The 64,881-nt window shown below is 47.6% G+C and overlaps 2 protein-coding genes, 1 long non-coding RNA gene, 1 other non-coding gene and 1 pseudogene across 9 annotated transcripts; 1 reads left to right on the top strand and 4 right to left on the bottom strand.

Annotated features, from left to right (window-relative positions):
• Positions 1–4,219: 4,219 nt before the first annotated feature.
• ZSCAN12 (zinc finger and SCAN domain containing 12) lies at positions 4,220–17,950 on the bottom strand (the record flags this gene model as incomplete). The annotated part of the gene is given in 8 exon segments (XM_029944916.1): positions 4,220–5,013; positions 6,235–6,661; positions 12,245–12,923; positions 12,926–13,378; positions 15,144–15,207; positions 15,209–15,310; positions 17,562–17,632; positions 17,635–17,950. Coding segments are annotated over 7 exon segments (1,815 nt in total), but the record flags the coding sequence as incomplete, so codon positions are not given.
• Positions 17,863–46,987, bottom strand: LOC115296857 (zinc finger and SCAN domain-containing protein 23-like). Of its 6 annotated transcripts, none has more exons than XM_029945337.1 (5): positions 46,898–46,987; positions 43,122–43,626; positions 42,768–42,915; positions 41,873–42,480; positions 17,863–18,010 (listed from the first exon to the last, which is right to left on the bottom strand). In XM_029945337.1, the coding sequence occupies exons 2-5, from the start codon at positions 43,548–43,550 to the stop codon at positions 17,951–17,953; spliced, it is 1,245 nt and encodes a 414-aa protein (XP_029801197.1). In that variant the 5' UTR covers positions 43,551–43,626; positions 46,898–46,987; the 3' UTR covers positions 17,863–17,950. The 6 variants fall into 6 exon arrangements, with proteins under 6 accessions (XP_029801197.1, XP_029801199.1, XP_029801198.1 ...); XM_029945339.1 differs by lacking the exon at positions 17,863–18,010 and adding an exon at positions 20,218–20,997; XM_029945338.1 differs by lacking the exon at positions 17,863–18,010 and adding an exon at positions 22,382–22,945.
• LOC115296861 lies at positions 32,580–41,962 on the top strand. The gene is made up of 2 exons (XR_003911101.1): positions 32,580–32,788; positions 41,572–41,962. It is a non-coding gene; the product is annotated as an uncharacterized LOC115296861 (long non-coding RNA).
• A 10,241-nt stretch (positions 46,988–57,228) lies between the features above and the next one.
• On the bottom strand, positions 57,229–58,171 carry LOC115296457 (annotated as a pseudogene).
• Positions 58,172–63,592: 5,421 nt separating this feature from the next.
• On the bottom strand, positions 63,593–63,666 carry TRNAT-UGU. The gene has a single exon. It is a non-coding gene; the product is annotated as a tRNA-Thr (tRNA).
• Positions 63,667–64,881: the final 1,215 nt, after the last annotated feature.

Raw genomic sequence — 64,881 nt, 5'->3', positions numbered from 1 at the left:
CAACGACAGACAAGACAGACAACGTGCATGGTGGAAAAGCCACGTTTTACTTAGATGGCCAGGGTCTTATATACCATGGGTGATTACATCATTTCTTTAATGATTACATAGTTCAAGGTCTTTGAAGTGAAGACATGCTCCGAAAAGGGTCATGTTTAACAGGACAGGTGTAAATATCAGGAATTATCAAGTCATTGCAAGAGAGGGATTCCCTAATAATAGTCTGGCTCCAAGCAGAAGATGAGCCTGAAGAATTCTAGGAGGAGATTTACATTTCTTAAGACCCCCTCATTAGTTATGCATGGGCAAGATGCTTATCCTTTAATAGGCAAATCTTTTGGCAGAGGATTGCTCTACTCCCAACAGCAGACAAAGAGTTAGAAAGCAAAGTAAGGGGAGGGCTGGCGTCAGGAACTGACCCAAGTTGATTCAAAGCCTAAAAGGATATGCCTCTTTACAAAGAAACGAGAAAATCACAGGATGCACAGAAGCCACATGTGTGGCCCAGGAAGCCAAATGTTTCACAGTCTCTCGACTTGTTCCACAACTTCCCAAATCGTTCTCCTGCGCCCCGGAGGCCAGGCCGTCAACGGTCGTTATGCGGGAGGTTTTTTGGCTTACTGGGCCCCAACATTTCAGAACCTAGTAGTCCGTACGAAATCTAAGTTACCTCATTAAAAATTGTGTTTTACTTATTTACTTATTTTGAGAGACATCACAAGCAGGGGAGGGAGAGGGAGGAAAGGGGGGGGGAGAGAGAGAGAGAGAGGGAGAGAGAGAGAGAGAGTGAATCCCAAGCAGGCTCCTTGCTGTCACCACAGAGCCCAATGCAGGGCTCAAACTCATGAAACATGAGATCATGACTTCAGCTGAAACCAATAGTCAAGACACTTCGACTGAGCCACCGAGCCATCCCTAAGTTACCTCATGTTTCCAATGAAGTCTACTGATGTGTCACCACTCTACCTGTTCTGTTACGGCTGACAGCAGTGCTCGTGCATTATTGTCCTTTCCTCCAAACAAGGAAAGACTATCATGATTAAGTCATCATTATTCTATTTTGTAGAGTAAAAGCTGTAGAATGAAACTATTTTTTTTAGTTTATTTGGAGAGAGAAAGAGAGACAGCATGAGCAGGGGAGGGGCAGAGAGAGAGGAGAGATTCCCAAGTAGGCTGTGTGCTCAGTGCAGAACCCAACATAGTGCTCGATCCCACAAACTGTGAGATCATGACCTGAGCTGAAATCAAGAGTCAGATGCTCAACCAACTGAGGCACCCAGGCATCCTAGTAGAATGAAACTATTGAATAAAATGTCAGGACTCCAGATCATGGATTTATTTCATACTTACAGGCCAGTGAAGAAAATTATATCATGAAGAGATGTATGGAGGGGTAGTTGGTCATTTCTATGTGATGGCAGTAGCTCCATAGGTATTCTTGGAGTATAAAGCCCTCTCTGCCCAGTTCGTGTGTTCCCTAGAGGTTAGAAGGTCCTATTTTTCTACCTGGTTTTTGCATTTACCAAATGTCTGACCCAGCACAATGCACCTGTGCTTTGACTGACAAAACAGTACTTCTTGAGAAGGGAAAAAATGGGCAAAAACTTGAACAGATACTTCAGGAAAAGGCTTTATAGGAATGACAAACACTCCCATGAAAAGATGCTCAATATCATTAGTCATAAGGAAAGACAAATCAAAATTACAATAAGGTACTACTGCACACCTATTAGGATGTCTAAAATGAAAGACTGCCCTAACCAAGTACTAGAAGGATGTGTCATGAAGGAAAGCTCATGTGCTGCTGGTAGGGGTGTGGAAGAGGACAGATACTAGAAAAGAGTTTCTTCAAAGTTAAAAATATTCTTATCACGTAGATCCAACCATCCCACTCCTAGGTGTTTACTGAAAACAAATGAAAGTGTATGTCTATAAAAAGACTCGTACCCAAATGTTCATACCAACTGCATTTTAGGAACCCAAACGGAAAAAACCCAAATGTCCGTCAATGGGTAATTGTATAAACCAACTGTGGTGTATCCATACAATGGAATACTCAACAATAAAAAGAATAGATTAGTGATACATGCAACAATATGGATGAATCTCAAAATAATATGCTGGATGAAAAAAGTATAAAAAAGGAGGGAACATACTGTATTCCATTCATACATGATTCTAAAAAGTGCAAACTTCTAATACTGTATAGGACTTTGTCACAGAGACTGTCTGGAGATGAAGGCAGGGTGCAGGGAAGTGTGGGGGGAGGAGGTACCAAGGCCACAGGGAATGTTTTCGGATAATAGATTATGTTCATTATGTTGACTGTGGTGATTATTGCACAGGTGTGTACATGTTAAAACTTATGTAAAACTATACTTCTGCAGTTTACTGTGTATCAATGTCTCTCAATAAAGCTACTTAAAAAGTCGTAACTGATTATATTGCAGATTCAATGCAAATAAATTTTAAAATACAGATAAAATGGATAATTTTCTAGGCAAATATTAGATCACCAAAATTGATCCCCATTATAAACAGAAAGCCCAAACAGACTATTTTTTAAATTTGTTTTTAACATTTATTCATTTTTCAGAGACAGAGACAGAGCGCAAGCCAAGGGGGTCAGAGAGAGAGGGAGACACAGTGTCTGCAGCAGGATCCAAGCTCTGAGCTGTCAGCACAGAGCCTGATGCAGGGCTTGAACCCACGAACCAGAAGATCATGACCAGAGCCGAAGTCAGACACCCAACTGACTGAGCAGCCCAGGCGCCCCCCCCCCCAGATAACTATTTTTTAATAGAAGAAACAGAGAAGGTTATCAAGGAACTATTGACAGAAATGCACGCAGCCTGGATGGTTTTACATCAGGATTCAAATTTCATAGACCAGCTAATTCCAGTGCTCTATAAGTTACTCTACAGTATTAAAAATGAACAAAAATGTAAATATTTTTACAATGCAATTAAAATGTTAAAACCTAGGTGTTCCTGGGTGGCTCAGCTGACTAAACATTCAACTTCAGCTCAGGTCATGATCTCATGGCTTGTGAGTTCAAGCCCCTCATCAGGCTCTGTGCTGACAACTCGGAGCCTGGAGCTAAAGCCTGCTTGGGATTCTCTGTCTCCCTCTCTCTCTCTGCCCCTCTCTGCCGCATTCTGTCTCTCTTTCTCTCTCTCTCTCAAAAATAAATAAAACATTTTTTAAAAATTTAGAAAATTCTGAAACCTAAACCTGAAAAATATGTACAAAAAAATTACAGACCAATTTCATATAAACATTGAAGAAAATGTACTAAATAAAATATTAGCAAACTCATTGACACATTAAGAAAAGAATACACCACGACTAAGCAAGGCTTATTGCAGGAATGCAATGTTGGTTTAATATTAGAAAATCCTTGCACATAATACAAGATAATAAAGTTAAGAAAAAAATGATGTTAAAAAAGAAAAAATAATGTGATTACTATAGATGCTAAAATGACCTTTATAGAATGCAATCCATCTTCTAAATTGACTGCAATACCTATTCAAAAAAAGTTGGGGATGTACAGCAAATACAATCAGAATTATGAAATAATTAATGTACCTATATTTTATGATATTATAGATAAGCCTCATTCTCTCTCATAGAGATTAACAACTTGCTGAAGAGCTTTTAGTTTGTTTTAGAACTGAAAAGGATAATATGCAAGTTTATGCATGCATGCAATATGCAATACATAAAGTATTAGCTTTCACCTTATGTGTCATCTGTAAGGGGAAATACCCCCATCATTATTTGTCAATTCCACTATCTTAAAACAACATTTAAACCAAACCTGGAAAAGATATACTCTGAAGGATACTTGCATGGCCTTATGCTGGAGAACACAGGAGCAGTCCCAAATTTAGGAAAGCATCCAACAAATTAATGACGTGGTTCCTTTCATTACATGTGCTGAAACTACATAAATGTGATTTTTGTGTCCTGCGGTACAGACACAAGCCTATTCAGCCCATAAAGAAGATAAAACAGAATTACAACAGTCGATAGTAATCTGCTCTTGTTGAACGAATCAAAGCAGAGCTGGGGGAAACCCGTCCCCAGTGCACACGGCCACCCGGGAGCCAGTGTCACACGTCCCGACAAGCAGGTGGGCAGCTCACTTCAAAAGTTCTGGTTGTTCACATCTATAGGCCGCTCTAGAAAGCAAGAAAGAACTGCTGACCTTTCCTTTTCTTGACCTGAGGTGTCCACTGAATGTTTTTATTGGCCAAATTGGGCAATTACAAATACCCATTCCCCATAAAACGTGCGCACTTCCATGAATCAATTTTCCAATACGGTGGAGGTTGTGTTGTTGAGCCTGGTTCTCTGTCCATACAACTTCCCGTGATCCTGTCATTTATAAGAACCTCTCTGATACGGACTCAGTGATGTTTACCAAGGATCAACTGCTCTGAAGCCTTCCATCCCCTTCACACTGTTTGGGTTTCTCTTTCATGTGAATCCTCCAGTGCTGAGTGATAGAGCTGGCGACCCCATGCAGAGCATGACCACATTCATCATGTGACAAGTGGACTCTCTGGTGCGCGGTCAGCCCTGACCTCTGGGTCAAGACACTCCCATTTCCTTCGCCTGCGGTTCGCTGAGGGTCTGCGCTGAATGACGGCCTCCTCTCAGTCACTGCATCTGGGCATCTCGAGTTAATGTGGATTCTCTGATGTAGAACAAGGCCACGACAGTTGAGCATGCCCACACTCCTCCCATGGAGCACTTTTCCTTGTGGTGGATCTCCTGGCAGGACAGCAGGGACCCACTACAAACAAAAGCCTTTCCCAACCTGTTGCCTTCACGGAGATTCCCTACGGCACTTGGACTCCCTGACGCTAAGGACTCACCCGTTACTAACACCGCTACTACACTTGCTGCATAGACACTCTTCTAGAGAGATCGCGCCACAGCCTTTAGCATCCGCCGAGTTTTGTGTTGGAAACAAGTCTTCATTTTCATTCTTAGTGACACCATCTAAAAAAAAATGCACAGGTAATTCAAATGTCAGTTGTCTCTTCTGCTGAGATAATGAAACTTAAGATGAAGAACAGTGATGAAAAGTAAAACCCAGTTTTACCTAAATTGCATGCTTTTTCTAGACCTAAACTGTCCTCCCAGGTTGGCCAATGCCCAAAAAGGACAATGAGGTTCCAGTTTTGAGTGAGAAGAGACAGCTGGACAGAAAGTTTGGAAGAGCAAAGAGGATTTTCCCACAAAATGTGACAAAGAACCAGAAGGTATAATCACAAAAGTTAAGAGAACAGTTTGAATCCAGAGAGGAAAATTGAATATAATGAAATCAAGAGAAATGATAATTTATTAGGACTACTTAAATGGACCATTTATACCAACTGAAATGTACCTAGGCCACTACTACAGACAAATAAATGCTCTCCAAAGATTTCTGGAGTCCGTGAACAGTGGGGTATGACATAAGTTAACTTGAAGCAAGAGCTAGGTTGCGGTTACAAAATACACACTGATTCAATATGGGAAAAGCAGTTTCAAAATTACATAACTGTTTTGATACGGAAAAACTAAAGTGGGGAAAAAGAACCTTTCCAGTAATGTTCGGGACTAAAACATGAGAAAACATAAAGCAGCATTCAGAGTAGCTGAATAGGTAAAACAAATGACAAAACCGCTCACAAATGCAGCTAAGAGCTTCCACCTAGAGCTGGGCAGACAACAAGCAGATGGAGAGGGGCAAGTGTTCAAGGGAAAGGAGATTAACTAACGAGAGATCAACCCAAATGCTACTTTTCAAGGATCTCTTCTTTCTCTGCAGACACCTTTTCTCACGGGCTTTCTGCTTCAAACGGTGATAATGCTGAAAGTCAAACTAAAATGGGGTCTTAACAGGCTGCATGGGAAGCCTTGGATTCCAAAGTGCTTTCTCTGCCATGAGTATATCTTGTTCTATCCTTTAGCCCGGAACCTAGAGGCAGTGGGAGAAGCTGGTCTTGAAAACCTGAATTTGAAGTTAAATGCAGTAAAAACAAACACCCAACATTGGAAGTTTCCAGAGGTGTGCACAAATACCAGGGGGAATTAGAGCCTATTAGGGAGGCATGGAGTGTTGGCTTCAGAGATGTGTGGTGGATCCTAAAGTTCAGTTTCACTGCTTTCTGTGCCATTCCAGAAATCTTTCACTAGTCAAGCCATAACATAAGCGATTATCTGAATGCTTCCCACCTGATGGCTTGCCCTCCAGGCATCTCCGACTTCTCTAGCCTAAGTGATGCCTCTTCTCCATGTTCTAGGTATTATCCCTGCCTAAGTGTGCAGCTCCCTGGGGAGGTGTCAGGAGCTGCCTCAGCACCCGCCCCTTGGTCTGCTTCTGGTCTCCACACGGTGGGTAAAGTGCTCCGAGTCTTCTGACAGCCCCGGGGAGGCCCAGGCGGCTATCTCCTGGCAGTGGCGACTTCAAGTCTGAAGGAGTATCCATGACTTCTTGTCAGTGTGGTCCCAGGCAGCTCTCTCCCTCTGCCATCAGCCACTGTGAGGGACTTTCCTACAGGAGGGACACGATTCTGGAATGAGGGCGCTCAGGAGAAGATTCGCTCCAGCTTGGGGTTCACACTGGTTTTTCAGAAGTAGTTCCTTGTAGTCAGTCTTCTTCCTGGGGCACAAAATAACATTGTTAACAGAAACTCCATAAATTTTGTTAAGCTCTTTTACTCAAGAACTCACTACTCAGACAATACACTGAAAGAAAAAGGAATGTTGTTAGGAAGCTCAGTACATTAGGAGTGACAGTCCAAGTTATTAGCTAGTACCATACGCTAAAGTCTTTTACTTCCTAAATATTAGTTGCACAGCTTGAAAGACCATGGCCCTCTTCCCTTCGGTTCTCCCCAGAGAATCCCAAATAAATGGTAGAGAAAATAACGTGAAAAACGAGAAAATAATAACAGCTAATATTTATTTAAAAGTGACTGCAAATTTACTCATTAAGTAGATATTATTATAATTCCACTGACAGCTGAATGATACTGTGACGCAGAGGGATCGAATCGTTTGCTAAATCACACAACCAGGAAGTGGCTTCTAGTCACGATTCGGATCACCTCCCCAACCACTCCCGCTGTCCCACAGCCCAGGTGTCCTAATACGATTCAAAACTTGGAGGCCATCCTTACTTCCCCTGCAACCCTGAATTCGGACCGAAATCCCCCGCCCCAGCCCCCGGAGTCCCAGAGGCGAGGTCAGAGGCCGAGACCACCCGCATGCACAGGTACACCCCCCCTCCCCGGCCCCTCCCGGCACAGGTGCGCGCTTCCGGGCCAGCGGCGGCCCCACCGTCTCCTCTAGGAGTCTGGAGGCTTCCTCCTCTTGGTGGTTGCTTGGTGGAGAATCCCCGCGGTGCCGGCAGGTGATTGTGGGGGGCCCACCTTCGGCCGCACGACCGAGCCAGAGCCGCCCCGAAGACGAAGCGCGCGAATCCGGGCTGCTTCATCTCCGATAACAGTGGCGAAGGGGCGACGGGAAGCGTCCCCCTGCCGCTCAGGAGGCCTGTCCCCACGGAGGACACTGCGGGCCTGGGTGGCTCACCGGGCCCCAGTCCTGGGGGAACTGCGCGCGTGGACAGGGGACTTCTGCGGCAGGAGCTCCCGGTCACCGAACACAGCAAACGGCAATACAGCACCTCCCAGGCGCTAAGCGCCATTCAAGTGCTCCGTGTGTATCCCTCTCAGCCCACCTAACTGCACCAGGGGGTGGTACTACTATTGCCATTTTCCCCCAGGGAGACCTAAGACCCAGGCTATCAAACCGCTTGCCCAAACTCACTCAGCTGGAGTTTACAGTAAACTGTACAGGCTGCCGCGGTTTTTAGCAGGTATGAAATGATGAGATACCTACTCCTAATTAATTTAAGCAAGCATAACCGAAACACTAGACCAAAAAGTGAAATATGCAATATGCATAGTAGGCTGAGAGAGGAATCAATAAACATCTAAACACGTTACCAGTAACCTCCACTTAGAAGTCCTTCTTGGGACACCCAGGGCCAGGCCATTTGGGCTAAAGACCTACAAGACCACCTTCAACTGATGGGCGTTCAGACCTGGACACCTGGGTGAGGAGAATCGGTGGTTTCCATGGAATCAAGGGTGAACTACCAGCTCTCCATGGCGGTCTTATTTGAGGCACTGATTACGACTACAATACAGGGTTCCTTCAGCTGAACTAGACAAGGAAGCCTGGGCTCTGGAACCGGGCTGCAGGCCTTCAAATCCTGCCCCTGCCACATACTAACTTTCTGACCTGAGGCAGCTTCAATTCCTTGACTTCACTTTCCTCTGCTAAAAATAAAATCGTGTAAAGCACTTAGGAACGCCCAGCCCTTAGTAAGCTGCTAATGTTACAAATTACTAACAAATCCTTTTCTTGACTCCAAAAGATGGCCAATTCGGACTTTGACTGTAAGACTTGAGGAACAGATATCTACGGATGTAATGAGAGCCTACTTCCGTTCAGGGTACAAGTGAGGAGCTGCTCTACGCTGTGGTACCTGTGCACTCTCTACCTCTGCCCTCAGAGCGGGCAGTTCTCAATTCGGAGCCCTGCTCAGTCCCATTCCTTCCTCATTAGCTTTATCTCATACTAAAGTTCCAGAACCTGTTCCTACAACTGGGGTTTCTTTTGGGGGAGGCCATCTTTCTTCCCTTTGCAACCCCTTATTATGCCCCCTGGAACTCCTGTTTGTCACGTTACTTTTCATCCAAAAGCCCCTTCACTTTTCACTGCTTTAGAACTTTGATTCTCCCCCAAACTCTACAGGAGCATTTTGTCTTAAACAGTATTTTGTTCACCTTGAATCAACCAGAAAGGAGAAGCCAGTCAGTCTTACTCTTACCCTTAATGGTATATCCAAGCCACTGCTTCTCGATTTATCATTTGAGTGTTACACCAATGCCTCAAGCTGGCTGTTATGGCGCTACTCTGGACTGACATTTCTACCTTGGACTTGCTTCAATTTCCTTTTTCCTTTCCATCCTGCTGCTGTTACTGCGGATGGTTTCAAAGCCTGCAAAGATAAGCTGCTTCCAAGGACCCTGATTTCCTAAGTCCTGTCACTGTTCTACTGCATCCACCTTTTATCCAGAACGCCATTCTGTGGACTTCCTTGTGAGGCATTCTCTGTGCACCACGCTCCCCAGTTCTGGGTCTAACCTCAGTCATGTCCTTCACCTGCCCCTCAGGGCCTTCTATTTCTGGGTTGCCCATGTACCGCCAGCAATTCCACTCTATTTTCTTCGAATCCTAGGTAGTTTGAGCCCCTTTGATGCCTACCTGGAAACCCCAGGTGATCCAACTTCTCTTGGCACTGCAACTACATTTAAGCAAAGAAACAACCAGAAAACCCCCGCTTTTATTTTTAAGGAAGTATGAACTGTATCCTCTGTAACAGGCATATCCCACTGTTCTGGGTCTTTGTCTCGGGTTCATTCATGATAACCAATTAAAGGTGTTAGAGGCAAACGCTGGAGCAGGTGTGCACGAAGAGGACATGCGCAGAAGGGCCGGACCCGCAGCACTGAGAGCTGACAGCAAGTGTAAACTCGGAACCCTGTTCCGTGAGCAGTGAGATTAGAGGCTGGAGGTCACTAGGCGGAGTATTTCAGTCCGGATAACGTGTCTGAAGTCAGACAAGGTGAAAGCACGGACGGCCCCTGAAGGACATTCTCATACGGGCTCTCATCTCCAGCAAACGCACAGCTGGGGAAGCTGGGGACGAGACGGGAATGCACAGGGCGAAGAGCCCCCAGCCTCCCCCAGGGAAACAGACTCCCGTGTTGTGGAGGCGAAGAGGGACCCAACCCCAGCCGCCTCGCACAATCTGTGCGCAGCTCCAATGCTGGGCTTCGGATAAATGCTGAGGAGTCCTCAAATTGTGAACGAGCCTGTTTTCAAATGTTCATTTGCTTTCCTCTATTGTGAACTCATGATATTTTCCCTTCCGGTCACATAAATTCCAATCCCAAAAGCAAGTCTGACACAATATACCTAAATGATAATAGTAATACCATTATTATGTGCTCGCACTTACAGCTTAGAAGCTGGAACGTTATCTATTTCTCCAGGGACTTCTGGTTCCAACCAGTGATGAGATGATGTTCCGAATAGGGCGATGGACAGAGGGGAAAGAGACAGGGGCCGTGGGGGAAGGAGTTAAGAGTATGCACAGCAGTGGGAAGGAGGCAGGATGAAGACCCAGAGCTGGACAGAATGGCAGTTAGGAGTAAAGATGGTGACTATCCTCGTTTCTTCCCTGCCCCTCTGTCACTCTCTCATCACTTCAGGCCACTAACAAGCTAGAGGTAAGGGGAGGAGAGGATCCCGGAGTTGTTTGGGATGAGCTAGGAGGGCGGGGCAGTCCCAGAAACTGTAGGGTCTGCCACCACAAGGCACAAAGGGAAGAAAATCATAGGACATGTCAGTGAAGATTGAAAATAATCTCCGTAAATAAAAAGATAAACCGGGGTGCCTGGATGATTCAGTCAGTTAAGCATCTGACTCTGGATTTTAGCTCAGGTCATGATCCCTCCCAGGGTTGTGGGTTGGAGCCCCTCCTCGGGATCAGCACTGACAGTGTGGAGCCTGCTGGGGATTCTCTCTCTTCCTCTCTCAAAATAAACAAACATTAAAAAAAAAAAGATAAACAGAGCAGGAGCCACATGCACATGTGCTTGCCAGCTGTCCACGGGAGTCACGGGCCCTCAGCCACCGTAGAGCCACGTGCTCGGTGAAACAGGAGACAAGTCAACTAGCTGTTGGTCGATAACATTTTTGCAAAAGTCCCAAGGGATAGTCACTGCTCTTTGGTTCTTTTATGTGCTCAAGAAGGCACACAAACCAAAATATTATAAACCAGTTTTGAAGAGAAATTAGGGAATTCAGAACATGAGCTGGTGGAAAGGTTAGGAGAACAGACCACCAGCGTCCTTCCCCAGCTAAACACGTGGCCTGTGCACTGGCGACGCCTGGGCCACATGCATCCTCACAATGTGGATTAGTCTCCAATTTTGCAAGACTTAACTCAGAAGAGGTGGAAAGGCCATCCCGAAGCCCTTGAGGCTGGATGGAGATCTAATTCCCTGTTCACTCCTGTCCCCTTCAGAGCTTTCCTTACGCTAAGAATCCTCCGGTGTTTAGAGGACCATGCTCATACTTCCCCTCCCACAGGCTGCTGTGAAGACAGCTGCAATTCAATGCAGTCTTCCTCAAAGTTTAGCATCAGGGGACCGTGGGACTCGGACAATGGAGATTCTCGGCCCCTCACCCCAGACTTGATGAAGCAGGATGTGAGGGGGGCGCGGGCGTCTTAACCAAGCTCCACAGGGCACTCCGAAATTCACCGAAGGGGAGGAGCCATGAGGGCAAGGACCAAGCACCGCTGGTCCTTCCCTGTGTGACCCTGTACCTACATCACCATCTCCAGAAGCAAGTGTATCCTCACTTTTAAAACGGAGAGGGGTTTTAATTTATGGACAACGTATCTTAGGAATTATGAAAAGTGTTTTGTCCCTTGTGTAAGAGGCATGTTGCCGCCCACGCAGCCTGGGCTGGCCAGAGCTGTGCCCAGGGATCGCCGTCACCAGCCCCCCTCAACGGACGCTCCACCGCGGGCGCCACTGAAGCCACACACCCCGAGCGTTCTCGCCTCCGCCTACACGGGCTTCCCCTTGAATGGTTCCCTTCTGCCTTCCAGATCTGCCCACCAAACCCTGATCTTCAATACAATCCTGGCTGACCCCTCAGTACCTTCAGAACCGATGCCATGAACTGTCCCCCACTTCATGGACACGTGGCTTGAGCCACTTCTGCCATCCTGCAGCCTGAGCGAAGCTCACAACGGACCTTACGGACCGCAGGCTCCACTGTAAACTGTCGAGAAGAGGACTTCAGTGCTGTGCTCCTTGAGCTCCACACCAGCTGATGTCATGCGCAGCGCACAGCGAGCTCCTGACAAGAAGTCTGAGGTGTCTAGCAGCTCCGGTGCCTGCCGTCCTGCCCTGAATCATGTCCACATGAGTATTCCTCTCCAGCCTGCATTCTGTGAGATGGCATCCCTCTGGTCCTCACAGAGACAGACTCCCCTCCCTCGTGGACCGTCTGAGGCTGCCCAGGGGCGGATTCGCCACACTCTTTAGAGGGAGCACCCCGACTATGGAGTCTCCGGTGTTTGCCGAGGTCTGACCTCTGTCTGAAGGCTTTGCCACACTCGTCACATCGGTAGGGTTTCTCCCCAGTGTGGATCCTGTGGTGCTGGATGAGGCTGGTGACGCCTCGGGAGGCGTGCCCACACTCGTCACACCTGTACGGCCTCTCTGCAGTGTGGGTTCTCCGATGCTCCTTGAGGACTGACCTCCGAGTGAAGGCCTTTCCGCACTTATCACATTTGTACGGTCTCTCTCCAGTGTGAACTCGCTGGTGCTCTACGAGGCTCATCCTATGAACAAAGGCTTTTGCACATAGGCCACACTTGTAAGGTTTCTCCCTGGTGTGGATTCTCTGATGCTGAACGAGGCCGTTCTGACTGAAGGATTTTCCACACTCCTGACACTGATGGCACTTTTCTTTGTGGTGGATCTCCTGTTGGGAAACCAAGGAGGAGTTATAAACAAAGGCTTTCCCGCACTCGCTGCGCTCATAGGGCTTTGTCCCAGTGTGAACTCCTTGATGCTGAGTCAGTACTGAACGCCGACTAAAACTTTTATTGCACTGAGCACAGTGGTACGGTTTGTCTCTTGTGTGGATCTTGAGATGGTGAAAGAGGCCTGCCTTCCGACTGAAGGCTTTGCCGCACTCCTCACAGTGGTAGTGTTTCTCTCCTGCGCGGAGCCTCTGATGCTGGTTAAGAGTGGACCAGCGGCCAAGGCTTTGCCACACTCGTTACATTTATACGGTTTCTCTCCCGTGGGCATTATTTTGTGCCGAATCAGCATGGTTCTCCCACAGAAAGTTTTTCCACACTCCTCACATTTGTAGGGCCTGTCTCCAGTGTGGACCCTCTGATGTTCTAGGAGCTTCGAGTGCTGACTGAAGGCTTTTCCACACTCTCTGCACTCATGAGATTTTTCTCCTGGACAGACCCTCTGCTGTTCAGTCAGACGGACTCTGTTCTCATCACCTGCAGACTGTTCACCTTCCCTCGAGTGTCCAGAAGACTCTTTGGTTTCTGCTTCAGATCTGTAAGCTTCTCTGCACCTTGCTGGCTGGGACACTTTGCTTTCAAATCCGCTACACATATTCCCGTGTGGTGCTGTTTCTTCAGAAGCTTCCTGCTTTAGAGTTAAATTCCTGTACTCATTTCCAGTCGCAACACCTGAAACTACAATGGATCACAAAGTTACCTAGTTTCCCTCATTAGACAACAAAATTATTCAGGGGAAAAACACGTGAAGAACCTAGAGCTTCTGCAGGACTCTACAATGGCATTAAAGCATACAACATAGAAAGCACTCCAAAAACTGGTACGGAAAAGACCAATAACCCAACAGAAGCTGGGCAAAGGAAAAACTGTTTCCAGGAAAGGAACTATAACAGCTCTTAAGCAGAAGATGATACACCTCAAAATAAGGGAAAGCAAATTTGAATACTGAGATACAATTTGCACCCATCACCTCCACCCATCAGTAGAATACCCTGCTCATGAAATGGGAATCACACGCCGCCAGTGGGAATGTAAACTGAGCCAGGATTCACAGACAGCGATTTGCCAATATCCATCAGAATGACAACCGCATTTAACCTTTGGCCTAGTAATTCCACACATGAGAATTTACACTGAAGTACTCACACATGCTCACGATAGCACTACCTGTTAGAGCAAATCACTGGGGACAACTGGGGGAGTGGACAATTGTCCCTTATGTTGATTCATCCATACATTTTAACATTATGCTGCTGCTAAGAAATAAAAACTACGGGGTGCCTGCATGGCTCGGTCAGTTAAGCATCGGTCTGACTCTTGATTTCGGCTCAGGTCATTATCTCCCGGTCGTAAGATGGAGTCCCGAGTGGGGCTCTGCGCTGAGTGTGGAGCTCGAACTCATAGGTTGTGAGGTCATGACCTGAGCAGAAGTTAGGAGCTCAACCAAATGAGACACTGAGGCGCTGCACTCATAGAAGGAATTTAAGATAAAAAACAGATAAACATAAGGGAAGGGAAGCAAAAATAATATAAAAACAGGGAGGAGGACAAAACATAAGAAACTCTCAAGTAAAGAAAAACAGGATTGCTGGAGGGATTATTGGGGGGAATGGGCTAAATGGGTAAGGAATCTATTCCTGATATCATTGTTGTACTGTATGCAAACTAACTCGGATATAAATTAAAAAATAAATAAATAAAAAATAAATTTTTTAACATGCAAGTTTTTATCATCTTAGTAATACAGAGAAGAAAGCGTATTTGTTTGAATGTGGAAAAACATACACATATTTTAAAAACCTCTAGAGAAGCAGATAGAAAAAACTAAAAACAGTGACAACCCATTGTAGGGCCGAGGGGAGACCAGATGGCTGAGGGAATGAGTGGAAGGAAAACTTGTTGCTGGATAACTTTAAATTTTTGTTTTTGAACTACATGAATTTTTACCTATTCTTAAAAATTAAAGGAAAAATAAGAGTAGAGAAAATAGAGATTAGGAATATGGGGCCTCTCACACACACACCAACTTTCAACATTCTGCCACATTTACTGTGTTGTTCCTTCTCTTCATACAAGTACACTTACATACATTTTCTCCTGACCCATCTGAAAACTGCAGACAGCCTGGGCCAAAGTCTCGTTTACTGAAGGAAGAAGGACAGTAGCACCATCTGACGGGATAGAGGCCAGAAACAGCAGGGATGTCAGTACAAAGGGAGATAACATCAGGACTAAATTAAGTGATCTTAACAAGAGCAGACAACAACACATTAACATAAAGAGAAAACACAAGTTGAAGAGTGACAAACCGAACTGGCTGAGAGTCTGGGCACGAGAGGCCTTCCTGACTGTGATGATGAGTAGTGGCACAAAGAATTAAAGAGGCCCAATGTCCTGTGCCAGCCTGTCTTCCCTTCCTCCCAAGCTGGTCTGTCTGCTTTACCTTGCTCCTCCGGCTGGGCCCCAAGTCCTGCAGATTCACACTTCAGATGGGAAATCCCTGAATGGGAGGGACATGCTGGGATCCAATCCTGTTCCCAGAAGGGCCATGTCCTGCAAGGGCATGTCCTGTTGCTCCGTGTGGACGGGAACACGGCAGACACACTCACTCTGCCAATAGGAAACAGTGGTATTGGACCCAAGGCAGTGACACCCGGCTCTCGGGCACCTGGACTTCTTCCCAGACATCAGCCTGCCATAACGCACCTCATTCTTCAAAGCTCCATGCAGGCCACCTCCTCCAGGACCCTGCCCTTCTGTTGTGAACTACTAGAAAATGATGACTGTGCCACAGTCATGTCTTTGTCATATGCTCAAAGTGGAGGGGCGAATAGAGGAAGAAAAAAGGAAGGAGAGACAGAAGGGGAAGTAGAGAGGCAGCGAGGACAAGAACAGAACTTGGAGGAAAATAAAACAGAAGAGAAAGAAGAAAACAACAGGGCAGGTGAAGAGAAATGATAGAGAAACGAAGTGCAAAGAAACAAAGGATAAAGAGGGAGAAAAGACGGGATGGGAGGAGGAAACTGTTCCCTACAGTCTCTGCTCTTCTGAAGCCCCCACCCTGCTTCGGATTCTGTGTCTACCTCTCCCTCTGCCCCTCTCCTCCTCGTGCTCTTTCTCTCAAAAATAAACTTTAAAAAAAAAATCTTAAAAGCATAAATAAAATTTAGGTCAGATTAAACCTCTCTTCTGTCCAAAACTCCCCAATGACTTTCCATCTAAGAATAAAATCCAAAGTCCTTATAATGGGCTGTAAATCCACACATGATGTTATCTCCTTGTAACTACCTGATTCCATCTTCTGCAGCTCTACTGCCAAAAACGCATTCTCACCTGCCCACTATCACCTCGCCATAACGCCCTCAGCCCATGTGACTGTACAGCCTGACCTCTGCTCTAACGTCACCCTGTCTGGAATGCCTTCGCTGACCAGTCTTTCAAAAACAGCACAGTCTCCGTTTCAGTCGCTGTTCCCTTTCTCTGCTTCACTGCTGTTTCCATATAGGATTTATCGCCGCCTGGCACCCCCTGGTTACTGTCTGCTCCTCTCGTTAGACCAGAATCTGTCTACAAGACAGCAGCAACCTCTATGCTTTGTGCATGGCTACATTTCCAATGCCCAGAATGGTGCCTGGTGCATATGAAACATTCAGTAAATGTCTTCTGAACGAATGAACTTTCCCCCAATCCACCTTCCCCTCTAGCCTTGAACTCTGTTAGGAGCACTTCAATTACAGTAGTCTCTCAAGCTTGAAACCCTCAGTGCTTAGCCCAGAATGGACTGCTAGGTAGAGAGTTTTCCCTTCATTTTTCCTTTTTTATCGATCTAATCTGTCGTTTCCAATTAATACTTACCTAAGATGTGCCTCATCCTTAGTAGATGTGCCTCATCTTTAATAGCCTCACTGCCTTGATCTATTTCAAACTCAAATCTTTCTGCCACATGTTCCTCCCCCTCTCCAAACGCTGGACTGCACTTCTTGTTTTATTATTTCTCTGGGTTATACTCTTCATACCAAGACTTCCGAGACTTGACTCCATTGACACGTTGGGCCAGACAATTCCTTGTTATAAGAGGCCATCCTGTACATTGTAAGATATCCCATAACATCCCTCCCCTTTAGCCATTAGATGCCAGTAGCACCTCCCCCCACTATGACAACCAAAAATGTGCCAAGACAGCGCCAAATGCCCTCTAGGGCAGAGAACTGCCACTGGTTGAGAACCACAGTCTTTGATCAATATTGGAACAACACAGAACAGGATCCTACATAATTTAGTTAGATCCTGGAGTTAAAGAGGAAAGGTTATAAGCTTGTGTCCTACAGGACACTCCACAGATGACACGCAAAGTCCTGGACTCTGTTCTCAACCCTTCTACTCATAAGCCTCCCCTTTAGGGCCTGTGAGACCTAACTGGGCTCTACTACGCCAGGAATCTTGGTCCTGCTCTCTGAACCTTCCTCTCTGCTCTGACCTCACACTCCCCCAAGATGCCAACCTTGGTTCCTCCAGCTTTTAATCCTTTAATGGACACAGGGCAGTGCACATACCTGCAATACCTTATTTCTTAGTTACTTGTATCCTGCAATAGAAGCAATGTCCCCTTCAAGAGACTGCTCCCACCCCGTTATGATCACCTTACATTTTCTCTTAGAAATCTTCTGTTTTTAATGTTTCTGAGTAGCATTTCACCAAATAGAACGCTGTAAGCTTATTAAAGTAATACATGATCCGCAAAAAAGATACAAATAAGTTAGGACTACATTAACCAAAATTTCACGACTTGGTGGAGTAATGCTATCCACTTAGAAATCGTAATTCACTTTTTAAAATCACAAACCATGTCGTATTTTCCCACCTGCTCTCCCGGCTCGTCCAGCTCCTTCTCCAGGTCCTCCAGCGCGGCCACCGCCTGCTCCCCGCTCTCCGGTGCTGCTCCCGCGCCCGGGCCTGGAGCTCCGCGGGCAGGATGGTCAGGAACTGCTCCAGCACCAGCAGCTCTAGGATCTGCTCCTTGGTGCGTGTTTCCGGGCTCAGCCACTGGCGGCACAGCTCGCGGAGCCGGCGCAGTGCCTCGCGGGGCCCGGGGGTCTCCTGGTAGCAGAAGTGCCTGAAGTACTGCCGGAAGACCTCCCTGCTGTGGATGTTGTTTTTCCGCGGGTTCTGATCCGGTCTGGTGATATTACTGTGCTCGTCCTCCACCTTTACTTCCAGAAGCGCACCCCGGGCCCCTTGGGCCGGCGCAGCCTAGGCAGACGCCATCGCGGCCTTAGTGAAGCTCGAGCGGTGCTTCCAGCAAGGGTGGGCCTGAGGGAGAAGCCGTCGCTTTTAAACAAGCTACACCATAAGCAAAAAACTGCAAATTCTACCAATTTACTTCTGTGCTTTGCAAGCCACCCCCGGGGTTACATACGACACTCACGGAAACAACACGAAAAACTTAAAACACAAACTAAAGACAAAGATTCAGTAAAAGGTGCTAAGGATTTAAGGACTTCACAAAGGCAACACTTCCATTTAGCCCTGGAATAAAAGACAATCAAATGGAACGCAACCAACGTTCAGAGCAAACAAGCAACAATAAAACGCTGAGACAGCCTTAATAGGCAGGCGTGTGGCGGAAAGCACGAAAGCCGCGCGGCAGCCGCAGCCCCGCAGCAGGTGAAAGGGTCGCGGACGCCGCTCCCGAAGGCTGTGCCCCGCACCTGAGTCTCCTCGGGCCGGCGGGGCAGGGGAGAGCAGCAGCTCGCTCACCTGCGGCTCCCGGGGGCCGGCAGCCGGATCCCTCCCGCGGAAACTCCGGGCCACCGGGGTCCCAACAGCCAGGAGCGAGAACCGCCGACAGCGCCCCGCAAACGCCGGACGTGAGCCGGGCGAGCGAGCGCGCATTTCTGCTGCAGCCGCAGGAAAAGGCCGGCATTCGCTGAGAGGGCCCGCGCTGCCCCACGAGGCCAGGAGAGTTGGGCCGGAGTGGGGCGAGTGCACTTCCGCTGCAGCCGCAGGAAGGGGCGGGCACTCGCCGAGCGGGCCCGCGCTTCCCCACGAGGCCAGGAGAGTTGGGCCGGAGGGGCGCGAGTGCACTTCCGCTGCAGCTGCAGGAAGGGTCGGGTCCTCGCCGGGCGGGTCCCGGGCAGTCCCTCGGGTTGTGACAAGTAGCCGGCTAGCTGGCCGGTGTCGCAGGTCTGGGGCCCCCGCTTCCAGCCGCATCCCCGCTGCCCCGCCCCACGGTACGCAAGGCCTGGCACACCTGGAATCGGCGCCATTTTGTCACCTGTGTAATTGTTTTTATAGATAATTCGCGTCAACTTGCCAGTGTTTTATTGGGGACTTGGCGTCTCTCTTCGTGGGACATCTTGGCCCGTCGTCTTCCTTTCTGTGACGTCGGGTTCTGTCCGCCACCACGCTGGGCCTCTGCAGGTCCCGTCACAGGTGCAAGTGCCGCAAGAAAGCACCTGCGCATCGCGGGGCAAAACACAAGGAAGCCGAGGCGCAGAGCTCCGGTCTTCGTACGCGCGGGAAAGCCAAGGATGTAGGGTCACAGAATGGGCGTTACTTTATTACTAACACTTGGCCAGTTTATAAGCCATGGAATTCCAACATTAAAAAAACACCATTTTCTGTAAAATTTTGATAAGCCTTCTAATTACGTCTAAAATCAAAAGAAAAAAAAAAACATTTGAGGTCCAGTACTCGTGAAACCGCAATGCCAAGAGATCATGTAGTCACTTTGTACATAAAAAAATAAACATAGATACACTTGATTAGCTCATAGTCATGTTAAGTGTATTTAGGGAAGTTGGAAAGGAGGCAACAAAGAACAAAACTGAATAATTATACAGTTAGAGAATCCAAAAAGAACTTTATTATTTTCCCCCAGGCTTTATATCTCGGTGGATAAGGGTATTTTGGAAAATTAAAGATGGCTACAAATTTCTTCATGCTTTTCCTGTTTAGAAGTGGGGTCTATGTCATTTCCCCTTGGGTCTGAGTGGGCTCGAGGACCGCTGGAATAAAATACAGCAAAAGTGGTGCTGTTTTAGTTTCCCAGCCTGAACCCTTAAGGACAGCAGCAGCTTTCACTTTTTGTTTTTTGGAACAATTGCTCCTGGAGGCCTGAGCCACCACAGAAATCCTCTGACTGCCCTGCTGCAAAGATCACGTAAGGAGGCCCTGAGACCGGCCTTCCAGCTGTCCTTGCCCCACGGCACTGGGCACGGTCCAGCTGTCTTAGATTTTCCAAACACCACCAAGTGCCACTGTAAGATGCCACACTTGATGGAGGAATCTTCTAACTGAGCCCTCCCCAAATTCCTGGCCAAAAATCTCATGGGATAATTATTCTAAGCCACTGTTTCGTGGGTTTTTTTTTTCCTCTTTTCTCTTTATTTTGAGAGAGTTTGAGCAGAGGTGAAGCGTGGGGGGAGGGAGGGAGACAGAGAACCCCAAGCAGGCTCCACATGGTCAGCCCAGAGCCCGATGTGGGGCTTGAACTCACCAACTGTGAGTGTGAACTCAACCTGAGCCAAAATCAGGAGTCGACCCTTAACCCACTGAGCCCCCCAGGTGCCCCCATCCGTATTCTTAAATGCCTGTATAAGCAAAAGTAAATCCTCTCTAAAGGAAGATATCATTCAGAACCTTAGCTTATCTCCACAAATTTTCACATGCAGTATGACTCTTGATCTTAGGGTCCTGAGTTTGAGCTCTACATTAGGGGGGTAGGGATAACTTTTTTAAAAATTACATTTTATTTATATCCAGTACATAATGCATGTAACATACAAAATATGCGTTCAGTTCTTTAGGTTATCAGCAAGTCTTCTGGTCAATAGTAGGCTCTTGGTGGTTAAGGGTTTGGGGGTCAAGTTATACTCAGATTTTGACTGTGTAGGGGATCAACACCCCTAATCCCATGTTGTTCAAGGTCAATTGTACTATACTCAAAAGTATGTGGGAAGCAGCAGCAAGGAGCCAGTAGGGAGAGTGCAATTGAGCCAAAGTTCTCGTGCCCTTACAACCCTTGCAGCTGCCCCCAGTTTCTCAGAGGTTGAATCACCTAAAATGTTGATTGTACAAATGTCCTTCATGCTTCTTGAGTTAGAATTATGTTAATGTCCTTCAAGCTTTGGCAATCCTCCAGGATTGTTACAGCTGTCGCTGTCGGTAGAAAACTACTTGCCTGTGAGGAATAAAGTGGCAATACGGGCACCGCTCATGTTGCTCCTCCGTCCTCACCCTTTGACTCTCTCTTCTTTTCCTCACTCCCTTATCCTCGTGCCCTTGCTTCTGTGCGCCTGCGTGCACATAACAAAAGTATGAAAAGATCACTATGTTATGGTGGTCAGAATGAATAATGAACGTGATCATCTTCTCCTATAGAATTCAAAATCAATATAAAGAGAATCCTGGCAATTTCTCTGAACTTAATGCAATGTAAAATAATAGTATTTGTTTGTGACTAAGATTGCTTCCTTTATTTATATTACTTGCCTGTTCAGGGCATTGTGAGTTTGCTTATTCACCCTTGAAGTTTAACTTGAGTCTTTTCTGTTTTCCTATGCAAATGAACACACTTAAAAAAAAAAGATGCACCTGGGGCTCCTGGGTGGCTCGATTGAGTGTCTGACTCTTGGTTTCGATTTAGGTCATGATCTCAGAGTTCATGAGTTCAATCCCCAAACTGGGCTCCATGCTGACTGTGCAGAGCCTGCTTGGGATCCTCTCTCTGCCTTCTTTGCTCACACTTTCTCTCAAAATAAATAGACTTTAGGGGCGCCTGGGTGGCTCAGTCGGTTAAGTGTCCATCTTCGGCTAAGGTCATGATCTCGCAGTTTGTAAATTCGAGCCCTGTGATGGGCTCTGTGCTGACAGCTTCAGAGTCTGTGTCTCCTTCTCCCTCTGCCCTTCCCCTCCTCACCCTCTGTCTCTCAAAAATAAACATTTTTTTAAAAAGCTTTAAATAATAAATATGTAGGGGCACCTGGGTGGCTCAGTCGGTTGAGCGTCTGACTTCAGCTCAGGTCATGATCTCACAGTTCATGGGTTCAAGCCCCACGTCAGGCTCTGTGTTTATAGCTAGCTCAGAGCCTGGAGCCTGTCCTTGGATTCAGTCTCTCCCTCTGTCTCTGTCCCTCCCCTACTCGCACTCTCTCTCAAAAAAAATGAGTAAAACATTAAAAAAATTTTTTTAATAAATAAAGATCATCTTTTTTAGTTTGGAGTCTAAACTGGGGGCTACATGTCATATATCATAACCTAGATGGGAACGGAAGGCTCAAGAATTCACCATGTTGTCACTAAAAAGATGCTGAACAAGGTTTTTTTTGACTTGGCAAATCATAACTGCAGGATTTAAAATAACCATCCAATAATATTCCTATTTGCACTTTATACATAAATTTTCACCAGAAAAATTAAACAACAGTCTAAGCTTTTGTAAGAACCATTCTTCGGGACAACTGATTAAAACATCTGTAAATCTGAACTGGTAGCCCATAAGCAGCCCTTGGAATCACTACAATAGTGTAGCTGCTTGAGACTGGTTTTTAAAAAAATTTTTTTAAAAATACTTATTTTCGAGAGACAGACAGAGTGCAAGTGGGGGAGGGACAGGGAGAAGGTGAGATCCAGAATTGGAAGCAGGCTCCAGACTCCGAGCTGTCAGCAGAGAGCCCAATGCCGTCCAGATCATGACCTGAGTTGAAATTAGATGTAACTGACTGAGCCCCCCAGGCGCCCCACTTGAGGGGACTTAAGGAAAAGTACACGGCTTGTTCTGTGCAATCCGACAAGGCTTTGAGGGACGTTCTGACCAGTTCACATCGAAGAGCACCCAGAAATCTGGTATAGGGTCTCTCTCCAGTATGGATTCTCTATAACGAACGGAATAGTCCCTTGTGTGCAGTGAGAGCTTTCCCATATTCTCCATGTTTGTGGGTGAATTCTCGTCTTCAACAAAGCTGGCACTCTTGGACTAAAAGCTTTTCCACACTTCTCACGTTTCTCCTCAGTGTGTATCTCAGATGCTGGATAAGGATGGAGCCTGAGGGAAACTCATTCCATATTCACCACTTACACCATCATTGAAATATTTCTAGGGTTCTCTGGTATTTTTGGACTTCTGCATAATCGGAGAAGCACTGAGGAAAACTGCCGTCAAACCTAACGGTGTGTCCCTCTTACTTCAGATTTCTTCTACTGTGGAAATACCTTCTCTCTCATTCTCCATTTTGACCAAATCATCTGAAAGAAGAGATTGAAAATTTCAGCCTAATTCCCTCATTCACACACACCTTACTCAGCTACTTGCTCACTAAACAAGCACTCATTGAAACTAGATGCTAGAGAAAAAATATCTCATGTGAGACAGATGTGTACTGAGTTTATGACTTAGGAGTGTTATTTTTTAAAGGGAAGGGTGTGCATGTATACATGTGCTTATGATAAATAAACAATAAAGGGATAAACTAGAGCTAGAGCAAGAAAAGGTTACAGAGGGAACCAAAGGAGGGAACAGAATTTTCTTGAAAATTTTTTGATTCCATGTATAAAAGTTTATATTTTACATAACTTAAAAAATGAAAAAAAAAAGGTAAATAAAGCAATCCCTAACCACGGTAACAGATATGAAACAAACTGAACTTTTTTTCTTTTGTAGAATATTGTCAAGTTGGTTTCCAAATAACACCCAGTGCTCATCCGAGCAAGTGCCCTCCCCCTCCCACTCCCCCATCAGCCCTCAGTTTGCTCTCAGTATTCAAGAGTCTCTCATGGTTTGCCTCCCTCCCTCTCCTCAACTATTTTTCCCCCTGCCCCTCCCCTATGGTCCTCTGTTAAGTTTCTCCTGTTCCACATATGAGTGCAAACATATGGTATCTGTCCTTCCCTGCCTGACTTATTTCACTTAGCATAACACTCTCGAGTTGCATCCATGTTGCTACAAATGGCCAGATTTCATTCTTTCTCATTGCCATGTAGTATTCCATTGTATATATAAACCACATCTTCTTGATCCATTCATCAGGTGATGGACATGGAGGCTCTTTCCATGATTTAGCTATTGTTGAAAGTGTTCCTATGAACATTGGGGTACATGTGCCCCTATGTATCAGCACTTCTGTATCCCTTGGGTAGATCCCCTGCAGTGGCTATTGCTGGCTCATAGGGGAGTCCTATTGTTAATTTTTTGAGGAACCTCCACATGGAAACAAATTGAATTTAAATGTGTACCTGCAGTGGCATAACCACACAAAAGAGAAATTATTCCCAATGTCCTTAGAAGAGGAATTTTTTTGTATATACCCAATGACATAGAACTTAAGGACAAAAAGAATGGAAAAATCAAGCACCACCATTAAGTTGTTTGTAAAAATCATACCACTAACATTTTTATTGAGGCTATTGAGTAATAGCATGGGATAAAGCAGATGAGAATTTAATACTCTATCATCCCTAATGTTTTTGAGAATTCTCCAAAAAAAGATACAGATGAAAGATTAAGACCCTGAAGTACTGAATCTGAACTAAAACTATCAGTAGGAATTCTGATTCTTAGGAATTTTATCTTAAATGCTTCCTAGCTCTAAGCACTAAAAGGTGTAGGAACAATATCCAATAACACAATGAGCATTCCTAGTACCTTATTTTTGGTCCTAACATACCATTTCTCACTAAACAGAATCTAAGGTCCTTGGGAAAATAATAGATTTCAGGAGTAGGGAAGGAATTAGAAGAGGAGTCTATACCTCTTTTTTATACCAAAAGCAAGAAAGAAAGCTGTCAAATGCCTAGACTCATGTCATAAATACAAGAGACCAGCATCTGAGAAGCCTACAGAAGAGACACCCACCACGGAAGACAAGAAATCTAATGCATAAGCTTCAGTTTATTTGTTCCATAAATGTCGAATCTTTCTGGACAACTAATTTTTAATAAAGACCTGATTAAAGTAAAACATAGTAATTTGATATCTATACAATGGAATCAATGTCAGCTATATGTATACATTACATGTAACTCTTGGGAACTATGTCCATAAAGTAACACTGAATGTAAAAGTAGTGGCAGTTGATATGTTCGGCATGATTACATTTGGGCATACATGTGTGCTTGTCCAATAAGCAAATAAATGTACTAAGTTAGTTTTGTTTCCTACACTACTTTTTGCAAATGCACATTTAAAAACTTCTCTAGGGGCACCTGGGTGGCTCAGTCGGTTGAGCGTCCAGCTCCGGCTCAGGTCATGATCTCACGGTTCCTGGGTCCGAGCCCCACGTCAGGCTCTGTGCTGACAGCTCAGAGCCTGGAGCCTGCTTCAGATTCTGTGTCTCCCTCTCTCTCTGATCCTCCCCTGCTCACGCTGTCTCTCTCTGTCTCTAAAAAACAAATAAAAAACATAAAAAAATTAAAAAAATAAATAAGATAAAAACTTCTCTATTGTATATAGCCTTTGAGTCATTTTCTATAGGCTTCAATGCAGAAAAATGTTCTCCTGCTTTTTTTCTAAGAGGTGAGGCCCAGGGAAGTTGGTGGTTGGTATTCAGTTAGAATGGAGAAATGGAACCAATCAATAGGAGCAGGATTTTCAACAATTTTAGTGCAAAGAAGTGAAGGAAGAATCACAATCAAGGTTAAAACGATGTGCTTAGAGGTACACGTTAAAAATGGAACAAGACATCAAGTGAAAAGTAGGCAAAACTTTGTGATGAGGTTCCTTTGGAAAAAAGCAGACGGTTTCTGATCTTTTCTCCCCAGGGAATCTCATCTTTCTCCTCAGCAGAGTCAGAACTAAGCTGCCCGGTTCTGGCCGGAGCTGGACCCCCAGGAGTCCTGATGCTGCTGCCAGACAAGCCGTTTGCCCTCGGGGCACTTCCTGTCCCATTAGGAGGACCAAGGACCCCAGACAATTAGAGAAATTTGATCCAGGTGATATGTGCTGAGGGTTCTAGAGTTTAGATCTCAGTACTAATGGGAGAACAGGCCAGAAAGCAGAGTTTCCCTTGACTGACAAGGACAGGGGATAAATGCACAGGGAGGGGAACACAACTCTGGCCAATGCATCTTAGCCACTTCCTCTCGCTACACTGGAGACCTCTCCGGAGAGAATCCCCGCCTCTGACACTGGACCCTTTCTTCCTTATCTCACCTTCCTCCAGGATGATCCAGCTTCCCGGACAAGCCCCCAGTCCAGTAACAGCCTCCTCCCTATTTGCTTGGTGCTGGTCCTGCACCCGGGCCTGGAGCTCCGCTGGCAGGATGGTCAGGAACCGCTCCGGCACCAGCCGCCTCCGGAGGCGGAGAGCCTGCCTGGCGCTGGATTCCTGATGCCCAAGGGAATCCTCCTAACGGAACTGCCTTAAGTTCTGTCTGAAGAACCCGTCAGAAGAAAATTCCTGCACAGGCTAGATGCTCTAACTGTTTGACATCCCTTCTGTTCTTCTGCAGCTCTAAAGGGTTGGACTGAATCTATTTCTGGGCAAAACAGTTCACCACAGCGCCAGGAGGGGCTTAAGGCTGGTGATAAGGCGTAACACGTCACTGTTAAGAGAGATCAACTCCAAACTAAGAACGTATTTACTCAGAGTGAATCACTGTGGTCAAGCCAATGATTTGATGGTACAGACACTCTATAAAAGATAAAACGAGCACAAAATACCATTAGAATAATGTCATAAAATTAACTGATAGACGATTCAGTTACTTTAAGACTAAAGAACAATACTAGTAGCTCTTAGATCTAGAAACTGAAGTGAGCTATTCAGATAACATTAAATATTCAGAAGAGGAAAAACAATGCAAACCGCTTTGTCTACTTGAATTGCATGTCACAAATTTAGTCAATTATATTTATAAGTCAACCTCTCTGTGCCAAGAATTATGCTAGATACTTTCAAAGGTGTTTTTAGTTTTAGAAAAAAGCAGTGTGCATGTCATGTTGGGGGTCCCACATTTGAGTCAGGGGCCCCAAGTCCATTAACCTAAGTCCGTGTTGTATACAAACCCAGTGAGTATTTTTCAGTCCTTTACTTACCAGATGCCCCTCCAGCACCGAACACCGCCAACCATTCCCAGTCTTCTAAGGAATTGCAATATGCTGCTGTTTTCCCATGAGCTGGTTTTTGCAAAGTGCTTAGACCAATACTTGGTGCTCAGGAAGTATTATATAAGGGTCTGTCGAAAGCTCATTCCTAAGTCCACTTTATGGCTCTTCTTCAGCTTGCCAAGAAAGGCCTGGGCACCCTATGTTGAGATCCAGCCTCCTGCTCATTCCACGTTCATTCTGGGTCGTCACGTCCATTCAGTAGCATCTGAGAACTGAGACTATCACCTAACAACTCCTAAATCTGATTCTCTTACCCCAATCTTACTTTGGAGCTCAAGATCATTATAGTCCAACGGGATGTCGGAGCCTTCCACTTGTAGGTCTTACAAGCACCTCAACACCTCCAATAATTAACTCATCATTTCCCCCTCGTGATCAATGTCTCTTCTAAAATTACCCATTTTTTAATTTTTTTTAGTTTGAGAGAGAACATGTGCACATGCGTGTGTGTGTGTGTGTGTGTGTGTGTGTGTGTGAGAGAGAGAGAGAGAGAGAGAGAGAGAGAGAGAGAGAGAGCGAGCAGGGGAGGAGCATAGAGAAAGAGACAGAGAGAGAGAGAGAATGAGAGAATGCTTGGGGGGTTGGCAGAGAGAATCCCAAGCAGGTTCTGCACTGTCAGCACAGAGCCCGACTCAGGCTACCACAAACCACAAGATCTTAACCTGAGCTGAAATCAAGAGTTGGACACTTACACAACTGAGCCCTACCCATTTGTGTTAAAATGTCACATTCATTCCCCTAATCATCTAATCCAAAACTTAATTATCCTTATCTATAGTAAAAAGAAGCCTGTAGTACTTAGTACGCGCCAGGCATTGTGCTCAGCACGTTTTCAGCAATCTTTCTCCCTTAGACATCAAGTCGAGTTAAATCCGCATCTTCCATACAGTCCATTCCACCCTCGTCACTTCCACGGCCAGTACCTTACTTTCGCCAACTCACAGTACTGGTCCTTTCTCTCTTCTCTCCCTTGCTTCCAGTCTTGCCTCCTTCCAATCCATTTACCACACCGCTTCTAGAATTTCTAGAAGCCTTGTAAGATGACACTTCTCCCGTGCACGAAGACAGGGACACCGGCTCTGTGGCGTCCACCTCCCCGAGCACTGGCCACGCCGCCGGTCACTGCACCACAGGCAGCTCACAGCAGCGCCAGCACATTGATGAGCTGGGCAAGCAGGTGGCCACGCGGAAGCAGGCTCCCGTGTGCGTACACATTGAGTGCACACACATCGTGTGCACATTGTGCGGGAGCAGTCACACCGAAAAGACGGAGAGGCACACTGCCTTTTCGAGTCCAAGTTCCCTGGGGCATTGCAGTTGTCACCTGCTCTCTTCTCGGTCTCCGGCACAGCACACCCGCCTTCCCCCTGCTGCCTCCTGCCGCCCGTTTCCTCTGCTCTCCGCCACCCCGGGGTGGTCCCCTGGCTCCGGGCACCCGCACCGCACCGCACCGATGCTCAGGGGTCCACCACTCTGTGAGTTGCAGGGCGCCTCCGACCTAGAGCCCCACACGTCCATGGCCGGCAGCCCGCGTCCACTCGGAGGATGCGCTCACTTCTCAACGTTCTCTGAGTCGAACAATCACACTTCCCTCCGCTTCAAAGTCCTGAGACCCCGTCACCGTACGTCCCTCGGGGTCGAGCCCCACCCCCCCCCGCAGGGGTGCAAGGTCACGACCGGCGCCAGGGGATCCTCGATGAAAACAGAACGAGGCCCTGGACGGGAACGGAAAACCACCTCCGGCCGTAAGGAGGCGCCAGCGCCAGTAGCCTCGAAGCTGGCGGCCCACGCAGTGCTCGTGTCCACGGCCGCGAGCGGCGACACAGAGCTGCCGGGGGACCGCCACCAGTCCCCCGCGTGCACCCACGCCGCGAAAGGCGCCCGCTAGCCAAGGCTTGCACGAGGCCGGAAGTACGTCACGGCGCCCGCACGCCTCCGCCAGCTCCGCACCGCCCCTCTAGGAAGCATCGAGGTTCCGCTTCTCAGTGGTTGGCTGGCTCCAGCGGTTCCCCCGGGGGGCCACGCCCACCCGGCCTGGGCCCGTCTCTCTGCCCAGCTGGGGAATGCGACGCGGCCCTCCGTTCTCAAGGACCTTGCTCCCTTGTACCCACCGTCCACTCGCCCCCAGGGTCCGAAGCAGTAAGCGACACCCGCCTGAGGAAAGCGGCTCTGAGGGGCAGGCGCTGGCTTGCTCTCCAGTCTCCATCTTTTGTGCAAACGACTCCGGTCTTTTTTAGTAACCTAACCACTGACACATCTCTGACTCTGCAGAATTAGCGGAAGGTGAGGGGAAGCCACACGCCCTGCCCTGCCCGCTGTGACTGGCCCCGAGGAACTGCAGACCGAGGCCCGGGTCAGCCTGTCCTTGGTTTCCCGCGGCGGTAAGTGCGCTCCAGTTCAACAGCCCGTGAAGACTGAGCATCAGTCACTGTAACTTAGGAAACTACCTCGCAAAGCAGCTGGTTCTCTTTCTTCCTAGCCAGTTGCTTCACAGGGCTCGCCCTCTGCCTTATTCCTGCAAGGCTGTGATCTGGCGCGCTATATTCCCACTTTGGCTCTGTTAGAGGTGAAAGCCGTACCAGTCGGCCCTGTACCACTGAAGTGCTCCTAGGCTGCTGAGAGGCCATCCCTCTTGTCTGGTAAGCCATCATCTCAACAGGCTCGTCTTTGGTAACTAGCCATTTTAATTGTTTTGTTGTTGTTGGATTGGGGGGTCCTTTTCTGGGGGGTGTTGTTTTTGTTGGATATGTCCTACAGGAGGGTCGGCACACCCACCCTTTCTTCCCTAATCCAATAAATGTGTTAACCAGGATTATTTCAAATCAGGCACATGGTGGCTACCCCTACCCGTCCCATAGGCTCCTTCATAGATGTTCTACCGTAGCTTTCATGAGAACATTGTATTCTTTCTGATTCTGTCTCTTCTTCTGTGTCCTCAGCTGGAAAAGTCTTAAGTAGGAAGCCCGTACGTCCTGATTTATGCCTGGTGGCTGGGTATAATTATTAATAGCAATCCCTTCCATTCTCAGAAGTGTCCAAGATTTGGCAATCTCATCCTGAGAACCAGGGACATGCTCGCTGAAATGCAGATTCCCAGGTTCTGCCCTCACGAACATTCAGCCGGTCTGGGGCAGTGCCCGGGAAGCTGCAGTCAGCCTAGGTGGTTCGGACACAGGTATATATTCAGGAGTAGCTTCCTCAGAGCTGACACGTTGGCAAGGAAAACTGGGTGTGGGTCCAGAGACCTAAAAAAAAAATCAGTGATTTACACACCGTGCTGCCCTCCTCTTTGTTACGTAAAGCAGAGATTAGTGAGGAGTGAGAGCAGTGGGGCTGTTTTCACTGCTACTACACGACACGTGGACCCACTGAGAGACCGAGGGCTCTCGACCAGGCGTTGTGAGGATAAAGCCGTTTCTTGGTAACACTGTCTCTGCATCTTTTTATATTTTCCTTCTCTTTGGTCACCACTTTTTGGCCTAATCCAGTTTTAGCACATAATTTTGCCTGGTTCCCTTTTATCTTCTCACATTTTGTTCTTCCCTTTCCTTTTTTCACCCCGTTTTGTTGCTGCTGTTGCAGATGCCTAAATGGGTCTTAGGCTCCAAGTCCAAGTGTCTATGAAACCACATATAATTCACAATGATCTTTGTTCATAGTTTTGTTTTTTAAAAACGTTAAGATTTTTAATTAATGTGATTAAAAAATAGATCACTACAAGTGTTTAACCACTTTGGGCTTCACTTTTCTCATGCAGGCATGAAACTGGCAAATAAAATTTTTTCTTAAAGCTAATATTCTCCAATTTTGTGTTAAGAAACTCCTGCAGCACAGCAAAACACTTTTAATGATTCCATTATGCTTAACGAAGTGCTAAGGGCCTCTCCATCTGTCCCCACCCCCATCCGCACTCCCTCAAAGGCACTCCAGGACCGGCCACACTGGAAAACCCCAGGCTCTGAGCCCATCGCAGTGGGGCCTGCCTCACCCTGTTTCTTCTGCCTCAGACACTTTCCGCTAGCCTCCATCTCCTTCTACAAATAATCAACCTTTCTCTCAACTTTTGTTTTCTCAACTTCCAACTCAACATTTAACCAGTGACACACATGTAAACTGGCATGTAGATTTCTAAACTGCTCCTGAGAAAATATTTCATATTTTATAATTTAGACTTTAGATATACTGTTATTTTTTAATTTTCTCAGAGATTTTCTTTGTCTTATTGGAAAAGTATAAAACAATCTTCCATTATAAATGTTTTAAAGGAAAAATATGGTCAGATGTAGAAAATAGGAGTCATTCCCAAATACAAAATATGGACAGAGACTTGGCTCTCCTGGAACACTTGGTTCTTCAAATAAAAATTATAGTGAAAGAAAGTCTTCAGGGCTCTTATCTATAGCTCTAGATAGGGTTCAGTTGCAAAAATTCTCAGCCACTTCATGACATACAGTGTCCACTGTCCTCACAGTGCTCAGAGAAGTGCTGTCCTATCCCTCAAGAACCAGTAAGGCTTTTTAAAATTTTCAGTAATCTCTACACCCAACGTGGGGCTCAAAATCACAACTCCGTGATCAGGAGTCGCACACTCTTCTGACTGAGACAGCCTGGCGTCTCTAGAACCAATAAGGCTTTTTCACTGGATTTGAGTCCATATTTCTTACACCTTGCTCAGCCATAAAACTGACTAGTCTTTCAAAGTGGGGCTTTTCATTTTTTTTAATTTTTGAGAGACAGAGAGAGATAGCGCAAGCAGGGGAGGGTCAGAGAGAAAGGGAGACACAGAATCTGAAGCTGGCTCCAGGCTCTGAGCTATCTGTCAGCACAGAACCTGATGCAGGGCTCGGACATATGAACGTGAGATCATGACCTGAGCCGAAGTCGGATGCTCAACTGACTGAACCCCCCAGGCACCCCAGAGTGGGGCTTTTCAAAGGCACAGGGAGAGATGGTTACTGGTTTATGGAGCGGCTGAAAGGAGATCAATGCCAGAGACTCTATGGTCTGAGTGAAAAGAGCCAGGGTAGAAAAAGAAAAAAGAAAAGTGAGAGTAATTTAGAAACGTAAAGGGGAGACTACATATAAGAGCGTCCGGCCAGGGAGGCTGCAGGAGTCCCAGAAAAGGCCAGGGCTCACCCGCCAGTGTCCACAGGCGAAGTCAATTTATGACAAATGTGCATCCCGGGTAAGGGAATTAGAAGAATCCGTATCAGAAAACAAGGAAAGTTAGTTTGGTGAATTGGCAGTCATTTTAATCATGTTAACCATCACTGCATTTAAGTGGTTTACATCTGCACAGCAAACTTTGTTTCTTGGTATTTTTATCAGTTGTTGAGAAAATTTAGAATTTTTGAGAAGCTGTGGAAAAAAAAAAACAAAAAACAAGCACAAAACAAACCAAACATCCAGTCTTCAATTGCAGGTGTAAAAACAATCCATTAGAACTATAGCCTTTAAAATCTCGATCTGTTCATATTTTAAATCTTTTAAGAGCTGATTGTTGTAGGTTAGCTTATAGAATGTAATAAGTTAAGCTAATTATGGAGTGTAATGGGTTAACCTACTTATGGAATGTACTGCATGATTTGTTGCAAACCATTCCCCCACCCCTTTTCCATGGTCTGATCAAGGCCACACCTCCAGAAAATTGCTTAGTCCCTGTCCCACTATGATTGGTCATTCTAGAAGAACAAAGAACTAACTTGATAGGTTCCCACCAAAACTGGTGCTGGCACGTCACAATGTAACTGGCTGTCATAGAATCCTAGGTGTGTCTACAAAATCGCACTGTAACCTTTGTTCGGGGCCATTCTCTGCTTACCATCATGCCTCACCTCAATTAGGCTTTGGTGTTCTTCTCAACATCCACCTACAACATTTGGAGGTTCCACCGAGATTGACCAACCGAAATTTGGAGCCTGAAGCAGAACAGCTAGGGGAGAGCTCCCGAGAAACAATCCTTGGCCCCAGCCTTCTGTCCTCAGGTATGCGAGGCAGCACCAATTTTCTGTTTTGTCTTCTGCTTTGCTGGCCAGATTTGGCTTGTAGCTTGGAGGGAAGGCTGGACGTGGCTTACTTCCCCGAGGCGCACCAGTGTTTGGAGGTGGCGTCCCCAGCACCATGTGGGTCTTGGCATTTGGGGCCTTTGGGCCATTTGAACCGCCAGGGCCATTAGGGTTGGGCACTGATCACCCCAACCATTTGTTTTATGTTCAGTGCTCTGAGTGTCTGGTTAAAGTCTTCTGTTGACCTGTCTTTGTCTCTGGAGTGACCCACTGTTTAACCTTCGTCATGGGTTCAGTCTTCGTCCATGTCTTGTTCCCCTCTTGCATGTATATTAAAGAACTCTGGCTTCAGAAAAAGGGGAAAGAACCACAGCTTTAATGCGAAGCCATCCTGGCTACAGACACGCTGCGCACCAGCCCAGCTGCACTCCGTGGGGCTGACCAGCCCTCCGAGGGCTCCAGTGATCTCACCCTCACTCACGCCGGCTGCAGGGTTTCTCATGAGGTCCACCCAGAGCAGGAGCCATGTGCTGGGACTTGGGTCGATATCCTGGAAGACCCACCTTCATGGCTGAAAAATTGCCAAAAACAGGTCAAAACGCTGCCATTTGGCATTATTCCCCCTAATTCCTCTTTCTGTTCTCCTCCTGATCCCAAACCCTTACTTTCCGTGATAGAGTCCAAAAGGAGGCTTTTCCCTGGGCTGCAGGAAGCAGGCGAGGCAGGAGCTGTGCCATCTGATTCCAGGGGCCACCCCCTTATCTTCAGGCTCCGCTGGCTTTTTGGGAACCAGGAGCTCCTGGCAGCCCCTTGACTAGGTCAGGAGCCCACTATGGGAAAGGGTCCCAGTCCTCTGAGGCCCCGGTTCCTGTTCTCCCCTTAGACAGGCAGCTCTGATTCCTGGTCCCAGCGGACAGCCAGCGCGCCCACACTTGTTTACACTCCCTTTTCCACTGCAGGCCTCTGTAATTGTAAGACCCGCCTTTCGCTGAGAATCCCCAAGGTCCGATGGACTTACTGAGCTCTGTCTTTACCGGTCCCCTACCCACGTGGGAGGACTGTCACCAGCTCTCGCAGGTCCTGCTGGCCTCTGAAGGAAGGGCCCGAGAGCTCAGAGAAGCTGCAAGGGCAGTCCCTGGCCCTGACGGCACGCCTACGACAGACCTTCATCGAACTGAGCACGTCTCCCCTTCTGCGCCGCCCCAACGGACCCACTGCGGGGAACGGTCGGGAGCGTCTACTCCAGCTTCGCCAGATTCTGTTGCAGGGACTTGGTGCAGCAGTCCCAAAGCCCACTAATTTGACAAAAATTCATGAGACAGTCCAAGGACCAAACAGTTGCTTGCGGCCTTTCTAGAAAGGCTTTCTTTACCAGGCCTGCTGTACCTACTCCCCCACTGACCCAGAGGCGATCGAGAGCCGAAAAACTGTTAATATGGCTTTTGTCTCTCAGGCGGCCCCAGACGTTCGTGAAAAGCTTCAGAAACTGGAAGGGTTTGAAGGAAAGGTGATTTGAGAATTGGGGGAGAGAGCCCAGCGAGTCCTCCAGAGCAGGGACCGTCCTGCCGCTGCGCAGGGGCAAGAGCTAGGAAAGTGCTCATGGCTGAGTGGGGAAAGTCCCCAGGCCACGGCCCCTGTGGCGAGGGACAAGGAAAGTCTCAGCCCCGCCTGGAAGAACCCCGGACAGCACTAGGAGAAAATCAACATGCCTATTGCAGACAAGAGGGGAAAGAGTCGAGACTCCTGGATGACACAGGGGCTATGTACTCCGTTCGTAAAGAACCCTTAGGGCCTGTGATGAAAGAAAAGGTTTATATTCAAGGACCACAGGGTGAACCCAAGGCTCCCCGTGGACTTGTGCCCGAGTCACTGACTAGCTCAAGGGACCAATGCTCGTTCCTTTGTGCTCATACCTGGTTGCCCACACTCCTTTCTAGGGAGAGATTTGTTGCACAAGCTTAAGGCCCAAATTTCTTTTACTGAAAACTCTATAGACTTGAACCTACCACCTCCTGCCATTCTAATTACCTGCCCTGTATCAGAGGAATATCTTTTCCTAGAAGGCCAGAGCAAAAACCCTCTCCATTCACAGAAAAATGGAAAGAAACAATTCCTACAGTCTGGGCTGAAACTAACCCCCCGGTCTAGCCATTCGACAAACACCACTAGTGACTGAGCTCACCCCATGGCCACTGCGATCCGAATGAGACCATACCCCATCAGTCAGCCGGCAAGGGAGGAAATTGCTAAATACATCAACCAGTTACTCGAGGCTGGGATCCTAACACCATGCCACTCTCCCTGGAATCTCCCCTTGCTTCCTGTCCCAAAACCGGGGACTTCAGAATATAGGCCGGTACAAGACCTCAGAGACGTAACAAAAGGGTTGAGTCAATTCATCCTACAGTCCCCAACCCTTATACTCTCCTGAGTGAACTGTCACCAAAGCATGGCCTTTACTCTGTCCTGGACTTAAAGAATGCATTCTTTACTTTGCCAATTGAAGAATCTGTCAGCCTATATTTGCCTTTGAGTGGACAGACCCAGACGGGACCTATAATGGGCAGTTAACCTAGACTGGACGGCCCAGGGGTTTAAAAACTCCCCCACCCTGTTTGATGAGGCTCTTGGAAGAGATTTAATCCCCTACCTGGAGGGCCACCCAGATGTGACACTGTTGCCATCTGTAGATGACCTGCTCCTAGCCACTGACTCCACAGAGGACTGCACTAAGGCGACTGAGGGCCTGCTGAAGGAGTTAGATACAGAGTTTCCAGAAAGAAAGCACAAACCTGTCTGGACTCTGTGACATATGCAGGCCGCCAGCTGCGTGAAGGCAAGGATTGCTGGGGCCAGATAGAATCCAAGCTATTTTCAACATTCCTGAACCCACGACTAAAAGGCAGACCGGGGAGTTCCTAGGAGCCGCCGGCACTGCCGCCTCTGGATGCCTGGTTTCGCTGAAACCGCTAACCCCTGTACTCGGCCTCTGGGCGTGAAGGAACTGAGGTGATCGGGGGAGGACAGGGCTTTGGAGCAAATCAGGAGCATCCTTATCTGAGCCCCAGCCTTAGCTTTACCTGATGTTACCAGGCCCTTCCAACTGTTTGTACATGAGATCCGGGAACTGCGAAGGGGGTCCTTACTCAGACTCTGGGCCCCTGGAAACGACCTGTAGCCTACTTGTCCAAGCGGCTGGGCTCCATTGCTACGGGGTCGCCCAGTTGTCCCAGGGCTGTCGCTGCCACTGCCATGCTGGTTAAGGAAACTTTCCAACTAACGCTTGGGCAAGAGCTTCAGATCATAGGACCTCACGCAAGGGCATCCCTGCTGCACTCCCCACCCGATGGATGGGTCTCTGCCGCATGCGTCATCGAGGATCAGGTGCTACCAGGCCCTCCCTGCATCACCTTCCTGAAGACAGAGGCTCTAAATCCTGCAGCTTTGCTGCCTGATGACGACTCCGAGGCCCCCCTCCACAACAGCTGACAAACTGTGAGTGCTCTTGTGGGTCCGAGGGAGGACTTAAGGGACCTACTGCTGCCAAAGGCAGATTTCGAGCTGCTCACTGATGGCAGCAGTTTTGTCAAAGACGGAATCAGATGTACCAGTGCAGCGGCTGTGACGCAGGACCAGGTCCTCTGGGCCCGAGCCCTCAGGCACAAAACTTCTGCCCAAAAGGCAGCTCCAGCCCAGCTCTCAGATGGGCAAAAGGAAAATCAGTGAGCATTTTCACTGACAGCAGGTATGCCTTCGCCGCTGCCCACGTTCATGGAGCTCTACATAAACTGTTAACTGTTAACATCAGAGGGTAAAGGAATCAAGAATAAAAAAGAAATCCAGGCCCTGCGGGAAGCCCTATGGCTCCCTAAGGTAGCTCTCCTACCCTGCAGAAGCCACCAAACAGCAGACTCGCCCCAAACAAAAGAAAATGCCTTTGCTGACGGAACGGCAAGGGCCACCGCAGAAAGAAATGTTCTCCCGATTGAGATTTTTGCCTCCACGCTTTCTCCTCATGGAACCGTCTTACACTTAGGAGGAACTAAGCCTAATAAAAACTCTGAGGGCAAAAAGAGATGACCAGCACCAGCACCGCCTAGAGGATGGGCGAATCTTCGTGCCAGAGGCTGTAGGACAGACCTGGCTCCAACAAGTCCACAGCTCCACGCACCTGGGGGCAACCAAGTTGTCTGAACTAGTCCCAAGAGATTATTTTATGCCAAACCTTAATAAGATCACAAAAAGCCTAGCAGACCGAGGCAAAGCCTGTGCTCAGACTAACCCATCTCCTAGTTTTGACTTTTCAGGTCAGAGACTGTGAGGACAGATGCCCGGAGAAACATGGGAACTTGACTTCACTGAGATGAAGAATGGACACTGTGGCCACTGTTACCTCCTTGTGCTGGTGGACACCTTCTCCGGATGGGCAGAGGCTTTCCCCACTGGAACACACTCAGCCCAGATAGTGGCTAATAAATTAATCAATTAGTTCCCCGATTTGGCATCCCTTTTGGTCTGGGGTCAGATAATGGCTTGGGTTTCATAGCTCAAATATCTAAAATATTAGCAAAAAGCCTACAAATCGATTGGAAACTACATTGTGCCTATCACCCCCAGAGCTCAGGGCAGGTAGAGAGAATAAGACTCTAAAAGAAACCTTGACTAGGTTAATTACAGAAACTGACGAGAACTGGGTAGACCTCCTTCCTTTCGCCCTCCTCAGGGCACACTGTACCCCTTATGTAAAGGGTACTACCCCTTTTGAAATATTTTTTGGAAGACCGCCACCCTTGCTTCCGAAATCAGGAAACGAACAATGGGCAGAAAATCTCTAATCACCATCTCCCTAAGTCACTACAGGCCCCACAGAATACACTCCCTGCCATTCATAATTTGATAAAGGAAAGCCAAAAAAGAAACGCCGCCTGCAGTCGAATCTCCAGAAAAAGAACTTAGACCTGGAGACTGTGTCTGGGTGCAACACCGCTTCTCTCCAAACCTGGAGACACGCTGGATCAGACCTTTTCCAATCATCCTGTCCACTCCCTCTGCTGTGAAAGTTGCGGGCCGGATCCAGGGGACCCATTGCTCTCAAATTAAAGTGGCGCGCCCCAAACACATTCCACTACAATGGGCTGTCAAATGGACCGAAAATCCTTGGAAAGTCCGGTTGGTAAAAGGATATAGTGGGTAAATTTATTCTTGATAATTTCTTCAATTGGGGAAACATTTCGACCAGTTAGGCCCTTTTACTTAGGATGACAAGTTGGAAAACCTAATAAGCCTTAGATTGTATTATATGGATAAATGCTGCAACTACACACATATATACACACAATTCCTAAAGTTTTAATGTTTTGGTAGAAGGTCATTATTTAACACTCTGATTACTGAAAGTGTTATGTGTCACAGAAATAACTGAATTTCTTTGTTAAAATGCATCATAATGAACTTTCATCAGATCTTTAACAATGTCCATTTCTGAGATTTGTCACAAGATGTGTTCTGTCAAGGACAGTTATAAAGAAATTTTGGGACAAATGCAGGTATGTGACATCTTCAAGATTAATACTAAAATGGGTAAAATTCCAGAACTAAAAAGCTGCATTCAAACTGAACAAGAATTTGGAACATGGGACTAGATGAACTGAGAAAAATCATAGTTTTGTAACTCTTGTTGGAAATATTGCTGATTCTCTGTTTGCTTATCCAGATTAAGAAAACTATCTCTTAAGATGTCTCTGATACACAGAAATGTCATAAAAGTATTTATTTGTAAACTGAAACCTTTTTCTGGTCCCCGTGGCTAACAACTCTCCTAAGTGCCCTTGTGGGAACCCTCACTATTCTCTTCCTAATAATAATAACTATAGGACTTGTTTTATAAAACTACTATTTTAGTTCATAAATCAGAAAACAGGATCTATACGGCTTATGCTATTACATGGCCAACAAGTCCCAATAGCCCAAATGCCAGAATAATGTTACTCAAAGGTTTGAATAACTAACAAACAGAAATGGGGAATGTTGTAAGTCAGCTTATAGAACGTAGTAAGTGAAACTTATGGAATGTATTGGGTTAACCTACTTATGGAATGTACTGCATGATTTGTTGCAAACCATTCCCCCACCCCTTTTCCATGGTCTGATCAAGGCCACGCCTCCAGAAAATTGCTTAGTCCCTGTCCCACTATGATTGGTCATTCTAAAAGAACAAAGAACGAACTTGATAGGTTCCCACCAAAACTGGTGCTGGCACGTCACAATGTAACTGGCTATCATAGAATCCTAGGTGTGTCTGCAAAATCGCACTGTAACCTTTGTTCGGGGCCATTCTCTGCTCCTTACCATCTGGAGTTCACGTTTGGCCCGCCGTAAATAAATAAAGTTTTGCCTCACCTCAATTCGGCTTTGGTGGTCTTTTCAACATCAACCTATAACACGGATATAATGGAATTATCCAAATGCTGCTGCGGCATATGCAGAGGCATCTGAGATGCTTATGAGCCCAGAATACAAGAGTGTATGTACATTACTGTACGGAGTATATATTTACTTGAGAAGCTGATTTTATTTCAAACTTAAATCTAACTAATTTCCCTTAACTTCACTTCAAAATCTGAATTTCCTTTGGAAATAATTTAACCTCAAGACACAGTAAATAAAATATACTCTTGAGAAAATTTAAGATGTTTGAGAAGACCTACACTTAGCCAGAAGCGGCAACACAAATGGTTCGAAATGTTACGACAGAATACACGATTGAGCCAAATACACGAGACCGAAACCATCCCATCACTGCGTTTCTCTGAAGAATGATATCCAACACCAGTTGCCCAAACCCTGTTTTCCAACTGATGTCAAAGTTGTCAGCTTTTAAACGTTGACTTGAAGTACATTTGGGAGGAGAATGAAACAATTCGCAACATTCTGAAGTAGTGGCCGTGCATTCACAGGGCTGTGTTAGAGTGCGGTGCACCAGCAATGAGATGGTGTCCTCGTAAACAGGGGAGGCTCGCCGTTTCATGGGGTTTCATGGACACGGCAAGGGGCTGAAGAGTGTAACATATGCCACGTTTCCGTGGAGCACAGGGAATAAGGTTATATATATTCACGTTTTCTTTTATTTACATGAAGAAACACTGGAGATATGTAGGATACTAGAAAAATGGCTACCTCTGAGGGAAGATAGGCTCCCTTTTCAATGTTGTTTTGATACTTGAATCAGATGAAGAATGAATTATCTTCTTGAAAAGTCCAATTAAAAGTTAAAAAAAAAAGCATTCACTACAAAAATAAATAAAATGCCCCTGATGAGGGAGGAGTGGGAGGAGTCTTTCCCGGAACTCGGCCCATAAAGTGGCCAGAGCAGTGCGCACAGACGGGAGGCTTTGCTGAGCTGCAGAACCTCAGTGCCCTCTAAATCCCGGAGGTCCCTTACTCGAGTCACTCCTGCCTGGTGATAAACTGCTGCCAGCGGCTTAGGAAGAGCACTGGGAATCAGGAGACGGGGCTCCAGCGCCAGCTCGTGGACCGTCAAGAAGAACTGCAGTCACTTCCAGAGCCTGTCTCTGTATCCGTCACATAAGGGGGCACAGAAGTGATCTGGGGGGTCCCTTACAGTGTTTCTACCACGGTTAAGTGACCTGCGGTGTATTTGGGACTCTAATCCAGACTGTCATCACCACAGAATCCCATTTCTCTGTGCCTTGGGCTTAGTAGAAAACTTGGTAAACACTCAATCAGTGTTAAGGTGTAAGGAGGCAGATCTGAAACTGACTCCATGAAACAACAGAAGGGCACACATTGCCCAAGGCAAAAGGGACCACCCTTGTAACATTCTAAGGGCAGGCCTAAAGATGGAGGCTAAGACTAGTCACGCCCTACGTGAGTGTCCTGGGCCCACTCTGTGATTGGTCAATACTCTAAATGTTGTGATTGGGTCCCGCCAAAAGTAACACATACTCTAGGCAATGTGAATGGTTAAACCTGCTGTCAATAATATTGTATAATAATGATTGGATCAAAGTATTTCCTCTAACTCCCCCCTTCCCAAACTCATAAAGCCCTACCCTGCCTTTGTTCGGGGCTCACTCCATGTGGATCCAATAAGTGTGAGAGCCTGAGTTTAGGCTGGCCGGGCCTAAATTCGTAATAAAGCCCTTTGCTTTTGCATGCGTGATTCGGTCTCCCAGGTAATCTCTGGTTTTAGGGGGCGATATTAAAATCTGGGTACAACAAAGGGAAATAAGTTTTTTTAAGCATGACCTTGGTGGTAATCAATAGGTAATGCTGAGAAGCACAGAGCTTATAAAAAGCAATCCACATGGAAGACTGATCATAATGTTCAACTTCTGTATGTTTGAAATTTTGTGTAACTAAGGGTTAAATAAAGCAAGCAAAAACCAAAAATGCTTGTTAAAAAATGCAAAGAAGCCTGTATTTTTGTAATGAAGATCAGAAGTGTGAGATGAGATTTTTAGCAAATTTCTTGGGTCACACAGATTTGAAATCTCGAGCAGGAGTAACGCATGGCTGCTTCAGTTCCTGGTTCCTCACTGAAGGCTGAGTTAGCAAAACCCTACAAAGTCCTACAGGGAGAAGGCGGCTCTGTGCATTTATGGGAGGACTCATCTGCCCGCTTTTGTAGGTTAAAAAGCAAATCATCATATCTTATGAGAAAATAGTCAAATAGTTTAAGTAACTACTTTTAACATCATTTTGTTTCAGGCAGCATGTAATTTTCTAAAACTTTTTTTAAGTTTCTTACTAGGACGAAGGAGTTTCCTGAAGCACACTGCAAACCTTTCCGCACAGGCATGTGGGACCAGAGACCACGGAACGAAGTCAGCACAACAGGGCTCAGTCCGGCAAGCCTGGGGGTCCTGACCCAGAGAACCAGACAGACGGACTTAACATAGGCTTTTCTCGGCACAAAAACGCGGACAACTTGCAGAGTCTGCACTTCAGCGGGCCAGATGATTCTCTCCCTAGGCCTCTGCGTCAGGGACACAGCGAGAGCCCGCCCCTCCCCCTCCCGGAGGGCTGGAGCCGCTGCCTTACCTGCTGCAGGGGGCCAGCAGCGCTCGCCCCAGGGTGGACCTTCCGATGCTGGACGAGGTTGCAGTGATAAATGAAGTTCTTGCCACAGTCTTCACACTCGTAAGGCCTTTCTCCAGTGTGAATTCGCTGATGCTTGATGAGGACAGAGCGCCGGCTGAAGCTCTTCCTGCACTGGCTGCACTGGAAGGGCCTCTCCCCCGTGTGGATCCGGAGGTGGTGGAAGAGCCCCGCGTTCTGGCTGAACGCTTTGCCACAGACGGCGCACTGGTAGCGCTTCTCGCCAGTGTGGAGCCTCTGGTGCTGGAACAGGCCCGAGCGCTGGCTGAAGGCCCGCCCGCACGCGGCACAGCCGTAGGGCCTCTCCCCAGTGTGGGTCCTCTGGTGCTCGATCAGGATGGCGTTCTGGGTGAAGCTCTTCCCACACTCGGCACAGCCGTAGGGTCTCTCCGCCGAGGAGCCGGCCCGCGGCCTCTCACACTCGTCTGCACACCCAGCCATCTGAAGGGTATCGCCGTTCAGTTTCTCAGAAGCTTCCACCAGACATTTCTTTTCTTTAGAGAGCTCCCTCTTCGGGGCTGACTGCACCTTCCACGCCCCAGTCTCATCCCCTGAAATGATAAAATGGGTCACACGCATGCCACATTTCCAAAAGGAGAAGAAAAGGCAGCCAGGAGAGTGGGTGGCAGGGGACAAAAAACTAGGGTTTTGTTCACTCCCCCACCCAGACAAGGATGCCCGGACCTCGGGGAGAGGACACACTGCCTCCCTGCCCCTGACCAGGCCACAAGCCACCTGCCAGTCACAGTGTCCCCAGGACCTGGCACACCGCCTGGCACACAGCAGACACAGAGCCGGCACCGGTGAGGGAGGCCCCTGAGGAAGTTCCAGGCCTCACCGATCTCCCGCAGCGAGCACCCCTGCCTCGAACGGCACTGACGCGGCTCCTCCTCGGTTGGGAGGCGGCCGCTGGACGAGGGCTGGGCTGCTCCCCGGCCTGCCTCCTCCTGCACTGACGCTTCCCGTTCACAGGCACAGGCTGGGACCTGCCGGCAAGCAAGGACAGTTAGGGATCGAACGTCAGGAGGCCTTCTCAGGCCCACTGCCCGGGAAAAGAAAGACCAAGAAACTGACGAAAAGAAAAAGGCAGGGGTCTGGAGTGCCCACAACAGACCACATCAGGCCCAAACAAATCCTCCTCCTCTTCCGCTTGCTGCCGGGAAACTCCACACTCGTTCCCGCGGGTACTGACCTCTGGTCCCCCCTCTTCCACCTGCTCTCCCGGCTCGTCCAGCTCCCTCTCCAGGTCCTCCAGCGCGGCCACCGCCTGCTCCCCGCTCTCCGGGTGCTGCTCCCGCACCCAGGCCTGGAGCTCCGCGGGCAGGATGGTCAGGAACTGCTCCAGCACCAGCAGCTCTAGGATCTGCTCCTTGGTGCGTGTTTCCGGGCTCAGCCACTGGCGGCACAGCTCCCGGAGCTGGTGCAGCGCCTCGCGGGGCCCGGGGGTCTCCTGGTAGCAGAAGTGCCTGAAGCGTCTACGAAAGAGCTCTCTGGTGTGAGGGTGGTCTCTCGGCGGGCCAGACTCCTGCCCAGAGGCACAGGCCCCCTCTTCCTCTTCCACCTTTACTGCCGGATGTCCTTCCTGCATTTCTGGAGCCCGAAGGACCGAGGTTGTGGCCATTTTAGGCTAAACTACTCAGAAAAAGAATCTATCCTTGAGGATCCTCTTTGATCTTTTCTTCTGGAAATCCCACAATCTAAAACACAATTTGCAGAGAAAAAAACCCATTAAAATAAAGAAAATCTTTTCTGCTGGCAAGCAGTCACTGTCAGGCAAAGAGCAGGGAGTGCACGACAAACAGTGAGGACTTCACAATCCTGAGGCAGGTGGTACAGGAAGGAAAACAGAAGCAGACCACCACCGCCAGCCCCAGGCCCCAACACACACACACACACACACGCACACACACGCACACACACAGTTTTACTGAAGGAAGGGACCGTTTTGACCATCCTCAACGAATCGGCTCAGATAACTCAGCTAGAACACACTGGATTTCCATTTGAAGGGAACGATCCTAGACTCAGTGTTTTCAGTTGAATGGAGGCAAACCAGCATTGTGGTGCCAAGTGGTCACAGGGGACACTAAGGATCAAGGAGAACAGGGAAACAAAATGGAGAAGGGAGAAAAAGTAAAGAAGATAAAAAGGACGTAACGAGGAACGAAAGAAATGCCCTGGGGAGGCCAGGCCACGAGGTGCACAGGAAAGCCGTCGGCGTCTGCGCCCGGGGAGACCTGGGCTGAGAGCCGGGCTCCAGGCACAAGCGCCGCAGGCCCTGCCTTCTAGGGGATCTGAGGGTAAAATAAGATCATGGATAAAGAGCACTAGCAGCTGGCGGCTTGGTACGTTCTAAAATATTATAAATTAGCACGACTGTTATTTTTCTTACAAATTTTACTGAAGGAATAAATGAATCCTCGTGATCAAAACACCATGCCAAAAGAATCAGAAAGTAGTCAACTGAGCTGGTCTTGAGTCAGAGATACTGAAGTGTAAGAAATATTGGTTCTGAGATTTTAGATTTGTTTTTTAATTTTAGAGAGAGAGTGTACATGTACGCTTGGCAGGGGGGCAGAGGACCAGCAGGAATCTTAGGGACGCTCCGTGCTCAGTATGGAGCCCAATGCAGGGCTCGATCCCACAACCCTGAAGTCACTTCCGTTCTACGGTTCAAATCTTTACCTCCTTTCACGAAGACCAGTCTCCCTCTACTCTCTGTAGAGGCTCCCTTTGCTCTCCTCTCGATTTCACTTGTCTGGTGGCCTGATGTCCCGCAGCCTCACACCAGCACATCTTTGCTGCTCTTGGACCCCAGTGCCTGTACAAGGCTTCCCCGGGGTTTTGAACCCTGCCCCGCTGCTCACAGACACACGGCTCTGAAGCTCATTTAGGTTCACGCCCCATCGCACAGATCGTCCTCCACTTACCGCAGGACTACGGCCTAATGAGCCCACCACGAGCTGAAGATATCAGCTCGAAAATGCACGGAGTCCACCTAACCTACCAAACATCACAGCTTGGCCTCGGCGACCTTAAACACGAGCCTAGAGCTGGGCAGAATCATCTAACACAAATCCTGTATTGTTATTCAGTGTTCAAAATCGCACGCACCTGAATGAACATTGTACTGACGGTGAGAAACAGAATAGTTGTAAATATATCACTTGTTTCTCATAGACAACTTGAGAAAGATCAAAACTCAAAATTCGAAGTAGTATGAAAGTGGATCACTTTCCCATCGTCCTTAAGTTGTAAAGCCACCCGATGTCAGGGAGCATCTGTACACGCCAGGTAGAGAATTTGCATAATTCTCTACGCTTAAAAAACCACACCAGCACGTGAGAGCTGGTTTTGCCTGGAGTCTCAGCAAGCTTGATACAAACCGACCACAGCTCTCAGGAGGGACACTATCTACCGGAGGTCTACGTGTCAGTGAGGACCAAGCAGCAGGCAGCCAAGTAGGTCTTTATGGGAACACACCCTGAACCCTCCCCCATGACGTCACCATCCAACGTCCCCACTACTTCCTGGGCACACCCCCGAAACACTGAAGTTTGGCTCAAGACCAGCCAGATCTGTAGCTTCGACGGCTGGGCCCCCTCCTGTTTCCCCACACTCCACATGCCAACCTGCCCGCTCCACTCCGGCGGGTCTTCTCGCTGCTCTTCCCTCACCCCTGCTCCCGTCCACGGTCTTGCCGGTCTTGCCGCTGCACGCATTCCAGCCCTACCCAATCACGGCACCTTGATTCGAATCTCACCTCCTCTGAGGTCTTCCTCCCGCATTCCAGCCCTCCCTCTTCCTCCTTCCAGCTCTTCGGTCCTTTCCCCCCCAGTCTCTATTTGCCATTACCCCTCATATTAAAGCAAAACCCCAGAAGTACAGAGTAACCGATTCCTTTCTCAAGCTCTACTCCCCAGAAGTAGACATTCTTAAAGATTAGAACGTATCTTTCCGTTGTCTGTGCATCTTTAGTGCACACATGCACACACAAGAACACAACACACCACCTTTCCTATTCATCTACAGTAAGCACAAAGTGGTCCGAGGTAGCAGATTTAGTATGAATTCTGACTAACAATGTGATCTTGAGCAAATTTTTTGATTGTTTTTTTCTGACCCTCAATCTCATGTAGAAAATGAGGATAATTCCTTTGAAAAATTGTCGAGTATTACATGAGGTAATGCATATCAAATGGTTATGCACAAAGGCTGGCACATAATAAACTTCCAAATTTTAAAGAAATACTGAGCAATTTTTGGCTTCAGGTGGCTTACTCAATACCCGCTACCTATCCTTGGGGTCAAGACCGTAAGGTTTTCCTGTTGCCCAAGGCAGGGCATGGGTAAGGGGCCGGGGCAACGCGTGTTCACACGCACAACTAACAGCTGTTTCACCAAGTTTGCGGACATGCTCTGGAAGACGTCCATGTGCTCAGATAACGCTCTCCTCTCCTCTTAAATCCTGACCAGAAGCCCAGGACTCTCGAGGCCCGAAAGGGGGGAGGTTCACATTCAAATGAGAGAAGTAGCCCCTGGGCTGTGGCCGAAAAGCTAATACGGAAAAGAGAGCAGAGTCGGCACAGCAGGTGTAAGCAAACGGCCTGGATCTGAACCCTGACTGCACCCCTCACCCGCTGGTCTGAGTCGCGCCGAGTGACTGGACCTCATGGTCTTTTTCGATGTCAGAAAACGGGGCAGGAGGGAGAGGTTCCACACTCGGAGCCCACCCCCTGAAGCACGTTCATACCTGGAAAGTGCTTTGAACACGCCTCCCCGGAACGTACTACCCGCTACTGAAATAGTCGCTTAACAAACGCGAGCAGACGGCGAGCGCCCCTGCCGGTGGTGAGCCAGAGCCCCAGAGAACGCCCCACGCCTGCGTCCGTCCCGTCATCCCACGACCGGGACGGCGTCCGGCCAGGGCGACCCGCCCCCCACACGCCGCCCGACGCCGGAGCTCACCCGACATCCGCGGCGGCGGAGGGGGGCCACCCCGCCGGGCCGCACCTCCTCCGAGTCCTTGGCAATCGCGGCCCGCAGCGACCGGCTACAAAGACCGGAAGTGCGTCACGCGCGCCGCCACCGGGGCGGGCGGTTCCGGCCGCGTTCCTTCTACCAAGCCCGGAGGTCTCACTCTGTGGTCGCTGAACGGAATCCGCTTTGCAGGTGGAGTGCGGCGCCCGGGCGGCATATTCCGTCCCGCGGGGGCAGTGGGACAACCACCAACATAGTGTTTGGCACATATTAACTCATTCATTCTGCATAGCAACCCTGTAAGTTAGAGACAGTTATACCCACTTAACAGATGAGGAAACTGATGCACGTTCCCTCTGTCATTGTTGTCACTCCTGTAAAGAAATCATTTTTGTGCACTTAATTGCACGAGGTCTGCCAGGCTCACTTTTGACATTCCCTGCCCTAGACCTAGAATCCACCATGGTTCCATGAAGCATGAAGCTCTGGTTCCCTTCAGTGAAGAATGGTATACAGAAGCCAGCGGATAAGCTCATGGGTAGTGGGATATATCGTTGCTTCTAGGCCATTATTAGTGAATATATAAATTTTTCTTCAGGATTTTATTTTTATACATTTTTTAAAGTTTAAGGGCACCTGGCAGGCTCAGTCGGTTAAGCGTCCGACTTCGGCTCAGGTCATGATCTCGAGGTTTGTGGGTCTGAGCCTGGGCTCTATGCTGACACCTCAGAGGCCAGAACCTGCTTCAGATTCTGTGCTCCCTCTCTGCCCTTCCCATGCTCGTGCTCTGTGTCTCTCTCTCAATAATAAATAAACGTTAAATTTAATGTTTATTTATTATTGAGAGAGCGAGCGAGCAGGAGAGAGGCACACAGAGAAAGAGAGTCTCAAGCAGCCTTCACACTGTCAGCACAAAGCCCAACGCAGGGCTCGGCTCGCTCTCACAATCGGTGAGACCCTGACCTGAGCCAAAATCCAGAGTTGGCTGCTTAATGGGCTGAGCCACCCAGGTGCCCCAACAGTTACACGTGAATTTCGACTACACAGGATCAGTACTCCAACCCCTGCCTGTTCAAGGCTCAGCTGTATACTTGTGCCCCATTTTCATAGTTTAATTGATCCCGTCCTTCCTTTCTCTTTCCCTCCTTCTCTCCTCTCCTTTCTCTTGCAAAAATAAACACCTTCTTTACCTCTATAAATTATCATATACACTCTTTTACACCTTGCTCTATCACTTACTAAAAAACCTGGAAATTATTCTAAATTTGTTCACTGAAATACTTTTGTTTCTTTGTTGTTGTTGTTGTTGTTGTTGTTTTACAGCGGCATAGTACTCCATCGTGTGGCTTTTTCAACTACTCTTTGAGGGATGGGTATTTGGACTGTTTCTAATATTTTAACAAATAATGCTGCAATGATCAATGAAAAAAAGAGCAGTGAGAATGAGGAGACAGAAAGGGAGGGCTGTATTACTCTGCACTCGGAGAGTGTCTATTTCCACACGGCCTCCCCAACTGTATGGTTGTAAACTTGCAAATTTTGTGAATGTGACAGGTCATTAAGCATTTCTTATGCAATCACAACCTCCATGATGAAATCCCTTTTAAAAATGGATTCATAGTATACTCCAAAAACTGTAAAACATTGATGGAAAAAATTGAAGATAACACAAAGATATCCCATGCTCATGAACTGGAAGAACCAATATTGTTAAAATGTGCACACCACCAGTGCAACTACCGATTAAATGCAATCTCTATCAAAATAAATAAAAAAAAACAGGGGCGCCTGGGTGCCCAATCGGTTAAGTGTCTGACTTCAGCTCAGGTCATGATCTCACAATTTGTGAGTCTGAGCCCTGCGTTGGGCTCTGTGCTGACAGCTCAGAGCCTGGAGTCTGCTTCCGATTCTGTGTCTCCCTCTCTCTCTTCCCCCATGCCCCGTGCCACTTGTCCTCTGTCTGTCTCTTTCAAAAATAAATAAATGTAAAAAAAAAATACTAAAAACATTTTTCACAGAACTAGAACAAATAATACTAAAATTTGTAGGGAACCACAAAAGATCTTGAATAACCAAAGCAATCTTGAGAAAGAAGAACAAAGCTGGAGGTATCACAATCCCAGATTTCAAGATACAGAACAAAGCTATAGTAAACGGAACAGTAAGGTACTGGCACAAAAACCAAATACATAGATCAATGGAACAGAATGGAAAGCCCAGAAATAAACCAACACAGATGTGGCCAATTGATCTTTGACAGGAGGTAAGAATACCCAATGGGGAAAAGACAGTCTCTTCAATGAATGGTGCTGGGGAAACGGAATAGCTACATGCAAAAGAATGAAACTGGACCACTTTCTTACACATTACACAAAAATAAACTAATGGATTAAAGATCTAAACATGAAACCTGAAACCATAAGACTTCTAGGAGAAAACAGAGGCCGTAATTTCTTTGACATCAGCTGTAGAATCATTTTTCTAGCTAAGTCTCCTCTGGCAAGAGAAAGAAAAGAAAAATTAAACTATTTAGACTACATCAAAACAAATGCCTTTACACAGCAAATAAAAACATCAACAAAATAACAATGCAATCTACTGAATGGGAGAAGATATTTGCAAAAGATATCAATAAAGCGTTAATATAGAAAATACACAAAGAACTTACACAACTTAGCACCAAAAATCCCCAAATAATCCAATTAAAAAATGGGCACAGGACCTCAACAGACATTTTTTCCACGGATGACACACAGATGGCCAACAGACACATGAAATGATGCTCAACATCACAAATAATCAGGGAAATGCCATTCAAAACCACAATAATCACCTCACACCTGTCACAACGGCTGAAATAAAAAAAAAGACAAGAAATAACAATTGTTGGTGAGGATGAGGAGAAAGAGGAACTGTGTGCAAGACGGGTGGGCATGTGAATCGGTAGTGCCACTGTGGAAACAGTACGGAAGTTCCTCCGAAAATTAATAGAATTCCCATATGATCAGAGGGAAGACCTTCCCATGCTCACATTCGTAAGGTTGGTCTCTGGTGTGGGTTCTGTTGTGTCTATTCAGGTCAGAACTTCCACTGAAGGCTTTACCACATTCACAGGGTTTTTCTCCTGTATAAATTCGCTCATGTTTGGTTAGGTTTCATCCTTCTCTGAAATCCCTCCCACAGTCAGTGCACTGGCTTAAGGCACAGTATCTCTGATGCTGAGCGAGTCCTGTGCAGTTACTGAAGGTTTTACCACATTCCTCCTCCTAAGCTTCCTCCCCAGTGTGGCTTCTCTGACATTTAAGAAGGACTGAGCCCTGACTAAAGCTTTTCCCACACTGATCACACTAATACGATTTTTCACCCGTGTGGATCAGCTGTGTTCCCTTTCAAGGAGGTGCTTAAAAAGCCTTGTGTTTTGGGGCGCCTGGGTGGCTCAGTCGGTTGGGCCTCCGACTTCGGCTCAGGTCAGATCTCACGATCGTGGGTTTGAGCCCCGGGTCAGGCTCTGTGCTAACAGCTAGCTCAGAGCCTGGAGCCTGCTTCTGGTTCTGTGTCTCCTTCTCTCTCTGCCCCTCCCCCTCTCATGCTCTGTCTCTATCAAAAATAAATAAAACATTTAAAAAAGGCCTTGTGTTTTTGCCTAATGGCTCTCCACACTCTTTCCACTGAAAAGGCTTTTCCCCGGTGTGGATTCTCTGATATCCAAGAAGACATGCTGTGCATGAAGCTTTTCCCACACTGATCACATCTGTGTGGTTCTCCTTCGTCTGAATTTCCTTGATGTCCACCAGACCTGTCCTTGCATTCCTGAAGGTCTGCAAGGTGGGTCCTCCAAAAACTGGTCCTGCCTCTGTAGATTCTGACAGCTCAGAGCCTGGAGCCTGCTTTGGATTCTGGGTCTCCCTCTCTCTCTGCCCCTCTCCTGCTTGTGCTCTGTCTCTCAAACATAAATGAAAATGTTTAAAAAAATTAAAAAAGCAAACTCTATTGAATTTCAATTATAGCATTATATACATTAACCAAGATCAGTATTGCTTTGTGAACACAACAGAAAAATAGTTTTTGTGAAATTCGGCCTGAGGGAGATAAATGTCCCACCAAACTCATTAAGATGAAGATTTCTACCTCAATTCAAAGGAAATACAAGAACAGGTCTGATTTCTTGGCTGTTCTGTTCACTTATTGCTATTTTCTGGAGATGGTGAAGGGGATCAGGATGTAAAAAGGGGTCAGGAAGCTCTGTAAGTGGGAAGCTTTTCCTGACATGTGGAGAGTGCAGGAAGGGAAAGGATGGAATGTAGACTCAGCAAGAGGCAGTGGAAGGCGTGGGCATGAAAACAGGAGGGAACTTAACGTGGAAGAAGACAGAAGCAGTCAAAGTGAAAGGTTCAAAGGTGGCTCCATCCTGAGGGGCAGAAAAGACTTAGAGACAGAGGCTAAGGCAAGACCGTGAGGAGGCCATTGTAAAGATCACAAAGGAGAGATGGTATAAGCCACTGAAGGGTGTGATAATTTCAAGCCTTAATGAAAAGCAAAGATGAGTATGAGAAAAATAAAATGAAATAAAAATCTTTTGCTTAAAAGGCCAAGAATGACGGTTATACTCTGTAAATAGAGAGGCAGATAAGCCAGTGCGGATTCGGATGAGAGTGAGGCACCCGTGACTAAGCTGTAAAGCACGGCTGTGATGGGCCGAGCAGGCGCCGGCTGCCCTGATCCACCTTCCCACACGAACTCTCCTCTTTCTCCGCACCGCCCTCTTGCAGGGAATGGGGTTCCAGAGAGTTATGCTCAAGCGGGGTCTCCATGTGCTGGAGCTGATCACGTGCTGACTGGCAGGCAGCTCCCAGGGACGTCACTTCCTCCCAGAGCACTTCCTGTCCATGTGCCTGGGATGCACCCTGGGGACAACGAGGGACCAGGGGCTTGGGAAGAATTGGACGTAAAACCTTGGGAAGCACGGCCCATGGAGACAGGGCAGTGAAAGGGGCTCAACAGGCTTAGAAGGAGAGATGAGGCAGGAAGAGGAACAGAAACAATGATGAAGGACGCGGATGGAAGCTCACGGCTGCCCTCACTGCTTTCCTATCGACCTAACCAGTAAACGCTGCATTTTGTCACCACAGAATCTGCCTCCTCTTCCCACCTGCTCTCCCGGCTCGTCCAGCTCCCTGTCCAGGTCCTCCAGCGCAGCTTCCCCCTGCTCCCCCCCTCTCCGGATGCTGCTCGGATGGTCAGGAACTGCTCCAGCACCAGCAGCTCCAGGATCTGCTCCTTGGTGTGTATTTCCCGGCCGCAGCCGCTGGCGGCACAGCTCGCGGAGCCGGCGCAGCGCCCCCTTGGGTCCAGGGGTCTCCCGGTAGCAGAAGCGCCTGCAGCGCTGGGGAAAGACCTGGCTGGACTGGCTGTTCCGCTGCAAGTAAGTTTCTTGTACATAAAGGTGATCTTCCTCCACCTTTACTATCTCTGGTCTTCCTTGTCCATCCTGGATGATAAGATCTGTAGCCACTTCCTCTCGGCTGGGCGGTCCCCGAAGATGGCTCTCTGCTGCAAGAAGACTCCCCTTCATAAAATGTAGTCTAATGTGAAGATTAAAAAATACTGCCCCCAGTTAAAAAATATATATACATGTACAATTAAAGGCTGCCCAGAACACTTTTAAGAAAAACACGACAGAAAATCTTTTTGAAGTTTTGCTAACAGTGACTGGCGTAGATGATTTGAAGATTTGACATTCTTTGTAACGGAAGTTATTTTTATTGTTATTACTAGGTAATGGAAATTTCTATGACTAGTTTGGAAATTAAGGGAATAATCTTTTTCTTAGGAATCTTTCCTGTGCTCACTCCAATTAAATCCTCTTCAATGTAACTTAAAAAAAAAATGTTTGTTTGTTTATCTTGAGAAAGAGCGAGGGAGAGCTCACACAGATGGGGAGAGACAGGGAAAGGCAGAGAGGGAATCCCAGGCAGGCTTGGCCTACTGCACAGACCGCGCAGCGCACCGGACCCCCTCTGACACGCGGGCGGGCCCTGGGGAGGGAAGCCGCCGGGACGCACTCCGCGGGGCACCAGGACCCCCGCCCCCAGCGCCCGGACCGCACGCGGGGCCTCACGCCCCACGCCAGGGGGCCGGAGCGAAGTCTCGGAGATTGGGCCCACTCGGCCGGAAGCCCCAAACCCTACTTCCGGCCGCCCACACCCGGAAGTGCGCCGTGCCTCTCTAGGAGTCTTCGTCTCTGTGGCTCCCGCCGGCCGGAATGGCTGCGTCTCGTCGCAGGTGGCTTCGCGTGGCCCCGGAATTGGCAGCGAACCAACGCTCTGCCGGGTCAACACACCCGGCTGATCCGGAAATGACCGTCGTTCTGGAGATGCTGATTTTGTTATCCCTCCTGCCCGCCCCTCCTGGTTTTCTCGTCCTCTCTCCACCTTCTGCCATCTCTAAGTCTGCACTTCCGCTCGTCCCCGTGCGTGTCCTCCCAGTTTGCGCTCTCCCGCATTTTCCTCCCGACTCGTACGGTCATATATAGGCACACATTCATATGCAGTTACAAAAAGGCCATGATGCTTAGCGGGTCGATTTCTGAGCGTCACGTGGAAATGTTAGTTTTGTGCTATGGATTGTGGAGGAGCAAGAATACCCGTTCCCCTAAAGATCCTTACAGCGCACCTCAGAAACGGACAGATTGAAGGGAGAACATCAAATTTAATAGTCTACGTGAGAGGAAGCCACACAGATATGAAATTCCAAAGACTAGCAAAATGAGGCATATATGTCATCCTCAACTAAGGAGAGGGGGTCAGGGTCTGAGACTCAAAGGGAAAGAGTGCAGTTCGCTGGAGGATGAAAAGGAGTTCATGTCTGGTAAACAAACATTTTCACGGCCACTCAGGAACAGTGGGACATAGAAGACCTTGACCAAAGAGGCCTTGCTAGCCTCCCCTCTGTCCACGAAGCTTGCTTCATACCGTAGTGTGGTTGTCCATGGCGACCGCTCTCTTCCAGGAGCCGCTCCTCCACCTGAATTCTTTTTAGGTAATTGTGGGGGCGATAAAGAGCTTTTCCAGAATCTACTGGGTTTCAATTGCTTTTTAACTCAAAATAGTATTCAAGCCTGGGAGGCCCATCTTGGGGCAGCCTGACTTTGGCCCTTACGGGATCCAGTTACTAAATCTCTGTGTGCCTCGTTTTCATATCTGTAAATAAGAATAACAGTACACATATCAGACAGTTGTCATGTGTAAAGAGCCCCTACAGCCAGGTAGAGCCTTCCAAGTCATCTGGAATACTTTTTAGATATTATTTTTAAAGGTCTTAAGGCATTTATTTTATTTTTTTAATGTTTTATTTATTTTTGAGAGAGAGAGAGAGAGACAGCATGAGCAGGGGAGGATCAGAGAGAGAGGGAGACACAGAATCTGAAGCAGGCTCCAGGCTCTGAGCTGTCAGCACAGAGCCCAATGTGGGGCTTGAACCCACAGACCACGAGATTATGACCTGAACTGAAGTCGGATGCTTTACCAACTAAGCCACCCAGGCGCCCCTTAAGGCATTTATTTTAGTAGCTAATTTGCTATCAATAGGCATACTAAAATATATTTCTTTTTGTTTTAATGTTTATTTATTTTGAAAGAGAGAGAAAGCATGAGGGGAAGGGACAGAGAAAGGGAGAGAGAGAATCCTAAGCAGGCTTCCCACTGTCAATGCAGAGCTCAGTGCAGGGTTCCATCCCACAACTGTGAGACTGAGCCCCCTAGGCTCCTGCTAAGTAATATTTCTATTTTTTTGTTATAATGAACAAGTCTGCAACATTTATTCTTATGCATGCTCTCCTCACAGATGGTTTTATTTCTAGGGGCTACATTCTCACAAGTAAAATTGCTGGGTAGAAGAATATATATCTTTAATAATAACAGATGCTGTTAGATTGCTTTCCAAAAGGCTGTAACCACGTCATGTCTCAAAGAGCAACAGACGATACAGCTATTCCAAAACGAGGACAACAATCCCCTCATGTCACCTGGGCAAGAGGTTTTCCCAAGACTGTCCTCCAGCTTCGCCCTCAAAGCTGTTTCTCCAGGGTGGCAGTGTCCTCCAAGTAACAGCACTAAGCTAATTTCCATATTCCAAACTACTTCTCATGTTAAAAAATATTATTTTCTAAGATCTATCAACTTCTTTCATACATCTTTCACATTTCCCAGCTTGTATTAGCAGAAGGAGCCATGAACCCATGTCAATTTGCAACCTTGTCTGCATTTTTATTTATTTATTTTAATGTTTTTATTTATTTTTGAGAGAGAGAGAGACAGTGTGAGCAGGGTAGGGTCAGAGAGAGAGGGAGACACCGAATCTGAAGCAGGCTCCAGGCTCTGAGCTAGCTGTCAGCACAGAGCCCGGCGCGGGCTTGTCTGCATTTTTAAAAACTTGTTTGTAAGACCAATTTTCTTCAGATAACAGTATATTGTTCTATGCTTCCCCATACATGAAGTATCTGTATATTTATCTCTTAGCTGTTACTTATTTAGTGATTGCAGGTAATATATTCATGATATATTTTGTTTAGAAAATACTTGCTATTGAAAAAACATAACACTGGCTACACTTAAAAACTACAGTTTTACTTTTTGTATTTTATTATACACATCTTTGTCATTTCTGTTCATCTTGTTTGGTCTTACTTTCCATTTATTCAATTGTCAGAAATGCAATTCCCTTCTACAAGTGTGACAGGAAAATATTTTATTTTTAATGAAAACATTTTTTAAATGTTAGCTTTTTAAAAAAGTTTTAATGTGTATTTATTTTTGAGAGAGAGATAGGCAGAGTATGAATGGGGGAGCAGAAAGAGAGAGAGAAACCAAATCTGAAGCAGGCCCAGGCTCCAAGCCCAGAGCTGTCAGCACAGAACCCAATGTGGGGCTTAAACTCACAAACTGTGAGATCATGACCTGAACTGACGTCTGATGCTTAACTGACTGAGCCACCCAGGTGCCTCAAAAATGTTAACTTTTTGATTCAAATATAATTTGTCGTAATTTATGCTATGAAGAATAGACCGAAATTAAGTAGTTCCCATACAAACTTTTTGATTCACATTTAATTTGCTGTCATTAACAACACCTCTTGTAAAGGTGGGTTTTTTTTATTAAGGCGCTTATTTTCATGAGAAAAGTGTGAGAATAAGAAATATATACTTGGAGGGCGCCTGGGTGGCTCAGTTAGTTGAGCGTCCGACTTCAGCCCAGGTCATGATCCCACAATTTGTGGGTTCAGTCCCCACGTCAGGCTCTCAGCTGTCAGCACAGCTTCAGATTCTGTGACTCCCTCCCTCTCTGCCCCTCCCCTGCTTACACTCTGTCTCTGTCTCCCAAAAATAAACAATTAAAAAAAAAAGAAATATATATTTGGTCTTTGTCCCCAGTTCCTGACCCAGAACTTGGAATTTCCTGAGTAATAGGGGTGATAGGAGCATCTTTTATTATTCAGAACAAGCCCTTCCAGTCATACTTGAATTCATCCTAACAAGGTGAATTTTGGTGAGCCCTAAAAGGCCTCAGCAGGAAGGGGCTGACTGCCAGAGGAACAACCTGGATTAGCGGATTAGGACTTTCGGCCCCGCCATTGATTCCTGGGAGGGGAAGAGGCTGGAGATTGAATCAATACCAACGGCCAATTATTTCATCAATCACGCTTATGTGATGGAGCCTTCGTGAAACCCCCTAAACAGTGGGGTTTGGAGAGCTTCTAGGGTGGTAAACACACTGAGGTGCGGGGAGGTCTCACGCCCTGAGGATGAACGAGCGCCCGCCCAGCATCCTCCCTGCCAGCTTCACCACGTGCACCTCTTGCACTCAGCTCTTCCCGGGTTGTATTGTTTTAGTAACAAACTGGGAAAAGTAAGCAAAGTGTTTCCTTGAGTTTTATATCCTCTTCAGGCCAATTCTCAAACCTGAGGAGGGCGTTGTAGAAACCCTTGACTAAGCTTGTAAGTCCAGGTGGCCTGGACTTCCGACTGACCCCTGAGCTGGAGGCTGTTTTCACAGGACTGAGCCCTGACTTTGTGGAGTCTATGCTAACTGGAGGACTTAGTGTCAGAATTGAATTGAATCGGAGGCCACCCAGTGGGTGTCAGAGAATTGGCTCGCGTTGGAAAAAACCAACATTAAGTGGTGTCAGAAGTGGTGGAGGGAAACAGCACATGAAGGTTTTCTTGACTTGGCTTTTGAGCACAATTCTAGTGAAAGATATATTTAAAGGAGGATATATTTCAGGTTATTACAGAGCTTTTCAGTTCAGAGTAAAGCATCATTTCCTCATATTCTTTTGGACAAAATGGCACTCCTCAGAAGTCTCCTCAATGCTCCTTTAACATCTTTGTTCCTCAAGGTGTAAATGAATGGGTTGGCCATAGGAGTAATGACACAGTAAAACAGTGTCAGAGCTTTGGTAAGGTCCTGGGGGCTGTCCCCCGACGGCTGCATGTAGATGTATATCCCGGGGCCATAAAATAAAGACACCACCAATAAGTGTGATGAACAAGTGTGGAAGGCCTAAGTCTCCTATCAGCGGAGGGGATTCGAAATACAGCTTGGGCAATACAACCGTAGGAGAGGAGAATCATGGAGAGGGGTCCCATTATCAGAAAGGTGGCCACCACTGCTAAAGTAGCCTCGTTGATCGTGGTGTCCACGCAAGCCATCTTAATAAGCCCGGGCAGCTCACAAAAGAAGTGATCTAGCTCCTGGTTCCCACACAAGGGCAGCTGGACCGTGAGGGTGGACTGCAGCAGTGAATTCGCCAGACCAACAAGCCAGGCCGTGCCGGAGAGCCGCCGGCAGTGCTTGTGGTCCATGATGACAGAGTACCTCAGAGGCCTGCACACAGCCACGCAGCGGTCTAAGGCCATGACGCCAAGCAGGACACACTCGGTACAGCCCAGCCAGTGAAATATATACGCCTGCGCCATACAGCCTATATAAGTGATGTTCTTGTTGGGGCCCCCAAGTTGAACAGCATTTGGGGTACAGTTGTGGTGGCGAAACAGAGGTCCAAACAGGAGAGGTCTGTGAGGAAGAAATACAGAGGACTTTGGAGTTGGGAATCTAGTTGAGAAACCAGAATAAGAGCCATGTTTCCCAACAGTGTGAACATGTAGGAGATCAGGAGGGCAAAGAAGAGAGGAAGATCCAGCCAAGGGTATTTGGTGAAACCCATAAGAATGAAATCCTCTGGAAAGCTCTCATTCATGTGCTTCATTGAATTTTGATGAGAGATACCTGCTAAAATCAAGGAAGATAAGGGTGATTCTAAAACCCCAAGCTAGCAGAAGTTTTGAAGACATGAGAAAAAAATATACTTTTATGTGAGACAGATGGAGGACACCCTCAATAGAAATCATACCATTAATGAATATCACCATTATAATTAACATTATAAAGTAACATTTGAAAAGCCCTTTCAGTAGAGAAAGCACTTTCACATCTATATCTATATCTAACCTATATCTATAGCTTTCCTAAATCAAAGCATTGTGTGATAAGTCTGGCTTTTCTGTGTGATTAAAGAAACCACTGGGGCCTGGGCAGTGTATTCTCCAAGCAACCTTGCAGCTAAGGGTGCATGTGATCTCCATTTGGTCAATCAGACACTGCTACACAGGATGTGAACCTTGGTAAAATGATGCAAAAGAATGAGGAGGAGAAAATGGACTGTCAGAGCAGGTGTCTTCCGGATTGATGTCTCATGTGACAGCATTACGGGATAGATCCGACATAGTCTCCTTCTGGAGTGGGACCTTCACTGTGTCCTGCTTCCCTTCCTTTCTTCTCCTTTCACATTGATGCTGTGAAGTACCACTCTTCCATTATCTTCTTTCTGCTTTTTATCAGAATTATTTTCTTTGTTTACAACCAGGGACCTTGACAAGTATGGAAAATGGCACCAGAAAGTGGGGTGAAATTTTCTGCGGGTCTCTTGTAAGGTGGGGCACTGGTGAGGAGAGAGTGGGACTCCAAGAACTGGAATGAGGATTTAGGTGGCATCCAGATAAATCAGGATGACAGGATCCCAGAGACTTCCCGAGGGGAAAATATGCCTATGAAGTACAATAAATCAGAAATGGTAGAGAACTTCCTGATAGCAACCATGGAAGTAAGAAGGGAAGGGCAATGATTTTAAAATTCTGAAGGAAATGATTTCTAACCTAGAATTTTATTCACAACCAAGCAATCAAGTGTGAAGTTAGAGGAAGATGTTAGAAGGCATGTAAAAAACCCCAAAAGTCATTTCTAGGCACCATTTCTTAGGGAGTTGCTGGAGGCTGTGCATTTCACAACAGGGGAGAAACCAAGCAAGTAGAAACTCCAGGAGACCGGGCGCCCCCACAGGATAAGGGGGAATCCCATAACAACAGTAACGGGAAGTCTTGGGAACGGGTTAGAGTAGCATGTTTGACCAGCATGTCTCCAAATATGAAAAAAATAAAAATAAAAGAAGGAGTTTTGTACCATCTGTGACAGAACTGAGAGTTTTAAGCAAATGTGGTTCATTATGTGACTCCATCGTTACTGATGTTTACACAGTCATGAAGGCATAAACCTCATTCCTGCTGTGACTAAACAGTGGGACGCGTGAGTACTTGGAGGCTGAGGCATAGAACTCCCTCTCTCCCTCTCTCCGCCCCCCTCTCATTTGCTCTTCCTTTCACTCTCTCTTTGTTATGTAAGGGTTAAATTTCTCATTTAAACAAATCATGTTTAAAGTGAAAAAATCCAAATAGACTAAAAGCTAATTATTAGGAAATATGGGTGAAGAGAAGAAAACACCAACTTATTGAAAACCTGTTACCTCGGAAAACGGGAATCAAGAGTGAGGAGTGATGAGGTAGGCTGTTCACTGAGAGTTCGTAGTATTATTTTACTTCTTAACTTTGGACATAAGTGAGATAAAAAGGGGTGCAGAGGGATCTTGATATCTCTAAGTGACGGCAAAGGGCATTAGAGAGACACGCATTCTTTCTTGTAAACGGAAGCACGCACTGATTATTGCAGTGTAGGCTGCATAAAGTGGCGCAGTGGAAAACCAGGTGATAAAAATAACACAGGTCCAGGATATGGAAAATCTTGAGTACTAGGTTAAGGACTTTGAGAAAATTAAGACTTTTTTCAGAGGGGCTGTGGCATGATGGGAGCAGCCCCCCACACGCTTACTCGGGCTGTGGGATGAGGGATTGAAGAGGAGGAGACTGGGCCCTGGGGGGTGCCTGGAAATCTGCTGCGGGAGTCCGGGGTGGGGGCGGGGGGGAAACGTCAGCCACGAAAGCATCAAGAGCCGAATCTGTGTGCAGGACAGGAAGCAGTTGAGGGCAGCTTGAAGTTCTGGTTTGCGGTGCTGAGAGAATGGAGATTTAATGAACAAAAAGGGGCATGTATGTGAGGACTGATAGGAACACATGATTTAACCAAAAAAGGCTTCCTAAGGAAAAGGTAAATGTATTTTTTTCTTTTTAAAAATTTTTTTGTTTATTTATTTTTGAGAGAGAGGAAGAAAGAGAGAGAGACAGCATGTGCAGGGGAAGGGCAGAAAGAGAGGGAGACAGAATCTGAAGCAGGCTCCAGGCTCTGAGCTGTCAGCACAGAGCCTGACGTGGGGCTTGAACCCACAAACCGTGAGATCATGACCTGAGGTGAGTTGGATGCTCAACCAACTGAGCCATCCAGGCGCCCCAAAAGAAGGTAAATTTAACTTGGCCTGTAACGATTGGCCCCGAGGGACCCAGAGGATGGATTACTGCTTCTCCAAGACGCTTCTGTGTCAACTTGACCAACTTCCCTTTCACAAAGGGTCATATGACCGCTTGATGGCTTGTTGCAGCTGTTTAAGTACCAAGGACAGACACCACGGCAGAGGCAGTAGGAAGGGAACATATCTCCAAACACAGAGAAAGGGGCGCCTGCGTGGCCCAGCAGGTTAAGCGTCTGACTTCGACTCAGGTCATCATCTTGCAGTTCGCCCGTTCGAGCCCTGCATCGGGCTCTGTGCTGACAGCTCAGAGCCTGGAGCCTGCTTCGGATTCTGTGTCTCCTTCTCTCTCTGCCCCTCCCCAACTCATTCTCTCTCTCTCTCTCTCTCTCTCTCTCTCTCTCTCTCTCTCTCTCTCAAAAGTGAATTGAAAACAAAACAGAGAACATAATAAACTAAGTTTGCCCGGAAGTTCCTGCATCTGCATATGAAATGGCAGAGGAAAAGAGTAAAAAGATCCCCCAGCATCCCCACCCCTGCCAAAAAACATATCAATACTTCTATTTTTTAGTCATTGTTCACAATGTTGATTTTCAGTGATACCTGCTCTCGTCCTCCCTGTCTCCTGGACAACAGGCTCTCTTGGGCGTAGTTATGAGGCCGAAGTGGGCAGATGGTAGCCAGTGGTCTGGCAGAATGAGAATTCATTCAGCTCATGGGGGCATCTCACCCTGCTTGATCTTTTCAAAGTCTGGAACCTTCACTTTCTGTCTCAAAACAAAATAAAACTGAACAACACCCACGTCCCTTCTGACTGGCATGACTGGAAAGGGACATCCCCCAAACATACCTCTCTCGTTTGAACTTGTATGAAGCAGGTGTCTCTAGGTATAGAAGCTTAGTCAGGATAAAGGTCGCAAAGGGTTGGATCCCAAAAGTCCTGGGAGAGGGGAGCCGGCACGATTTGGCCTCCGTGAGAGTCACTCAGGGTCTGGATGCAGCAGGCAGGGGGAGTGTGTTTCCTGAGGCCTGGGTCCAAGTCTGAACTGAAGGCAGATAAAGCCAGCTCTCACCCATTACGCCACTGGCCCCTGGGGAGGGGGCTGTCCCTGGCTAGTGAATCTCCCTGGAGAAACAGCATCCGTTTTTTATTTGCAGTTTGGGTTACAATTATAGATGGTGTCACTGCTTCCACTCATTAGCCCCATAGTGATAGCAAGTAGAGTAGGATTTACCCAACAGTTTCCAGAAAGCATATATTGCGTTATAAAGATCATGATGATAATAGCTTAATATGACCTAGACACTTTCCATGAATGTTCTCATGCAATGCTCCTCACAACTCTGTGAGGTGGGCACTATCATTGTCCTTGTTTTATTTTTTTATGTTTATTTACTTTTGAGAGAGAGACAGACAGAGTGCAAGCAGGGCAGGGGCAGACTGAAGTCTGATCTCGGACTTTCAGCCTCCAGAGCTGTGAGGAGATAAACCTGTGTTGTTTAAACCACCCTGTCTGTGACAGTTTGTTACAGCAGCCCCGCTGACTAATACGCTCTGTTTAAATGGGAAGAATCAGGGGATAAGGAGAGCTTGTCCACGGCAAATGCAGATACAGCCTAGGAGACAGCCTCAGTTTGTTCACGGGGCCTGTTCGTTCTTTGTGGAGAATGGCTTACATCAATTCCTGAGGTTTTGTTTTACATTTTCCTCTTCCATGATCCAAACATGAGTTAAACAGTTGTTCTTTGGGCAAGAATTTTCTCAAAACAACAACAACAACAGTTATCTCATGCTCCCTAACCTATTGGACTCGGTTTGAGATCAGTCTAAGTCGCTTAACTTTGTTTAGCTCTGTGGCCAAAGACTTCATTCTTGTCTCTAATCAAACAGAAGACATATTCTGGGTTCTAGAGTCACACAGACAGGCCTGGGTTTGACAGCGAACTTTGTCCTTACTATGAGTCTGTGAGCATTACTGAGGTTGTTTTCTCATCAGCAAAGAGCTGTTCATTACCTCTGGCAGAATTGTTGGGTTGATTAGAGAGAGTGAGTCTGGAAACACCTGGAGCGTTATAGATGTCCCTCAATTCAAACGTGATGATAGGAAGGTCAGTGAATGTTCGTGAGCCAGCGCGACAATGCTAGGGGCACATGCTGACCTCCCTCTCAGCCCACCGATGCCTGTAATATTTTAAGCTGGAGTTTTGCAAAGGTAATTCACTTTCTTCACAGTCACTTGGAGGACTTACTAAAAGTACACATCTCTGGGCCCTTCACCAAACCAGAATTAAAACCTCTGGGGATGATAGGTCCCAAGAAACTGTAGTTTAACAAGTTCCCGGGTGATTTCACTGCACACCCAGCTTGGGAATCACTGCCTTGTGGGACTATTCTGTGCTTTAAATGGCAGAACTGAAGTACAGTTTCCAGTGGGGCCAATTTATTTAGTTCCTTGGGGACTAAAAGCCTCCCTTGAAGACTGAAGACATGTAAAAATATAAATTCTATTTTGTAATTTAGTAGTATTTGGAAAATCATATGTAAAACAACATCATGCTGGGTTTTTTAGAATCACTACTAACTTCTATGGGAGTTCCGGAAAAGGCTTTAAGAGTTGGGAACGTTCTTGCTGTCTCTCTTCTCCTCCCTTCCCCTCCCCCAAAAAGCGAGGACAGGGAGGAGCGCCAGCAAAGGAGGAAGTTACCGACTTCTGTGTTTCTCAGCACTGAGAGTCGCCGGAAGTCCATTTTTATCGATTTCCTCTCTTAAAGTTGTTATCACTTTGGTCATAAAGAAACATCACTTGCCCCTGAGAGTGAGAAATAATTTTGCAGTCACAAGTGCTTTGAGTGACTGTGTCAGAATTTACAGTAACACTGAATACAGTGCAGAATAAGGAGCAGAAGGGGTTAATGGATCAATAAGAGAAGAAGCCAAGGCCCCACTGGGATTCGAACCCAGGATCTCCTGTTTACAAGACAGGCGCTTTAACCAGCTAAGCCATGGAGCCCGCGCGCACGACGGGATCGGTGCTAGGTCTGTCCTTGCTCTTCGACTACACATTCTAGCAGGTGCAGGTGCAGGTGCAGGTCCGGGGAGAAGAGCACTCGCGCGCTTCCTTCGGCCCAAGGATAACCCGCAAACCTGACTTAGGCCGCGGAGAGCCCTCAGTAAGTCGACACCACCCATTCCTCCCTCCCAGGTGGGATGACGTCTTCCAAAAGCACACTTTGGGGGGGCTGCGCCTCTTCTGTAACGCGGACTCCACCTTCGAGTGTGCGAAGTTGGGGTGTCTAAAAGAGGAACGTCCCGCAGGACTCTCGGAGCGCGGGACTGGGCACGTGGCCCCTGCACCGCGCGAGCGGGGACCTGCAGGGAGGGTCAGGAGCCGGGAGCCGGAGGCCGGGGTGTGGACCTCAGCCGAGCGGGCGCATCGCGCTCCCGACTCCACGACCCGAGACGCGCAGAGGCAGCGCCGCGGCGAAGGCGAGGCGGAGAGCGCCCCGCGCGCCCAAACTTTGCTGGGCACCGGTCCACCCTCCCAAGGTGAGGGGCTTCAGGCTTCTGAGACCCCCAGCCCTGCCCGCCCCTGCGCAGCCCGGCCTGAGCAGGCGGCTCGCGGAGACGCTGGCGCCCTCTCTCCTCTAACTCCGTCCCCCAGGTCGCGCCCCGCGGCGCCCTGACCCACGCCCCCAGGTCGCATCCCCCGCGGTGATCCGCCCCACCCCCCTCGCAACCAGCTGTGACCCGCTCCCCGCCTCCCCGGGTCGCAGCCCCCGTGGTGACCTGCCACCCAGCCAGGTCACACCCAACCGTGACTCGCCCCCCGTCCCCCCAGGTCGCGCCCCACGCAGTGACCCGGCCCCCCCAGGTGTCATCCCGTGATGACCCACAACCCCTCCCTGAAGTCGCACCCCCCGCACGATGGCCAGCCTCCCTTCCCCGAGGTCGCTCACCGCGGTGACCCGCACCCCGAGGTCGCACCCCAGTGGTGGCCCGCACTCCCTCTCCGAGTTCGTACCCAGGGCGCCGAGAGCCGGCGCACAGCTGGCACCTGGTCTCCCTGCGCCAATGAAAGGTGCCACGACCGTGCGGGATGGGACCTGGGACCGGGGGGGGGGGGAGGGGTGTGCGGCCGGGGGCCTGGGGCCGGAGAGGAGGGGACAGGACACCGAGACGCGCCCGGAGCGCGCTGTGGGCTCTGCCCCACGGGCGACGCGCACCG

The sequence above is a fragment of the Suricata suricatta genome, chromosome 7 (assembly GCF_006229205.1).
Source record: "Suricata suricatta isolate VVHF042 chromosome 7, meerkat_22Aug2017_6uvM2_HiC, whole genome shotgun sequence".
Taxonomy (NCBI): Eukaryota; Metazoa; Chordata; class Mammalia; order Carnivora; family Herpestidae; genus Suricata; species Suricata suricatta.
The sequence above is the reverse complement of the archived record's forward strand: the minus strand, read 5'-3'. Positions and strand labels throughout refer to the sequence as shown.

What these genes read in the sequence shown, in the direction of transcription:
- LOC115296857 (XM_029945337.1), bottom strand. Translation starts at nt 43,550, where the DNA reads ATGGCCACAACCTCGGTCCTTCGGGCTCCAGAAATGCAGGAAGGACAT. An exon ending in TGGAAGAGGGGGGACCAGAG is followed by an intron (nt 42,916 to 43,121) that starts GTCAGTACCCGC and finishes GCTTGCCGGCAG; the next exon opens with GTCCCAGCCTGTGCCTGTGA. An exon ending in GTGCTCGCTGCGGGAGATCG is followed by an intron (nt 42,481 to 42,767) that starts GTGAGGCCTGGA and finishes TTATCATTTCAG; the next exon opens with GGGATGAGACTGGGGCGTGG.